This window comes from Muscardinus avellanarius, assembly GCF_963383645.1.
Source record: "Muscardinus avellanarius genome assembly, chromosome: 2".
NCBI lineage: Eukaryota > Metazoa > Chordata > Mammalia > Rodentia > Gliridae > Muscardinus > Muscardinus avellanarius.
The window spans coordinates 59,102,733-59,174,821 of NC_137787.1; the positions used below are offsets into that span (position 1 = coordinate 59,102,733).

Here is a 72,089-nt window from a genome sequence, read left to right on the forward strand (position 1 = left end):
CCTGTAATCCCAGTACTTGGGAGGCTAAGACAGGAGTACTGAAGGTTCATGGCCAGCCTCAGCAATTTAGCAAGGCCCTCCACAATTTAGTGAGATCTTATTTCAAAAGAAAAAAATTGAGCTGGGTGTGGCGGTACACACCTGTAGTCCTAGTACTTGGAAGGCTGAGACAGGAGGATCACAGGTTGGAGGACAGCCTCAGCAAGCAGTGAGACTCTCATCAACCTAGCGAGACTTAAAAAAAAAAAAAAAATGAAAACAGGGCTGGGGATGTAGCTCAGAGATAGAATGCCCCTGGTTCAATCTCCAGTACCACAATAAATAAGTAAACAAAAAAGACTGGAGGTGTCTCTCAGATCTAGAATGTCTCTGGGTTCAATACAAAAACAAACAAACAAACAAACAAACAAAAACTGATCCAGGGTGTGATGAGGTTACTTATTTTGTAGTAGCAAAGAGTATACATTATGGGAAAGACAACATCCTCATTCCCACGAAAGCCAATCTCTTCTGAGGGTGGAAGACAGTCTTAAATCTGAGGTACTGTCCCAGTAAGTGCTCCCAATGATGGTTAACAAAACCATCTAGGAGACACCCTGCCCCCATATTCAATATATGCTACTTTTGTTCTGTAATCTGGCTTCTAGTCTCTCTTAAGGGTTGCAGTCTGATTGTGGCTGGGGCCTGACTGGGTGGTCTGGAGATGGTTTCCTCATTCACATGGCTGGCGGCTGGATTCATACATTCACACTGCACTCAGTTTAGTCCTGTATAGCTTCCCTCTCCAACAAGGCAGTCAGAATTCTAATACAATGTCTGAATTCCTAATATATAACATTGAAAGCTATTAGGAAACCAGGCATGGTGGTGCACACCTATAATCCCAGTACTTGGGAAGCCGAGACAGGATGATTGTAGATTTGAAGCCAGCCTCAGCAACTTACTGAGGCTGTTAGTAACTTAGCAAGACTCTGTTTTCAAATAAAAAATAAAACAGAGTTGGGGATGTAGCTTAGAGGTAGAATACCCCTGGGTTCAATCCACAGCACAAGTGAAAAAAATACAAGAAGAAAGAATAAGAAAGCTATGAGTCCGTTTTGAGGCTTAGGCTGAGTCTCCACATACTGGTACATCTGTCTGGCCTCCTTCTGTAAGTTAAAGCAAATCTCAGGGTCAGCTTGATTCAGGGCGGGAGATAAATCTAAGTGTTGGGAGCAAGGCGTCACATTCTGACACATCTCAAGCATGTGTGGACAGCACAGGAGTGCTTTCACAGACAGCAAAGAGCTGTGTGTGGTGGCACATGCTTATAACTCCAGTACTTGGGAGGCGGAGATGGGAGGATCACAGGTTCAAAGATAGCCTCAGTAACCTAGTGAGACCCTGCTTTCATATAAAAAATAAAATTGGGCTGGAGCTGTAGCTTGGAGGTAGAACACCCCTGGGTTCAATCCCCAGTAATAAACACACAAAGCAAAGAATTCCAGCATCAGGGAAAAGGTACCAGGGCCAGTAGAATGTGTAGCCAATTGAGGAAAAATATAAAATAATAGGGCTGGGTTTGGGACTCAGTGGTAAAGAACTTGCCTAGCATGCTGAGGCCCTGGGTTGGATACAGTGTGGAGGGTGGAGGTAGGGGGCATAACTAAGAATAAACAGACTCTCATGGGCAACAGAAGAAAGTCAGCACTTTTTTTCCTGCTCCCCTGGCACTTCTCAACACCTAGTATCTGTGCCCTCCCTCCTAGCACAGCCCACAAGTTTAGTGGGCAAGTCAAAGGCCTGGGCTTTCACATGCAAACAACTGCATTTCAGTGTTTGCAAAGCTTGGGAACCTCCTTGGTATGGGTGGTCTGAGACTCAGGTTTCCTTTCCTGTGCAGAGCCACTCACACTGTTCAGTGCCAAACAGCTTTTTCTTGGTGTTTTTCTTTCTTTTTTTTTTTTTTTTAACATGTTCAGACTCTTATCATATTGCTCTCCTCCCTTTGAAAATATGTACTCTGCAGGTGCCTGAAATAATATACTCCCAGCAAATTGCAGTCTTGTAAAGGTAATGGTTATTTCATTCTGTCTAAACTCAATGGAAGTTTTGTTGCTTAACAAGGGAATGCCAAATACTTTATAAACGTCTTCAGGGCAGTGAACCTGTTCATATATGACTGGTATCTTCTGCTCCTGGGCTCATTGACTGACTGCCTTTTCAATTGTGGTACTTTTAATAAGTAACCTGAATTGTTAACAATATATTCTTGTCTCCTTCGAGGCAGAGTGCCATCTCTTTATTATGTCTCTGCATTTTTCGTGTTAAGTTCTTTACAAATAATTTTTTTCCAAACTTGCTTTCAGCCTGTGGATTTTTTTTGAGGGGGGGAAGTACTGAGGGTGGACGCCAGGGGCTTTTTACCTCCGGGCTACATTCCCAGACCTATTTTATATTTTATTTGGAAACAGGGTCTCACTAAGTTGCTGAGGCTGTGGCTTCGAACCTGTGGGATCCTCCTGTCTCAGCCTCCCAAGTGCTGGGATTACTTGCGCCGCCATGCCCGGCTAGCCTGTGGATAATTTTGCGGGTGTCTCACCCAACAGCTGAAAAGGTTTATGTTGAAGAAATTTGCTTCCATTATAAATAATTACTTTAGACTTCACTCATCTCAAGAAACATCGGAACAGGTAAATTTACACGTAAATCCTGGGAGTGTCAAATTATGCCACTAAGAGAAAACGAGTGCTTGGCTGGTTTTGGGGGCGTTGTTGTACTACAGTCAGTTTTAATCCTCCCCACCCCCCACCCCAGCAGGTTTTTGGGTGAAATAGTAAAACCTCTGCAGGTACTATCTGCTTCAACTGGTTTTGAATAATTCCAAGAAGCTAGAAACTGCAAGCTAAGTTTGTTAAAGAGTTAGACTGTTAATGCATGAGGGGAAAAAACAAAACAGCAAACAAACCCTGAACCGAAATCATTTATCTATCCTCTTTAAAAACTTCTATGCGCGATGGCACACTCTCATAATGCCAGTACTTGAAAGGCTGAGACGGGAAGATCGCAGGGTTAAGGCCAGCAACTTAGCGAAACCCTGTCTTAAAACCACCACCGCAACAAAACAAAATAAAACGGGAGTATAACTCGGAAATAAAATGCCCCGCCGGGTTCAATCCCCAATACCACAAACGCCAAAAACCAAATCAACAAAAAGCTTGTAAGAGTTCACAGTATTCCTGTTTTCAACAACTCTTAAGTTTCCTGTGAGCAACGATTCATTTTTAATGTTCTAAATATAAAGTTTAAGATGTAATCACTTGTTGTAAAGCAACGAGAAGGAAAGATCAGAATCATTCATTTTACAACTATTATTGACCATTCTTCGATCTCTCCCCCTTGGGCACTTGTTTTTACAAAACGGGCCCACACTTTGCACAAAGCAAGCGGTAACTAGGTCTTTTCCGGCATCGGAGCGCCGGGAAGCCGGCCCGGGCGGAGCGCGGCCCGTCGTGCGGGCTCCGGGCGCGGGGACGCGCGGGCGCCCGTCGGGGCGGCGCGGAGATACGGCGGGCCAGGTCTCGCGGCCCCGGCGGCCCCGGGTGTTTGCTCCAACTGTTTAAACTGTGTCAGGGCGCGGGAGCCCGGCGACCTTCCGCAAGCACCTCTCCACCCAGGGCGGGAGCGCAGCCCGCGGCCGGGGCGGCGGGGCGCGGGGCGGGGCGCGGGGCGGGGCCGGCCGCCCTCGGGGGCGGGGCTCGCGCTCGGGACGGGGAGCCGGGACCGCCGCCGCCGCGCCGCCGGGACGGGCCCGCCGTCGGGGAGCGCCGCGCCGCGCACGGTCCCGCCCGGTCCCGCTCAGCCCCGCTCGGCTCAGGATGATGGACCTGGAGCTGCCGCCGCCCGGACTGCCGTCCCAGCAGGTAGTGTCCGGCGGGCGGGCGGGCGGGCGGGGCGCCGGCGGGGTCGGGGGTGCCCGCGCCGCCCGGCCTCGACCCCGAGCGGGGGCGCCGGGAGGGCTGACGCCGGCTGCCGGGCGGCGCGGCCCTTCCTGCGGCTGCGGCGCCTGGACTCGGAGCCGGCAAGAATGTGCCTCGTCACGGGGCCGCTCTCGGGGGAGCTGGGGCGCCTCCCGGCCACCCAGCCCGGGACCCCGCGGGGGCGCGCGGCGGCGCCAGCCCGGGCCGGCCGTCCGGGGCCTGCGCGCGCCCGCCCGCCTCGACGTGCGCCGGGGCCGCGTCCCAGCCCGCGCCCGCCCCGCGCGCCGCGGCGGGAGCCGGAGCCGGAGCCCGAGCCCGAGCCCGCGGCCGCCCCGGGCCGGGCCGCGCGGGGACGGCCGGGCTCTCGCTCGCGGCCCAGCGGCCGGTGGCCGTCGCGGCAGCCCGCAGTGGGCCCTTCCCGCTCCCTAGCGTGCGAGCCGCCGGCCCCGGACCGGCCGAGCGGCGAGGGTTGCGCAATTGTTACTTTCCCCAGGGCGGCTTTTGTCTTTGGAGTTAGCGTTTTTAGAATTACATTTCCAAAATGTGTAAGGCAAGGTACTCACTTCTGCGCTGTCAAGGGTAAGAGTTGCGAGTGTAGATTAGAATTCCTGTTGCTTTTAGACTCTTACCAATTATTAGTCACTTTTTTTTTTTTTGCTTTCAGCTATTATTTCTCTCTTGGATTCTTTATTATGTTTTTCCTTTTTTGTTGGAGAATTTGTTTCTCAATTCCTTATCGTGTGTCTTCTCCTTTGGAAGGACAGTATGGGGCACTTTGCATCTCCTTTCACTTTGCTAATGTTTTGTAAGTTGTTATGAAAGTGAAAAGACGTCTACTCACTTTGTAGGAACTTTTAAAAGAGTCGTTTGTTGTTGTTGTTGTTGTTTGCTGTATTGGGAATAGAACCCAGAGGCATTCTACTTCCTAGCTACACCCCCAGCCCTATTTTTTATTCTTTATTTTGAAACAGGGTCTCACTGAGTTGCAGAGGACCTCACTAAGTAGCTGAGGCTGTCCTCGAATCTGTGATCCTCCTGTCTCCGCCTCTCAAATGCTGGAATTACAACTGTGCGCCACCACGCCCGGCTTTAAAGGAGTGGATATTTTATTTTTTTATGTAATTGAGTTTTTAGGGGAAAATATTCTGGAAAATGTGTAATTTGATAGGACGATAAATATGTTTTTATTTTTTTTGGTAATGGGAATTAAACCCAAGGACATTCTACCTCTAAGCTACACCCCTAGTCCTTTTAATTTTGAAATGGTCTTAGTGAGTTGTTGAGACTAGCCTTGAACCAGCTGGTTGTTCTATCTCAACTACTGAGCCTCTCAAATACTGGTATAGGCAATGTAAAGTTTTCAGTTACTGATGTAGCAATTGTACCTTTTTAAAAATTTTTGGTGGTACTGGGGGTGGAACTCATGGGCTTTCTACCTCCGGGCTATACTCCCAGACCTGTTTTATATTTTATTAGGAAACAGGGTCTCACTAAGTTGTTGAGAGCCTCACTAAGTAGCTGAGGCTGGCTTCGAACCTGTGCGATCCTCCTGTCTCAGCTTCCCAAAGCAGGGGGGTTATAAGCGTGCACCATCACGCCTGGGCTCTTTTTTTCCTTTTAAAGTTGTCTTGGACTTTTCTCCAGAAATGATGTCAGTTATACTCTCCTGGTTCTCATTAGTATGAAGAAGTAAATTTTACCTTCCAATTTTCTGCTCTTCATTGTAATACTTCATTGTAATACTTGTTTAACCAAAGGATATATGATGCAAATGAATCTTGTTTTTTAACTTTTACTTTTTTTTTGTACTTTGTAGCATAGCATTACATATCAAAATATGTAAAATATATGTACTTTACAGTTATATTTGACTTAAATTACCAATTTTCAACTTTGGTGATTAGACATCAACCTGTGTATTTGAAAATTATGAAAAATTAACTTTATGTATAACTGTAGTCCAGAAAGGCTTTTTTTGGGGGGGGTACTGGGGATTGAACCTAGAGGGATTCTATCTCTCTGAGCTATACTCCCAGCCCTATTTTATTTTTTATTTTGAAACTAAGTCTTGCTAAATTGCTGAGGCTGCCCTTGAACCTATGATCCTCCTGACTCTGCCTCCAACATACTGTAATTAAAGCATTCACTATTCCTGTTCAGAAAGATTTGAAGAGTAAAAGATTGGAACTAAAGTCCAGAGAAACTCCAAGTATAAAGTGGCACTAGAATATAGGTTTTTTACTCTGTACAGAGGATGTGTTCATAAACAGAACAGTAAGAAGAGCCTATGATTCTGTTTGTCTCTAGGTAGAAAGAACCATCTATTACTTTTCAAGAATATCCTGGAGATAAAGTACTTTTGTAGATGAGGGATGAAGTTGATCTTGGGCTGGACCAAAATCTAACACAAAGAAAAATAGGACAAGCCTCTCTTCTGAATGAATATGAAGCAAAGAACTACTGACTTTTTAGATATGTGGAAAGTCTCTTGGGACATTGTGGAAGCAGCATGTTGGAGACCAATCTCTCTGCATTAAAAATAACGAGTCATTTTGAAGTCTCTCTCACTAACTTGGGTTCTTAAAAACAATGCTGGGAAACCACCAACAACTAAAACCCTTGTCTGTCTTTAGGATTACCAGAAGAATTGAAAGTCAAATACATATTTTTTTCTTAATATTTATTTTTATTTAGGATGAAACTTGGATTAACTTTTCAGTATGCAGGAAAAGTTTGACACTAAGACAATAACAGATAAAGTTTTGGACATTTCTTGGCCTTGCAGGCAATATAAGAAATGTCTCACATATATAAGTGTACAGTGAACCCAAGGGAAATACTATGATCTCTGGTTTCCAGGTTAGGGAAGATGCTCAGAGAGAGGCCTCTTAAGATGACCCGCATAGTGAGTGGCCCAGGTAGGATTCGAATTGAAACGGGTGTCTCGTCTTACGGGCTTCTTGTCCAGTGGATTTTGACAAATGAAGTCCAAGGACTAGTGAAGGGTATAGAAATATGAGAATTTAAGTCAGGGAAAGATAGACGCTGAAAGCAAGCTGGGCATGGTGGTGCACGCTTGTAATCCCAGCGCTTTGGAGGCTGAAACAGCAGAATAGTATGTTCAGAGCCAGCCTCGGCAACATAGCGAGACTCTCCGAAACTTAGTGAGACACTCTTTCCAAATAAAAAATTGGGCTGGGGGCATGGCTTGGAGGTAGAATGCCTCTAGGTTCAATCCCCAGTATAAATAAATAAATAAATAAATAGGAAAAAAAAAAAAAACACAAAAGCAGCTTCCTCCCTGACAAGAGGGAGGGGGTGCTGGAAAGAGAATAAACTCCCAAAACTCTTGGGAGGTGGGCTTTTAAATCTTACTGAGGCTCCCTATCTGCTCTTTTATGATTGGTCAAAATTGGGTTTTGGGGAACCAGTGTGTTTTGCAGAGTTTTAGTCCTTAATTTGAATTGTTCCTTGTGGGCTGGTGGGCCCACCTGTCTCACTTCACAAGGGGCCATGCAGAGAGATGGCCTTTTTTAATCCCTCCTGTCCCCAGGTCCTCAGCCCTGCCTCAAAGCCTAGGTAATCAGACTCTGGGGCCTCAGAGTCACCACTTTCAAATTGAACCAAGGCTAGCTGATCTTCAAGGAGGCCAAAAAAGCTCACTCTTTAATAAGTGAATAGACTAAGAAAAACTAGAAGATGGAGAGGCAGGAATAAAAGATTAGTATCTGCACCTTTTCCACTTAACAAAGCTCTTTACTAACCCTGTGAGAGAGGTGGGTCTTGATTGTGGTGAAAGTGAGGATAAGCCGTCAATGGTATTGTCCCTGTGTTCCTTTCTAGGAAGACAGAGGCCTAGGTGGGTTTCATTTGGAGAGGCAGGACTGTTTCTTAGTATAGTAAGTATAGTTTGTTTTATTTATGTATTTATTTATTTACTTACTGTGGTACAAGGATTGAGCTCAGGGGCATTCTATCTACAAGCTTTGCCCCCAGCCCTATTTTTTATTATTTATTTATTTATTTTTCGTGGTACTGGGGTTCCTGGAAGCCCTTCTACCTCTGGGCTACACTCCCAGACCTATTTTATATTTATTTTTTATTTGGAAACAGGGTCTCTTAAGCTAGCGAGATCTCCTATCTCCGCCTCCCAAGTGCGGGGATTACAAGTGTGCGCCACCACGGCCAGCTTTTTATTTTTTATTTTAAAACAGTGTCTCACTAAGTTGCAGAAGACTTCACTAAGTAGTGCAGGCTGTCCATGAACCTGTGATCCTCTTGTCTTAGCCTACCAGTCACTGGGATTACTAGTGTGTGGCATCACACCCAGCTAATAATAGTTGTAAAAAGTGGGATTTTCGCAGTTTGAGATTCAGTCTTACAGTGACTGTTTCTCTTCCCCCTTAGTTAAATCCCTTAGCTCCTGGAGTCCTTGCCTTTAACTGGTTAGTTGGTGCATTCCTGTTCTATCTGGTCTTTTTATTTTGAAGTGGTCATCAGTAGTAAGTTGGTAGAAAGGATGTGGTGAGTAACAGGGTTAAAGCAAATTGAAGGAAAGTGGGTAGAATGGGGGGATTTGAGTTGAAAGCAGCCAGCACAAACCTGCTGGCTCAAATGATACACTAATCCCCAGTTTTGGCACTTCTGAATTGAAGCAAACAGAAGGGCTCAAGTCTACCCAGCTGAAGTTTACTTGGAGCTTTGAGAATAGTACATTTCAAAATTAAATACTTTATTTCTTAATTCCTATTATTAAACAAATTGTTTTTGGAATTATGGCCTGATTTGTCTGAATTAAGCGTGCTGCAGAACTTTTAGGATCCAATGGATGATGGATTTGTCCAAAAATTGATATGGGTAAGTCCTCAAGGTATTTAAATACTGGGCTCCACAACCTAAAAGTTGACTGAAATCTCTTTGATACTCGGATACAAGAGGCAAATTTACTAGAGGTAGTAATTAACCTATGGGTTGTAAGCTGTAGAAGAGAGTTTATATTTTGGGAGTTAAATGTCATTGCCACTTGCTTTTAAGTAAATGCTAACAAACATTAAAAGGACTTTAAGGAGCTTATGCCTGTAATTCCAGTATTTGGGAGGCTGAGATGGGAGGAAGCCAGTCTCAGCAATTTAGTGAGGCTATCAGAAACCTAGAGAGACCCTGTTTCCAAATAAGGAATAAAACCAGTCTAGGGGTATAATTTAAAGGTAGACTGTACCAGCACTGCGAAATATATACATACATACATACATACATACATACATACGTACGTACATACATACATGGGATAGGGCTGTAACTCAGAATGCCCTTGTGTTCAGTCTCTAGTACCACAAAAAAGGTATGTGGGGGGTATGGGCTTTAAGGTATAGGCTGAGACATTTTCAGTTAATGATGTTATCTGAAAATAAAAGCAAAAATATATTCAAGTGTATCACATTCCCAAACAGAAATGAACACTGTTAAATAAAATACTGCTCTGTTTAAAATTGGACTTTTCTATGTGTTAACACCTGACATAATAAATACCTTTTAACTTTTTGTATTAAAAATCTTAAGAACTTTGAGGGTGAGAAGCACTTTTAATCATTTTTACTGCATTTGTACTATAATACCCATGTGTAGCAAAGCCTCATATTTGAAAGCTTTTTTGTAGTCTGACATGGTGGCACATGCTTGTTATCCCAATACTTGGAGGCTGGGCCAGGAGGAGGTTTCAGGCCAACCTCAGCAATTTAGCCAGGTTTTCAGCAACTTAGTGAGACCCTGTTTCAAAAGAAAGAAAAAAATAGGGCTGAGAGTCTTAGCTCAGAGGTAGAACGTCCTTGGGTTTAATCCCCAGTAACCTCCCCACCAAAAAAAGTACTTTGCATGTGTTAGCATGTAGGTTATTTGGCTCAGACTGTGATAGCAGTGAAGACCAAACTAGAATGTAAGTAGGATTTGGAGTACCAAGTCCCTCTTTAAAATGCCCTGTAGATAGGTGACTGGAGCATTGTGACAGTTCATCAACAGACTCATTCCGAGAAATTTGCTAAAAACTCCTTGGCAGTGCTGAGCAGGCATTCCTTTTTCATGAACTTGGAGATTGAGACTTCAGGGCCTGTAGTATCAACCAGGCACTTGCAAGTTCTGTCTTCTGTTGCTTCTTCAAATGGGAAACCATGATTGGGTAGGAAAAGAAAAACATCAGAGCGCTAGGGGTGTAGCTTGAAGGTAGAATGCCCCTTGGCTCAGTACACACACACACACACACACACACACACACACACACACACTCACTCGCGCGAGCGCGCATCCCATATGTATTCCATATTCAATCACATTTCTGCAGGTAGCCAGGTGTGGTGGCACATGCTTGTACTCCCAGTACTTGGGAGGCTGAGACAGGAGGCTTGCAGGTTTGAAGCCAGCCTCAGCTACTTAGTGAGGCCCTCCACAACTTAGCGAGACCTTCTTTCAAAATAAAAAATAAAAATAGGACTGGGGTTTTAGCTAGGGGTGTAGAATGCCCCTGGGTTCAATCTCCAGTACTGGGGGGGGGAAAAATTAAAGAATTTTTGCGGGTAGGCTTGAGCATTGCTGTGTTTTAAAGGTTCCCACAGGACTTCAAGGTACAGTCTCCTTTGAGAGCCAGCCTGATAGGGGGCCTAGCTCAGGGCTTGGTACCCATTAAAAGTATCTATGTAGGAACTTAGCCTGAGTTAAACCATAAAAAGGAAATATTTTTCTAGTTGATCACTGACCTTCACAGCTTTAAGGTTAACACTTAAATCGTGGACTTGTGTTTCAAATTGCCTGGTGAATGTTTGAAATGCAGTAAATATAACTCGAGCTCTTTAAATCCCTTGTGAAGATTTGGGTGATAGCCTTGTTATCAAAAGGCTTTCCCCAAGTGGGTCAGTATAATTTTTCCATGTTTTTCAGGAATGTGACCTATGGCTAACCTGCAGTCTAGATTATTTGGGGATAGCATATAGAAAAGCAGTAGGGAAGGAATGCTCAGAAGCTGGGATGGGTTTTGGAGCCTGAGGGCCAGGACAGAACACCATCTTAGCCTAGGAGGCTCTGCATTCCTGGGCTTGTTATCTTCCTCCATTATAAACTGAACTTCTGAATTCTATGGCAACATTTACCAACTCCATTTTGGGTTCTGTGTCTGCTTGGTAAAGTTCAGTTTAATATCCTAACCTAGTGACTACCACTTGTTCTTCCCTGAATGGTTTTCTGGCTTACATATTTGGAACTGTGGGCTAACTTCCAAATTGTCTGCTGTGTGTGTGTGTGTGTGTGTGTGTGTGTGTGTGTGTGTGTGTGTGTACATACAGTACAGCAGTTCTACTTGAGAGACTTGGGTTCGCATAGGACCTTTTAAAGCTTGCCTTAACCAGTGCCCCAACACACCCTTTTTTAGGGTTGCTAGGCAGAGCGTGAGAACCCAACTCTAGTCTCATCATCCACCCTTGGTGGGGTGTGTATAGTCCTCTCAGGAGGCTTCATGCATTTTAAAATTCCTAGTTGGCAGTAGTTTTGAACTTTTTTTTTTTTTTTTTTTGGTGGTACTGGGGGGTTCCTGGAAGCCCTTCTACCTCCGGGCTACACTCCCAGACCTATTTTTACATTTTTTTATTTGGAAACAGGGTCTCCTAAGCCAGTGCGCGCGGCTGGCTTTGAACCTGCGCGATCCTCCTGTCTCTGCCTCCCAAACGCGGGGATTACAAGCGTGCGCCACCACGCCCGGCCTGAACTTTTTTTTAATATGCCCCTGATGCTTTAAGATTTTAAAACTTTTTTTTTTTTTTTTTTTTTTTTTGCGGTACCAGGGATGGAACCCAGGGGGCATTGTACCTTCCAAGCTACACCCCCAGTCTCTACATCCCAAATGCTGGGATTACAAGTGTGCACCACCACTCCCGGCTAAAAACTTATTTGTTCTTGTGGCTCTTGTGCCAAATGATATATGTAATATATTTACAGGACCTCAGAATGGAAGTATTTCAGTTAAAATTTATGTTATATGAAAAAGTGCATACTTGCATTTTCTTGAATCATTTCACTCAACAAAGGGGCCCATACCTTTCTTAACAGGAGTGTTAGAGCTATCTAGGGTGGTTAGAACTTTCAGTGTCCGAGTCAGAGAAATGACCTTAACATGGGGTCTGTACTGTAAATATAGGTGGCTGGCCTCCTCATAGAGGTATATGGAATTTTCCTTTATTTCAGACCCCACAGTCCTTTTTCTCCTCTGCTTCACAAAATTATAATGTTGCACATGGCTGCAGAACCCATCCTATTGGCAGCATTAGGCATTAGAGGGGGAAATGAGGAAATTACTTTGTTGCCTCTCAAAACAGGCATGAGGATAATGCATGATGGAGTTATACTGCTGCTTCTGGTTCTTGAAGGCTGAAAACGACCTGGACTCTTTGTTGGTCTGTTTTGCAATACTGAAGTCAGAGAACCTCGCTGCTGCGTCTAGAGGTTGTTGAAAAACTATGAATTTTTAACCTAACCAAAAGAAAAAAATTTTAAACCATTAAAATCCTGTTAATGGCTGAGTGTGGTGGCGCACGCTTGTGATCCCCACGCTTGGGAGGTGGAGACAGAAGGATCGTGCAGGTTGGAAGTCAGCCGCACTGGCTTAAGAGACCCTGTTTCCAAATTAAAAAAAAAAAAGTATAAAAATAGGTCTGGGAGTGTAGCCCGGAGGTAAAAGGGGTTCCAGGAACCCCAGTACCACAAAAAAAAATTTTTTTTCCTGGTAATGAAAACTACCAAAAATAAAAACCATCAATTTTTTACTTGGGCTAGAAGCAACTGCCAGTTTCTGAAGAAGTTGTTCTTGGTAATTCTCAATGAAACGTAACAAAATACACTTTGGAAAGCAAGTTTCAAATAATTGGAACAGAGGTGGGTTACTTTGTGCTGCCGTTTAGGGTTGTGCCAAAACCTGTATGTTTTCTCGCTGGGTCTCAGACTGAGAACAGACTTGTAGTCCAGGTTCATTCTTCTTGAGAGATAGCTTCACGCTCCCTAGAAACTTCTTTATCAGGCCCCATGTTTGGGGGACCCTTGAGATAATAGCTTCCAAACTGTGATCCAGGAGCCTATCCTGTGTAGGGCATGGGGAGAGGTGTAAGGAGAACTAGACAGTCTCATGTCTCTTCTCGTTGACCCTGACAGTGAAGTCTGTCCTCCCCAGAGAGGTGTGGGTAGAGGTGCCTCTACTGGCTCAGCATATCAGCTCCTGCAGGACTCTGGTCTTCTGATGCCTGTGGCACTTGTGTGCTTCAGGTTGCCAAAGTCCACTTGATAACAGTACAGCTGTGCCATAAAGCTTCGGTGATCTTGTGTGCTGCCATCATAATGCAAGACTGAGGAAACAATTGCTCTTTTATTTTAGTTCATGTTACCGACTCACTTCCTGTGTTGTAAAGAGACCTGCTGAAGGTATTAGTACTACCCAGTGTAGTGGTCACATTGGTTTCACCAAAGTCCATGGTGTTCAAGTATCTTCAATAAATTAGTTTAGTATTTGCACAAAACCTATGCACTTTTTTTTTTTTTTTTGGTGGTACTGGGGGTGGAACCCAGAGGCTTTCTACCTCCGGTCTATACTCCCAGACGTGTGTGTGTGTGTGTGTGTGTGTGTGTGTGTGTGTGTGTGTGGTGGTACTGGGGCTGGAACCCAGGGGCTTTCTACCTCTGGGCTATACTCCCAGACCTATTTTATATTTTATTTGGAAACGCTCTCAGTAAGTTGCTGAGAGCCTCACTAAGTAGCTGAGGCTGGCTTTGAACCTTTGCTATTCTCCTGTCTCAGCCTCCCAAGCACGGGGATTACGAGCATACGCCACCACTCCCAGCTTTCAGTACAACATTTAAAAAATATTTTCCAGCTTGAGTTCTATATCTGAAGATGTGGACCCTGTGAATATGGAGGGTTGACTATACAGCAGGATTGGCAATTTCATGGGAAAGGGAAGAGAAACTTAACATTTACTGATAACCTGTTAGTACTGTACTAGGCCCTTAGACACGTTCTTCCCACTTCTGTGGATGATAAAACTACTTAAAGAATTGAGTCACTTGTCCAGGGGCCAGCGCTTAAAGTGGCAGAACAAGGATTTCAAATTCCATCATCCCTACTCCGCCTTGCCTGTTTCACTCTTCCCCTCCTTCTTCAGTTCCCTCCAGTTGCTGAGGCTGGCCGTGAATTTGTGATCCTTCTGTTTCAGCCTCCTGAGTACTGGAATTTTAAGCATGCTACCATGCCTGGCTAACATAACTATTTTAGTACTCAAGGAGATGAAATTAAAAATCATGTCACTTTTCACTGGACACATTTTTAAGAAGTCTAAATACAGAGGTAAGAGGAAGGGAAATCTATTTAACAGTGGAATAGATGGGGATAACATACTTTTGAAAAAAGTTTACAGCCAGGCATGGTGGTGCAGGCCTATAATCCCAGTTCTTGGGAGGCTGAGACAGAAGGATCACAGGTTCATGACTAGTCTGAGCAATTTAGCAAGGCCCTCTGCAACTTAGTGAGACCCTGTTAACAAATAAATAAAGTAGGGCTGGGGGTGTAGCTTGAAGGTAGAATGCTCCTGAATTCAATCTCCAGTACCACAGAAAGGAAAAAGAAAAGAAAAAGAAAAAAAATTAGAATATGGGGGCAAAGTTAAGTTTGTTCACTTGTCCTTTTTCTGACCACCAGCCTGAAGGAAATAAATAGTATCTTATAAGCAATTATGTTGATTTATTAATCATTATATTATCCAGATTGCAAAATTCTTTGGTGAACATAGCTAGATACTGTCACATTTGTTCTCTCAAAACATCAATTTTATTGAAAGGGGTGGGAGGAATGGTTATATGTTAATAGTTCTTAAGATATAATACTTTATTTCTAGTAGAATAGTTCTTATGATATAATGTTTTATTTCTAGTAGAATACCCCCAAAATAATTTTGAAGCACTGTTACTGAAAATGAGGTTAAATACTTTTCCTGTGATTAATAGTTGGGCCATAAATGCTTTAAAACATACTTTTGTTCTGTAAGTTAATTTGAATTGTTTAGCCTCAGACACCTTAGGGATACATGAAAATATTGGCTTCTAAGCCTTAAGTAATGTATGCTTATTCATTCAACAAATATTTATTAGGTGTCTAAACAGCCTAGAGAACTTTCAGGGCAGGAAGTTGTTTTTATTTTCCAAGATAATGAAACAAAGGTTCTTAAGGACATTAGTTTTTCAAATTGCCCCTCCTAGTTAATCTATCCCTTTGGCCTTTTGTATATCTGAATTATAAGGTGTGTTTTATATTTTACTTTGTATAATAAAGTATGAGTTCCTTAGAGTAAGGAACTGTATTTTACTAGGACTTTTTGATGACTCTGATGCCTAGCGCCATGCATGGTGTGTACTTGATAGTTACTCAAAAAAGGTGAAAGTGAGTACTGAGCTGTCTTCTAGGAGCTTGGCACTCAGTACAAGCTAGTGTGTGATATGACAGGGGCACATGAGAAAATGTACCTTCCACCTGAGGTGGCCTCAGAGGATATCCTAGAGGAGATTGTGTTTTCATTAGCCTTTTTTTTTTTGTGGTACTGGGGTTTCTGGAAGCCTTCCTACTGCCGGGCTATACTCCCAGACCTATTTTATATTATTTTTATTTGGAAACAGGGTCTCTTAAGCCAGCGAGGCTAGCTTCCAACCTGCGTGACCCTCCTGTCTCCACCTCCCAAGCACGGGGATTACAAGCGTGTGCCACCACGCCCGGCTTCATTAGCCTTTTCTTAGCCAGATCACTTCATTTGGGTCAGGCTTAGAGACCTAACGGAAGCCCAGGAGCAGGGCAGGCGCGAGCCAGACAATGGCAGTATTTTGGCCTTAGGGCTGAAAAGGTTAACCTGAGGGTACCTGTGGAGGGTCTTCAGTGCCCCTGTGCAGTGTTTCATATTTATGCAAGGCATCTCAAACATGGGAGGTTTTGGAATAGACAGGCCACCTGAGCTGGATATGGGGAATAAGATGTGCAAGTTGGAGTCAGGGAACTGGTGAGGGGCTCCTGCTGATCTATAGGTGTGAGCATTGTTAGCTGTCTCAGATAATTAAACTGCACCTTTGCTAGCCATTTAAAAATGGCTTTTAAAGGAGGGGAGTGGATTTTCTCCTTTAGGTGCCCCCATGAAATCACTTGTGCTCAACTTTGCACGCTCCACCCTTCCTGTGTTTAGCAGAAACTCATCCACCAGCGTTTTCACTCCATGAGTGGAAGGAGAGGAAAAGCCATCCAGGTGTTGCCATGTTGCTTTCAGACTAGATCCTCCTCTTCCCCAAGGTGGCATGTAGGTACTGTCTCTCTTCTCTTAGGTCCATTTATTGTCTTCAGTCAGCTGTTAACAGTTTTTTCCTTGACTTCCAGTCACAGTGATTTTCACTATTCACTCAAGGAAAGAAAAAAACAGAGACAGTGCCTTCTCTGTGGGCTTTCCTGCAAGCCCCAAGCAAATAGATGTGGGCGGCTGCTGGATCGTGGCAGCGCCATCTCCTGGGCTTTCCCCAGTGCTGGGCATGAGGCTACGTGCTCTCACTTACTGGGCTTGTCCTGTGCAGTCCCATTACACCATGAGGTGTAAGGACCATTCTCCCCGTTTTCTAGGTGAAGAAGTGAGGCCTACAGAGATAATGCAGAGTTCCCTGTGGGATATACATTGTTTTCATCATTTTTCATTTGTGGATCCTATCTGTGCCCCAGTACCCTTGAATTCAGTAAGATAAAGAACTGGGCATAGGATCTAGAACATATCACACCTTTAATAAATGGAGACTGCAAGCCGGGCATGGTGGTGCACGCTTGTAATCCCCGCGCTTGGGAGGCTGAGACAGGAGGATCAGGTGGGTTTGAAGCCAGCCTCAGCTACTTAGTGAGGCTCTTAGCAACTTAGCGAGGCCCTGTTTCCAAATAAAATATAAAATAGGTCTGAGAGTATAGCCTGGAGGTAGGAAGCCTCTAGGTTCCACCCCAGTACCACCAAAATAATAATAATAATAAATAAGCTGGGCGTGGTGGTGCAGGATTGTAATCCCCGCGCTTGGGAAGAGGAGACAGGAGGATCATGCAGGTTCAAAGCCAGCCACTGGCTTAAGAAACCCTGTTTCCAAATTAAAAAAAAAAAAAGTATAAAAAATTAGGTCTGGGAGTGTAGCCTGGAAGTAGAAGGGCTTCCAGGAACCCCAGTACCACCAAAATTAATAATAATAATAATAATAATAATAATAATAAATAATTAAATAAATAAATGGAGACTGCAGATATTCTCATCATTATAATCCTTTGTCAGAGATGTTTGAAATGTGTGGGGATCTGAGCTTTCTATGGAAAAAAAAGATCCCTCTTTGAATTATAACTGCCTAATGCCATAAACTCATTGCCTGCTTTCCTCTCTGCCACTCTTCCCACTCTCCTGTGGTCTTCCCTACACACATCCTGGCCTGATGTCAGGGCCTTGCTGTTCCTGAGACTGGGCCTCCTGAGACAGAAGACCAGCTCCTGGCCAGACTTTGCAATTGCCCCAGCCCAGCAGAGGCCCATGCACTGCCCAGATTCCTGGGGTTGATTCCATCCTGTCCACTAGATTCCCTGCCCTTATGAGGCTCGTTAAACTCTTTCATACACTCCTTCCAGAGCCTACTCCTTATTTGTGGCAGAATTTCTTCCTCTGGATTTCCGGGTCTTGAAACCCAGTGTCCACAGGCACAGAAGGGAGTGTGGGGAGCAGCAGTATACTCGTGGAATCCAAACCCAGCTGAGCCAGCCCTGTCTCCTTGTCCTCTTCCACCCCACCCTATCTTTAAAGGCTTTAAAATATTCTGTAGCCAGGTGTGGTTGCTCATGCTTAAAATCCCAGTACTTGGGATGCTGAGACAGGAGGAGCACAGGTTTGAGGATGACCTCAACAAGTAGTGAGACTCTCAACAACCTAGGAGACCCTTCCAAAATAAAAATAAAATAGGGCTAGGGGTGTAGCTGAGAGGTAGAATGTCCCCGGGTTCAGTCTCCAATATCCCCCCAAAATATTCTTTTGTAATAAATACACTGAAATAACTTTGGTCTTAAAAATGGTAGAGCAGTGAAAGGAAAGAAAACTTTCTGAGACTCTAGCAGGAAATGACACAGCTAGAAAGTTTTTACATTTACAAGCCTTTGTTGTCATGCAGATGACAGACAAGTTATATATAGCCTCACCTTCTACTTTTTACATAGAGGCTAGACCCAGATGTCTAAAGTGTAGATTCTTCTCATGGTCATTTGGCATTTGTAGTAGGAGCTGAGCTTATTAATAGCATGACCACCTTGCCTGTTGTTCTTTATATTTTTAAAGGACATTCACATACCTTTTTTCATATGAAAAAATCACTCCGCAAGGACTGGTCGTTACAGGATGGCACAGAGTGAGGTTAGGTGGTGCGGACAGTCACCTGGGACAGCTGGCTAGCAGCAGAGGCCCCAAGCAGCACTCGTTCATCTTCCTGAGCTGCTGCCCCATGTGGCTCCCTAAGGGGCCTAGGTACTTCTGTGGGAAGAGTCTGTGTCAAGTGGGTTGAACTCTGGTTCTGTATGGTAAATGTGCCTGCATTTGCCTCTCACTGTCACCATTTATTAGATGGATGTCTTCAGGCAAAAGTATTAAAGCTCTCTGCCTCCATTTCTTTACTCTGGAATGGCCATGATGAAAATACTGTGTGCCTGGATGGCTTGGTGTGCATAGAGGTGACACGGGGGGCACAAGCTTTTGGTACAGTGTTGAACACACAGGAAATGCATGCTAAATGTGGGCATTCTTGTTATGTAGACTATGCTGTACATATCTTTATATGGAATTTGAATCTCCATGTTATGATCTTTCATTCTCAAATCTCAATATGAAGGGTTACTCAGTGTCTACTGTCCTTTTATAATTTTTTAGTGAGGTAATTGAAAAGATTTGCATTTAAGAAAAAAATCCTAGCCAGGCGTGGTGGTGCACGCTTATAATCCCAGTACTTTGGAGGCTGAATCGGGGGATTGCAGGTTTGCCTCAGCTACTTAGTGAGGCTCTCAGCAATTTAGTGAGACCCTGTTTACAAATAAAATATAAAATAGGTCTGGGAGTATAGCCTGGAGGTAGAAAGCATCTGGGTTCCACCCCCAGTACCACCCCAAAAAAAAAAAAAAAGGTGGGGGGGCTGGGGATGTAGCTTGGAGGTGGTAGAATACCCTGGGTTCCATTCCCCCTGCGTTCCATTCCCACACTGCAAAAAAAAAAAAAAAAATCCTGCATATATGTCCATATATGTGTGTGTGTGTGTGTGTATGTGTGTGTATTTCATTCTCTTAAAAATATATATGTACACACATATACATATATACATTCATGATCATTTCCCCCTCCCCCCTTTTTTTTTTTTTTTGGTGTACTGGGGTTCCTGGAAGCCCTTCTACCTCTGGGCTACACTCCCAGCCCTCTTTTTACATTTTATATTTGGAAACAGGGTCTCCTAAGCCAGCGCACGCGGCTGGCTTCGAACCTACGCGATCCTCCTGTCTCTACCTCCCAAGCGCGGGGATTACAAGCGTGTGCCACCACGCCCGGCCACCCCTCCCCTTTTATTTAATTTTTATTTTGGTACTGGGGATTGAACCCAGAGGCATTCTATTTCTGAGATATACCCCTAGCCCTATTTTTTACTCTATATTTTGAGACAGGGTCTCACTGAGTTGCAAAGGGCCTCATTAAGTAGCTGAGGATGTCTGCAAACCCAGATTCTCCTGTCTCAGCCTCCCAAATGCTGAGATTACAAGCGTGTGCCACCGTGCCCGGCTTATTTTTTATTTTGAAACAGGGTCTCACTAGGTTGTTAAGAGTCTTGCTGAGTTGCTGAGGCTGGTTCTGAAACTGCAGCCCTCCTGTCTCAGCTTCCCAAGTACTGGAATTACAGGTGTGTGTGCCGTTGCTCCCAGCTCCAAATATATAGATCTTAAAGCAGTTGAAATATATAACTCAGGGTTAATTTTTATACTTAGGTGGAAAAAAATAATAAGTAACTAAGGCCCTATTTTTATGACCTTTGTCGTAATCTTTTTACTTACTTTTTTTTTTTTTTTTTTTTTGCAGTGATGGGGATCAAAGCCAGGGCCCTATCATGCTAGGCAAGTGCTTTACCACTGAACTACATCCCTGGCCCTGACCTTTACAATAATTGTGGTAATTATATGGCACTTGGATCAAAACACTGCTGAATAGTATAAAAACAGTCTATTTAGTCATTATGAGCCCTCTTAGTAATTCAGACACACACCATCTCTTTCAGGTTATTGAAATAACTTTAAAAAAATAATTGCTAATAGTGTAAAAAATACCTAATACAGTTTGGAAGGCTAATGTTCCCAGTGTGTTCAGTTGTCCTCAGGAGACAATTGTCCAGGCAGAAGAGTTAGCGCATAGAATCCAGTGGAGGAGTGTGGAGGGCTCACCCTCTAGGCTCTTGCAGAGCTGGACTGTCCAGCGATGTAATCACACTTGTCACTTTGAAGTGCTTGAAATGTGGTTAGTGCAACTGAGGAACTGATTGTTAATTTTAATCAATTTTGATTAAAATGTAAGTTTCTGAGGTGTGTGTGTGTGTGTAACCTAGGGGCACTCTACCACTGAGCTTCATCCCCAGCCAGCTCTTTTGTGTGTGTGTGTGTGTGGTACTGGGAGTAGAACCCAGGGGCTTTCTACTAGGGGCTACTAGTATACAGGCTATACTCCCAGACCTATTTTAAATTTTATTTGGAAACAGGGTCTCACTAAGTTGCTGAGAGCCTCACTAAGTAGCTGAGACTGGCTTCGAACCTGTAAGATCATCCTATCTCAGCCTCCCAAGAGCTGGGATTATACCAGCCAGCCTGTTTTAAATTTTATTTTGAGACAGCATTTCACAAAGTTGCCAGGCTGGCTTGAACTTGCAGTCTTCCTCCTACCTCAGCCTTTGGAGTAGCTAGGATTATAGGTATGTGCCACCACACTTGACTTGTATTTCTTTTCTTTTTCTTTCTTTCTTTTTTTTTTTGGGGGGGGAGTCTGGGGATGGAACCCAGGGGCATTCGACCTCCAAGCTATACCCCCTGCTCTATTTTTTATTTATTTTGAAAAAGGGTCTCACTAAGTTGCAGAGGGCCTCACTAAATAGCTGAGGTTGTCTGTGAACCGCGATCCTCTAGTCTTAGCCTCCCAAATGCTGGGATTATAAACGTGTGCCACCACGCCCGGCTCTGACTTGTATTTCTGTTTTTAATAAGATAGTAATAAAATAAAATAAAAACAGTAATGGCATAATTTTATTTTTCTGTTAACAACTCTTCCATTGTTTCATATGACTTGACTATGTTTCAAGTTATATTGAGTAAGGGTTATTGTAGTGCTAGGTTTTAACCCATGACCTTGGGCATGCTAGACAAGTGCTCTACCTTAGCCTTTGTAAGGTAAGAATTTACATTCTAGCCTTTGTTCTAGAGGAGAAAGGCTAAAGTTTTGACCACATATGTTTATTATTTACAGTTGTCTGAGCTCATTTAAAAGTTCAGGCCATTTATTTTGTTTGTTTTTTGTTTTGTTTTTCATGGTACTGGGGATTGAACCCATGGGCATTCTACTTCTCAGCTAAACTCTCAGCCCCTTTTTATTTTTTATTTGGAAATAGGATGTCACTAAGTTGCTGAGAGCCTCATTTAGTTGCTGAGGTTGGCTTCAAACATGTGATCCTACTGTCTCAGCCTCCCAAGTACTGGGATTACAGATATGTTTCATTTCCACATCCAGTTCCAGCCTGTTTATATGATATTATTTGCAAAACTGATTTAAAGGAAGAGGTCATCCATAACTATCATGAGCAAACCTTAGAGCAAACTGGAGTTCTATTTTTTGAGGCATTGGGAGGAAAGGGCTCAGCTTTAGGATTTACCAAACATTAGAATGATTTATCTGGGTATGTTCCTCAGATTTGGAGGGGGCCTGCTTCTGCTGCCAATGCAACTGCTGAGCTGTGCAACCGTTAACACTTAACTGCCCTTATCAACACAGAGTAGTGTGAAAATTAAGTGATTTAATAAACAAGCCAAAGTGTTTTGTAAATTTAAAGCACTATAGAAAATGGGCTGTCTTTCTTGATTTACTTAATTCTTTTTTTTTTTTTTTGCGGTACTGGGGTGGAACCCAGGGCCATTCTACCTCTGAGCTACACCCCCAGCCCTAAAATTTTATTCTTTATTTTTGAAACAGGGTCTCACTGAGTTGCAAGGGGCCTCACAAAGTAGTGGAGGAGGTCCATGAACCACGATCTTCCAGTCTCTGTCTCCCAAATGCTGGGATTACAAGCGTGTACCACCATGCCCGGCTGATTATAATTCTTGATTTACTTTTTTATTTTAACCAACTATTGCTCGATTTGCCCTAGGGGAACCTTTGGATGATTCAGGTTGGAGTCTGCATGAAGAGGATACATGGCAGTATTTAGGGATCACAGGGGTCCATACATTTTGAGCCATCGTTGAGCCACCATTGCTCTTGGTTGGGTAAACCTGGAGGCTAGGCATGAAGATAATTTGCCTGCAGGGCCTAGAACTGCTGAGAGCCTTTTACTCCTGTTGTATTAAGCAAGGCCATGGTCTTTTTGTTTATGGTACTGGGGATTGAACCTGGGGCATTCTACCTCTGAGCTACACCCCCAGCCCTTTTAATTTTTTTTTTTTTTAACAGTGGCTCACTACGTTGCTAAGGGTCTTGCTGAGTTGCTGAGGCTGGCCTCCCATTACAGGTGTATACCATTGCACCTGGCTGCAAAGTCATACATAGTCTAGGGGAAGAAAAGTCTTATATGGAATAGGCCAGACATTAGACACTGGGTGGTTTTTTTTAAACAGAGTTTCACAGGCCATTAATTTGGCCTCAAGGTCAAATTCCATACAAGTTTTGTAAAGTTTTTTTTAATAATTAATGCATTAATAATTAATGCATTATAGTAGTATAGTTTTTTAAATAATTAATGCATTATAGTAGTATAAGTTGTCATAGAAGTCTACTTTGAAGTTTAGTTGGCATTAAGGTTAGATGAATGCTTCTGTGATCTGCTCAGTGAAATGAGATCTACAGCCAGCTGCCCATGTAGCATCTTTATAAAACTGGATTGTGGTCTCCCAAGTCATGGTTACCTCTTTTTATAGTCAGTTATGTGTTCTAAATGTAATTTAATGGTTGGTAGACACCTGTTCTGGAGAGACACACCCTTAGAAAGAATGTCTTTTCCTGGTTTGTAAAGAGCTGGTAAATGGGTCAGCCTTGCCGGACTTGCTTTTTTTTTTTTTTTTTTTTCTTTTTTTTTTTAATTAATCTGTGGGAAAGGCCAAGGTTGGGACTTTGTTTGTGCTACTTGAGTGTGTGGACTGTTGAGACTTGGGCCCCACCTTTCTTATCTGTGTGCACTCAGGCCTCTGTTCTTTGCTCTTACAAATGTACCACCAGCTAGATGGAAGGCCAAGGTTAGCTGGCTGAAATATGGCTGGGGATAGCCTGGTGGTGAGGTGGTATTTGCTGGCTGACATTTCTGGAGGGGAAGTTTATTCTCATCTTTGGCTGCAAGTTTAAAAGCTACTGGGAGGGGCCCAGTTTTGAAATTATTATGAAGTTAAAGGAAACCTTGTACAAATAGTTAATCTGTGTGTGTGTGTGTGTGTGTGTGTGTGTGTGGCACTGGGGATTGAACCCAGGAATATTCTTCCTCTGAGCTCCCCCTCCAGCCCTAATTTTTTACTTGGAAACAAGGGCTTGCTAAGTTGTTATGGGCCTAAGTTACTAAGGCTGGTCTCAAACCTGTGAGCCTCCTGTCTGCTTCCCAAGTATTGAGATTACAGGTGTGCACCACCATGCCCAGCAGTTAATAAATTTTTGTTGTTGTTTAGTTTGCTTTTTGGTGGTTGTTTTTATTTTTTGATGCTGGGGATTGAAACCAGGGCTTTTTGCAGGCTAAGCACATGCTCTTCTGCTGAGCTGCACCTTAGACCGTATTTAGTGGGTGTTATGTGCCAATATGATGCAAGATATAAAGGGCATGTGAGTTGGGAAAGGTGGGGAAGTGAGTACTCCGCACATTACTGGTGGAAGAAATTAAGGGTGCAGCCTTTGTGTAGGACTGTTTGAATTTTTCTATCCTAATAAAAAATACATATATCCTTTTTTTTTTTTTTTTTTGCGGGTCTGGGGATGGAACCCAGGGGCATTCAACCTCTGAGCCACACCTCCTGCCCTATTTTTTATTCTTTATTTTGAAACAGGGTTTCACTAAGAGGGCCACACTAAGTAGCTGAGGCTGCAAACCACGATCCTCTGGTCTCAGCCTCCCGAATGCTGGGATTACAAGCATCTGCCATCACGCCCGGCTCTGCATATATTCTTGGATGCAGCCGTATCACTTGTATTTATTCCACAGATATCTACACACATGAATCTGTTTATGTATAAGTATATCCATCATGGCATTATTCATAACAAGAAAAGATTAGGAGCCAGGCATGGTGGCATATGCCTATAGTCCTAGCTACTGGGGAGGCCAAGGCAGGAAGATTGGAGGATTGCAAGTTCAAGGCCATTTTAGGCAATTTAGTGAGATGCTCTCTCAAAATTCAAACAAAAAGTGGTAGTGTAGCTTAGTGTTAGAACACCCTGGGCTCAGTTGCTAAGTTGCTGAGGCTAGCCTCAGTAACAAAAAATTGAATTGGGGGACTGATTAACTATCATGTTTTTGTCATACATTTGTATAATCAAATGCTGGTCAATCATTAAAAATAGTAGGACAACTCTGTGCCTCAAGGTAGAACCATCTCTGAAATATATGAAATAAGTGTGGAACCCTGTGATCATATGCTGTTTTTATATGTCTGTGTAGGCATTTTTTCTTAAAAAAAAAAAAAAACTCAAAACATTAATATCCATGATTACCTTGGAACAAAGGTAACTTGGAGATAACTCTTGCTTTTTTTTCTTTTTGATTGTACCAGGGATTGAACCCAAGGCCATTCTACTTCTGAGCTATGCCTCCATACATTCATTTATTCATTTTTATTCTGGGGATTCTACCTTCAATCTATACCCCAAGCCCTTTTTTTTTTTTTTTTTTCATTTTGGAAACAGGGTCTTCCTAGCTTGCTAAAAGCCTCACTACATTTGCTGAGGCCGTCCTCGAACTGCAATCCTCCTGTTTCAGCCTCTCAAGTACTGGGATTACAAGTGTGTGTGCCACCAAGCCTGGTTGTTCTTTTTTTTTTTTTTTTTTTTTTTGAAACAAGGTCTCAATAAATTGCTAAGGGCCTTGCCAAGTTGCAGAGGCTGGCTTTGAACCTGAGATCCTCCTGTTTCAGCCTCCCAAGTAGTGGGATTATAGGCATACACCACCACATCTGGTTTACTTTTGCAGTTTTTAAATTTTATACCATATACATGTAATTTATTAGAAGAATATTGTCATGTGCCATAAAGGAACTTCACAGCCCAGCCCAAAAATTACAAGGAAACTTGTGATACTGACACTGTAGGAAGATCTGCCTTAGTGGTGAACTTTCCTTGTGCAGGTAAATTGGTTGGATCTGCCTGTAAGTCTCCTGGATGGAATAGGCCCCACACTCCAAAGAATAGACGTCTACATTTTAGTTTCCTGCCTGGGGAAGGAGGAGTTAAAGAGCTAATATAGTTGCCAGACCTTGACCTGCTGGGCTGTGAATGCCAAGGACCCTGAGTTTGTGGATAGAGCGTCCCAGGCTGGGAATCAGAAATTCATGGTTGGAGTTCTGGCTCTGCTGCTTGCCAGACATATGGTTTGCGGCAGGTAGCTCCATCCCCAAAGTCTCAGTGAAGATTACAATACCTGGACTTCCTCATGCTAATGCTCCTATAAACCATGAAGTAAATTTAAAAAGAGAAGTGGAACAAAGGCTTACCTTCCTCTGACAAGTATTTGGTGAGAGTTGTAAGATTAGACAATGGGGAGGGGGTAGTTTCAGAACTCTTTGACCTCTGACTTTGCACAAGTTATTTCACCCTCCAAACCTGTTTACCTGTTTGTAAAATGAGAGGGGCTGGCAGGGTGATCCTGTGGTCTCTTCCCATGGAAAGCATTCCGTGACTGTGTGGTATAAACAGTAATTCCCTTGCCGGCTGAGATGAGTCATGCTAACCAAAAAGTCCAAGTGCAAGAAGGAAGTCTCTGTGTATGAGAATTTGAGATGGGGGAAAGGGGGTGAGTCAGAATGTTGCCACCACCAAGAAGGGAGCCGGCCAGGAACATGAAAAGAGTGGAGATGCAGTTATTTCTCTGTGTTCCTGATAAATCTGTAACCTCCTTTCCTTTCAAATGCTCACGTGGGCCAACCTTGGGATGTTGACTCTTGTTTGTAGGCAGGATGTTCCTGTGGATGTAACTGGTGTACTTGATGGCAGGTGCCGCTGCTGTGAGGTCATTCTGTGCAGTTTTAGTGGCGCCTCCTCTGCTGCCTGCTCTTCTTCATGCTTCAGAGACTGCCTTTTACTTACCTTTGTACCCCAGGCTCCTGGCATAGCTCCTGGCACCCTCAAGGTGGCCTGTATGAGATGGGTAGATAGATTCCTGATCCACCTAGGGGCACATGTGCACTGACCTTGTTGACTTTGATAACCACCGTATAACTACTACCATTCTGGCAAAGTAAATTTTAGCCATTAGTAGCTTATTATTTCAAGAAATATTTTATACTCAGAACATTTATACTAACCCAGGCATGGTGGTGCACATTTGTAATCCCAGCATTTGGGAGGCTGAGACAGGAGGATCGCAGTTTGTGGACAGGCTCAGCTACTTAGTGAGGTCCTTTGCAACTCAGTGAGACCCTATTTCAAAATAAAGAATTTAAAAAAAAAAGGGATGGGGTGTAGCTCGGAGGTAGAATGCCCATAGGTTCCATCCCCAGTACTGCCCCCCCCAAAAAAAAACTACGCTTAAAAAAAATTATGGTATCATGCCAGGCGTGGTGGCGCACACTTGTAATCCCCGCACTTGGGAGGCAGAGACAGGAGGATCGCGCAGGTTCGAAGCCAGCTGTGCTGGCTTAAGAGACCCTGTTTCCAAAAATAAAAAATAGGTCTGGGAGTGTGGCCCAGAGGTAGAAGGGCTTCCAGGAACCCCAGTACCACAAAAATAAATAAATAAATAAATAAATAAATAAATAAATAAATATGCTATCTGCAGTTAAAAATGAAAAGCTGTATTAGTATACTAATGCTATATTAGTATACAATATATGTCATATAAATGTAAGCATCTAAAATTCATCATCACTACCCATGTTTTTACTACTGCCACATCACACATGGCCTCTGACAGCATTCAGTACTCACCGCCCCCAAGCCTGGCTGACTGTTCTGCTTATTATTTTTGACTAATTGTAAATAGTTATATCTGAAAAGGGTGAACCCTAAAGTTTAAGCTAATTAATTCATTTTTATAAGTGTAAAGCCCCCAAAGAGTCATTTGGGGAATTTAGAAATGGTGTAAGATTCTGTAAAGAGCCCCTGCAGTTTGGGTCTTCTCTCCTAGGGACAGCTCTGGAGAAGGGGGGTGGGCAGCAAGGCTGCTTGACTTGAAGGTGGGTACTTGAGCTCCCTAGTTAGTCCATGCCCTGTTCATTTCCAGGTAGGTTAGTTGAAGTAGGTGAGAGAAAGGTCCAGAGTTCTTGAAGGTTCTGTTGGTAATTGGTGTGTGCATGTGTGTATATGTATTTTCCTATAGGATCACTCTAACAGTAGTGAAGACCCACTCATGAAGGTGAGAAGTGCCTTTCCTGTGGAACACAGCATCCAGAACTGAATACATAACATGGCTTATTCAAAATTAGGAAGAGATAAGAAAACCATATCCTAAAGAGGTTGCTTGTCAAATCAAGCTGTTCTCTTGGCAAAGAAGTGACAACCTTTGCTTAACCCCTAGGAAACCTAGCAGCAGTATCCTGTTCCAATACAAACAACCAAAATATAATTCTGTTGGGACCCAGGTGTGAAATTTCTCACAGAAAAGTCAGAGCCATGCAGATTTTATAGCAGGTGGGATCACCTACTGTTTTGGAAATTGTCTTTTCTGATATCCTTTTGACCAACTACATCTGTGCTTCTTGAGAAGATCACTTTTCACTTTTGCCTTATCTTTGCATCATACTTTGCAGTTTGTAGACAAGCATAAGGGGTGAGAGTTCCAGTAAGCCTGCTGGGTCATATTTCTCAGACTGAGTCACTGCGGAGAAACTTGTTTGTGAACAGGAAGCAGCCTATGAAAATGTACTTAGTAACTTGCCAGACTATTAGTGACCCGGACCACTTCCTAGTTGAAAGACACAGAGCAGAAGGGTGGTGGATGGTTCCTCTACCCAGGAAATATGGTACATTGGTGATCTTGGCTCTTAACTTGATGAATAATTCATTTCTTGGTGTGTATTTGGGGATTTTTATACAATTACAAAAATTTCTAGTTGTTGAAGATTGAAGAAAGTTAAACCTTAGTAAGATTTCTCTAGCAGGAAAATTTGTGTTTGTGGTAACTGTTAATAACTACTAAGAATCTGCTGATAACAGCTGCCGCTGGTTGCCTTAGACCAGTTAGTGGGTTTTTTTTTTTTCTTCAGTACTGGGGATGGAACCCAGAAATTCTACCTCAGAGCTACACCCCCAGCCCTTTTTAAAATTCTTTATTTTGATACAGGGTCTCACTGAGTTGCAAAGGGCCTAAGTAGCTGAGGCTGTCCATGAACAGTGACTCTCCTGTTTCAGTCTCTCGAATACTGAGATTACAACAAGCGTGTGCCACCATGTCTGGCTGACCAGTTAGTTTTTAATGATGCTCTAGTTACATAGATATAAACCTAGCAACATTCATACTTGGCATAAATGACTGACTATAAGGCCCCTTTTGTCTCCAAAATTCTTTATTCTCTATTTCTAATCATTCTGTATTTATAAGAACCTACTTCACAGTTATTGTTGCAGTACAATTAACAGTTAGCAAATCAGTCCAGTAAAACCAAAAGTTCTTAAATGTGGAAACTAAAGTATAATCTGTTCTCATTGAGAAAGTCAGTATCTTGTAATGCAATGCAGGACAAGCCATAGAGAAGTAAAAAGGTAGATAAATATTTATGAAAATATAAAATCTTAAAATCTTGGGTGTCATATTGCTTTATTTAGTAAATATTATGATGTAGAAGCTTATAAATCAAGTGTTTTTTTTTTTGTACTGGGGATTGAACACTGGGGCTTTTTACCTCTGAGCTACACCTCCAGCCCTACTCTATTTTTATAATTTTGAAACAGGGTCTTGCTAGGTTTATGAGAGCTTTACTACTTGCTGAGGCTGTCCTCAAACCTGTGATCCTCCTGTCTCAACCTCAAGTACTGGAATTACAAGGTGTGCCACCATGCTCTCTATAGCTCTTAATTTGGTTTATGTTCATCTAGATGGTAAAATGTGACTCAGGTTCTCTCTCATTTTGAGGCCTTAGGTGAATAGTATAATCACCTAGGCATAATATAAAGACTGTGCTTTTCCCTGGTGGGGGGTGGGGGGTGGGAAAATGAAACCTGTGAAGAAAAAAAATAATCAGGTTTAATTTAGACTCTAAATCTTTGGGGAATCAGGAGTGGTGACATATATGTGTAATCCTAGTACTTGGGAGGCTGAAACAGGACAAGGCCAGCCTCAGCAATTTAGTGAGACCCTGTTTCAAAATAAAAAGGTCTGGGAATGTAGTTCAGAGGTGGAATGTCCTTGGGTTCAACCCCTGGTTCCCCCAACCCCTGCACTCCCCTTCCAAATCTCAGGGGAATAAATTAAAAATAAGATTATTTTCTTAATGGAAGTGCATGATTTTAAGAAAGATTAGCTGAAAATGCTGCCTTAACCCTTAGACTATAAAGTTGGAAGTAGGGATCAGTTTTCATTGTCTGTTTACTAAGTAACATGTACACTTTATTTACAGTTTACTAGTGAAATTCATTTTTAGAAAGAAACCCCTTTTATAAGGGGGTCCAGAAGTGTACATTTCGTTTGTACATGTGTAAAACATCTATTCCAAAGTCTCAGTTTAATGACTACTTTTAATTGAAGATTGGGGGGGGGTCATGCTATCTTTGCTTTATCTTGTCTGATATTTTGGATCTTCTAAGCATGATAGATGCTTTGTTCAAAGTACTAAAATTGGTTTGCAGAAAACATTTAGTATGGAATCTGTGTTTGAAGCTTTCCTTTGTTTATCTTAGTACAAAGATATTTGTCTTAAAGTGGGATGAGTTTAATTGTCCAACTTCAGATCTCCCGTAAAACCTGTGACAGATTACCCAGATGGCAAATGGTGATTTATACATTAAATGAATATTTCCATTAGGCCAGATGGTGATTTAACATGAATTGTTTAACATTTGTGTTTCTCATTAAATTGTCTTGTATAAGCCAAGCTTACAACATAATTTGGAGCACAATCAGAATTGCTAAAGGATTATCACAAAAATTCAGACAGTTAAGTGGCAAACAGTATTTGCTCCACATGCCACATGAAGGCTCAAGGCTAGTGCTGGGGTGCTCTTGGGAGCTTTTACCAGTTTTAAGGAATACCTGTTGGAATGATGTACCAACCTTCCCTTGCTCTCCTCTTCCTCCCCAAACTCTGCTTATGGAACACTGCACTGTGGCTTTCCCCCGCTGGAGACTTGTAGGGGTCAGACAGTTGTATTCTTCAAAGCCTTGGATTTCTGTTCAGAGGAGCATTTTTAGTTCTTCCTAAGGCACTTCCCTTCCTTGAGATTTGGTGTCATGTTTTTGTTTGTTATGGGCTTTGCCCAGGACTATTATTTCCTCTTAAATGATGTGCAAGCTTTGCAGAGATGAGTCCTTTGTGGAGTAAAGTCATGCGCCAGTCACAAGGCTCCTTACGGGAAATGTCCGCTGCCTGTTTGCTCAGCATGGAACCTGGCACTGAGCATATGGGGGCCTCCCCAGTAGCATCTTGAGTTACCTACGTCTGCAGTTCTTTTTCAAAGTAAAGCTTTATGTTACATGTAATATCAAATATCTGCAGGCATTTTCTTTCTTTTTCTTAAAATTCTTTATTGTCCTGCAGGCATTGTCCTTCTGAAACCTGTGTGAAACTCTGAGTAAGATTATGATATATATGTTTTGTGTTTGTGTGTGGTACTGGGGATGGAACCCAGGAGTATTCTACCTCCGAGCTACACCCCCAGTCCTACTTTTTAGTCTTTATATTTTTTTTTAAACAAGGTCTCACTGAGTTGCGAAGGCCCTCACTAAGTACCTAAAGTTGTCCATGAACTGTGATTCTCTAGTCTCCGCCTCCCAAATGTTGGGATTACAAGTGTGCACCACCACGCCCAGCCCAAGAGTATGCTATATAAAAACCATGATGAAAAACCCACTAATTCCTGCATTCTAAATATGATTAGAATGTGGGTTTTTTTTGTTGTTGTTGGTTTTGTTTTTTGGTGGTACTGGGGTTCCTGGAAGCCCTTCTACCTCCAGGCTACACTCCCAGACCTATTTTTTATACTTTTAAAATTTGGAAACAGGGTCTCTTAAGCCAGCACAGCTGGCTTTGAACCTGCGAGATCCTCCTGTCTCTGCCTCCCAAGCATGGGGTTTACAAGCGTGCGCCACTACGCCCAGCTGATCAGAATGTTTTTCTAGGAATCCAAAGTACTTGCTTAAAATTCAGCTTTTTCACTGGGTGTGGCATGCTTGTAATCCCAGCATTTAGGAGGCTAAGACAGGAGGATCACGGTTCACAAACAGCCTCAGCTACTTAGTGAAGCCCTTTGCAACTGAGATCTGTTTTCAAAATAAAGAATAAAAAATAGGGCTAGAAAATCCTTAGGTAGAATATCCTTAGGTTCCATTCCAGTACTGAGGGTGGGGGGAATCAGGTTTTGTGTGTGTGTGTGTGTGTGTGTGTGGTACTGGGGATGGAACCCTTCTACCTCTGGGCTACACTCCCAGACCTAGTTTATATTTTTATTTGGAAACAAGGTCTCTTAAACCAGTGAGGCTAGCTTCGAACCTGCGCGATCCTCCTGTCTCGGGGGGATTACAAGCATGTGCAACTATGCCGGGGTGGGGGGGGCAGTTTTTTCTTTAAAGCCATTTTTTAGAAACCTTGTAGCATAAATACAAACTTAAAAAATACAGAGTAAAATCTCCCAGAGCACTTTGAAACATATGTGGGTGCCAATATCACACTGAGTACACTGGGCATGCCTGTAACCCCAGTACTTGGGAGGCTAAGACAGGATTGTAGGTCCAAAGCCATCCTTAGCAACTTAGCAAGGCTTTTACCAATTTAGTGAGACCAAATAAATAAACCAGGTGTGTGATGGCACATACTTGTAATCCCAGCATTCAGGAGGCTGAGACAGGAGGATCACGGTTCAAGGACAGCCTCAGCTACTTAGGCCCTTTGCAACTCAGTAAGACCCTATTTCAAATTAAAGAATAAAAAATAGGGCTGGGAGTATAGCTTGGAGGTAGAATGCCCCTGGTTCCATCCCCACAATAAAAAAATAAAATAGAGCTAGGGGTGAAGCTCAGAAGTTTAGAATGCCTCTGGGTTCCACCCCTAACACACACACACACACACACACACACACACACACACACACACACAACAATTAAATGCTCACAACAATTAAATGTCACTTGAAACACCTTTTGGTAGCCTTTCTGGTGGACATGGAAAGCTTGGGCTGCGGGAGCTGTTCAGTCTTCCAAGTCCAGCATTGTTTTGGATCAGGTATAGAGAAACAGAATGCTCTAGAACTAATCCAAATGATGTTTTGTTTTTCCTGTTTGTTGAGGAATCTATCAAGGTGCCCTTTTCTGATCATGTTAGGGGAAATTAAACAAAACCATCCTGAATTGGTTTGGTTGTGAAAGGTAGTCATAGTAGCAATTGAGTGCCAACTGAATGAGTGTGTGTGTACAGAATATTTTGTGGAAAACTATATGTGAATTAATATACACAGGGGTTGCTACCTCCCTCAACACCAGGTCCACCAACAGTTGCAACAAAACCACCACCATCATTCACCAAAATTAAATCGTATTTGGATATTAAGGTGCTTTATTCTTTCCTTAATTTAATATAGCACTTGTCTAGTCGTCCCATTTCAGATCTGTGCTGAGGAAAAATTAAGCAGCTTCATTGTTCTGAAATGCTATCCACAATTTGAGGAAACTTCCAATTTTTTCATTCTGTCTAGATAAGTCCCAGTGGTATTTTAGGCTACTACTAATTAGATATACAACTTAATTATCTAGAGTTTGGTCTCACCTTCAGCAGGCAATGCAGCCCATCGCTGACAACATTTGTGTATTGTACATTTGTGGAGAGATCTCTCTCATATCTTTTGATCCTTCAACATCTGTAGGCTTCGAGAAGACAGACTAATACTAAACATATAGCTAAAACTTACCTCTGAAGCCCTCAGATATTAAGGAAATAGTCAACTCTTGGAGTGATTGCTACTGAGAATTTTGGAGTACATTTCTTTAGAGATTCTCTTCCAATTCATAAGAGCCAGGTTCTAGGGGAGTACTTCCAACAAAGATTGTTCTAATTCTTATACAGAAAAGTTACAATAGGATACTGGGTTTTTGTTTTTTGTTTTTTGGGTTTTTTTTTGAGGTACTGGAGATGGAACCCAGGGGCATTCTACCTCAGAGCTACACCCCTACCCCTATTTTTTGTTCTTTATTCTGAAACAGGGTCTCACTGAATTGCAAAGGGTCTCTTAGCTGAGGCTGACCTCGAACCGTGATCCTCCTGTCTCAGCCTCCCAAATGCTGGGATTACAAGCATGTGCCACCATGCCCAGCTCGTGATACTGTTTTTTATCCTGGGATTTCTTGTTGTCTTGGGGGTTGACAGGCACGTGTCAAAATGGTCCCCCAGTGCAGGGCCAAGTATTTGAATTTTTTTTTAAACTGGTCCTTGAATATCAGTTCTTGAAAGATGTAGGAACAAGTACTGCCTATTTTATAGAGAGAAGCTAGAGTTAAGATTGCATAATCATGCCAGGCATAGTGGCGCACACCTGTAATGAGAGGTTGAGACAGGAGGATTTCATGTTCGCAGTCAGCCTCAGCAATTTAGTGAGGCCCTGTTCTGTGATCTGTCTAGAGTCACCGAGAAATGACCCCAGCCTAGTCAGAATTCTTTTTTTGTGTGGTGCTAGGGATTTAACCTGGGGGCATTTTACCTCTGAGCTACACCCCAGCCCTATTTTTATTTTTATTTGAAACAGAGTCTCACTAAGTTGATAAGTCTCACTGCTTACTGAGGCTGTCCTTAAACTTGTGATCCTCTTGTCTCAGCTTCCCAAATATAGGGATTATAGGCATGTGTCACCATACCCAGCCTAATCAGAATTTTAAAGTAGGGTTTTCTATACCTTTGGGCCTTTCTCCCTCTCATATGGCCATTGGGTTAAACATGTCCATTAAACTGGAACCAAATAATTTTAGAACACAAATTATTCTCATACTTATTGTAGTGGGGGAAGCCCCTGAGAACATAGCCACACATGACTTCATGAGTGTTGTGTATTTGATAGTTTTTGCTCTTATCTGAGAAAATGATCCAGATGACACGGGCCTAAACTGGCTTTTGTTAAAGTGGCTGCTTCACACCATAAATGTGTCAAGGCAAAGTGTATATACTATGGTGAATTTTTTTGTGTGTATGTGATGCTCTGGATTGAACTCAGGGGCATTCTACCTCTGAGCCTACACCCCCATCCCTATTTTATCTTTTTTATTTTGAATCAGGGTGTCACTAAGTTGCTGAGAGCCTCATTAAATTGCTAAGGCTGGCCAAAAACCTTTGATCCTCCTGTCTAAACCTCCCAAGTACTGGGATTACAAGCATGTGTCACCATGCTTGGCTCTATACAATAGATTTTATATATTGTCCAGTTTAGGAATTGCTGGCTCATGATTAGATTTTATGTTTATAGTGTAGGCTACTGGTTATAAAAGCATGAACCCTTGAGTGAGGCTGTGTGGGTAGGTATCCCTGTTCAGCCACTTTCTAGTAGTATCTACTCTGTCTAAATTCCAATATTCTGATTTGTAAAGCAAGGGTATGTTTTATTTTGTTTTTCTTTTTTCATGGTACTGGGGATGCAACCCAGGGGCCTTCTACTTCCAGGCTGCACCTCCAGTCCAATTTGGTAATTTTCTGGAAATAGTCTTACTAAGTTTCTGAGAGCCTCGCTAAGTTGCTGAGGCTGATGGGGAACTTGTGTTCTTCCTGTTTGTTTCCCAACAAAACAAAGCAGGATCACAGACATGTGTCACTACACTTTACTTCCCACATCTTAAAATTTTAGTAGCCCCAATCTTCTTTCTAGATTAGCATTTTGTTTAATTTTTTTTTTAAGTTTTAGGGGCAAGGAATGTAGCTCATTGGTAGACATGTGCAAGGCTCTGGATTCACTGCCTAGCATCACATACATACACACAGAAAGCATTTATGATTTCTCAGAAAGGAACCTGATGGGCACTCACTGCCCCCCCCCCCCCGCTTTGTAGGCAACAGGCAATGCTTTATCACCTTTTTCGTGTCTCAGGAACTAAAGCTCAAGTCAAAAGGAAATTATTTAATAGGTGAGCCTCTTAAATAACAAGAGAAGCAGGAAATGATGAGAAAATAATACGGTATAGGAAATACCAAAAGAATGGTGGTAATTTACAGCTTTTAGATCGACAATATAACTTAAGGATTTCTGTATAAACTGAATATCTATCTGCCTTCCAAGTTTTTCAAATCCCATTTCTCATAATAAGCCAGTGGTTTGGAGCTTGCTCCAATTTCTTTACTCTATTAAAAAAAAAAAAGCCAGGCGTTGTGGCGCACACTTGTAATCCCCGCGCTTGGGAGGCGGAGACAGGAGGATTGCACAGGTTCGAAGCCAGCCGTACGCTGGCTTAGGAGACCCCGTTTCCAAAATGAAAATGTAAAAATAGGTCTGGGAGTGTAGCCCCGAGGTAGAAGGGCTTCCAGGAACCCCAGTACACACACAAAAAAAGTTGGGTTTGTTTTAATTCAGATATTAATAACTTTTATTAATACATTTATAACTTTGCCCTTTAGTGATCTCTATTATTACCCTATCATAAATGATCCACACTGTCATTAGAAGGAGTATGTTGTTTGTTTTCAGTGAATAGACTCATTGAGATTAACTAGAACATTGGGTCTTGTGTTCCTGTTCAGATTTCGTTTGTAAGCTTCCCTCCATTAACAATGGCATACTGTGAATTAAACTCTGTGGACCATCTTAACCACAATTTCTCCTTCCTCTTCTGTTTTAAACATAGGACATGGATTTGATTGATATCCTTTGGAGGCAAGATATAGATCTCGGGGTAAGTCGAGAAGTATTTGACTTTAGTCAGCGACAGAAGGAGTATGAATTGGAAAAACAGAAAAAACTCGAAAAGGAAAGACAAGAACAACTCCAAAAGGAGCAGGAGAAGGCCTTTTTTGCTCAGTTACAACTAGATGAAGAGACAGGTGAATTCCTCCCAATTCAGCCAGCCCAGCATATCCAATCAGAAACCAGTGGATCTGCCAACTACTCTCAGGTATGGAGCACTCAGTTCTTGGGAAACCATATGGCAGGGCCTGTGTTTTGAAATATTGACCAAGGAATTTAAATATCTGGATATATAAATATATGGATAAACATATGGATTATACAAGTATCTGGGAAAAAAATATATGGGGAAGCTCAGATTTAAACCCAGCTAGTCTGGTTTGAGTCTATGTATCATACTGGTTTCTGAAATAACTGAACTAACTAGATTATAAACATTTTGTGAATATGAATCTTAATGATGAAGCTATAGCTCAACAGCGAAACATTTAATTTTTCTTCCTTTGTCTTTCCCTTTTAATCCAGGCTGCCCACATTCCCAAAGCAGATGATTTGTACTTCGATGACTGTATGCAGCTTTTGGCAGAGACATTCCCATTCGTAGATGACAATGAGGTATAAAGCATATGGTTAACAGCAAAATTCCATAAATACATTGAACACAGCCTAGATAATCCTTAACTTAGTGAGACCCTGTTTCAAAATATGCCCCTGGGTTCCATCCCCAGACCCAACCCCCCAAAAAATTATTAAGGAAACCTAGTAGACTGGTATCTTTGAGATATTAAATAAAATGGCTCTTACACAATATAAAACCCTGAACCTTTGCTACTACATAGCCAGAAATATGAATCAGCATCATCATGGAAACAAATCATTTGTTACATATATCAAAAAACTTTTGTTGGTAAGAACAAACTGAGTAATAAACCAAGACTGGTTCAGTTAATTTTAGTAAGCCTACTGTGTTTAAGTACTGTGCTAGATATTATAGTTGCAAATTAAATCCTAAAGATTATTCTTATCTAAGCCAAGCATGGTTTTGCATGCTTGTAATCCCAGTACTTGGGAGGCTGTGACAGGAGGATTGCAGGTTCACAGCCAGCCTTAGCTACTTAGTGAGACCCTGTTTCAAAATAAACAATAAAAAATCAGGCTGGGGATGTAGCTCAGAGGCTGAATGCCCCTGGGTTTAGTCTCCAGTTCCACAAATACACATACACATAAAAGATTATTCTTACTCATTTTGAAGTTCACTTTTAAATACATGGTATAAAATAGAAGCAGTAAGTTGTAAATTTAGTTAGCTGAGTAGAAGGAAATGTTTCCTTATATAGAAATAGGGGTCATGAGTGGGCAGTAAGTAAAGAAATAGAGCTGCTGCTGATTCCACTTTAAAAGTGCTTATGAAGCCAGGCGTGGTGGCGCATGCTTGTAATCCCAGCATTTGAGAGGCTGAGACAGGAGGACCCAGGTTCTTGGCCAGCCTCAGCTATTACTTAGTGAGGCCCTTTGCAGCTCAGTGAGACCCTGTTTCAAATTAAAGAATAAAAAATAGGGCTGGGGCTGTAGCTTGGAGGTGGAATGTCCCTGGGTTCCATCCACAGTTCCACCAAAAAAAAAGGAAAAAGTGCTATGAGAGTGCCTTGGAGCTTACGCATCCAGAGTTAGTGGCCCTCATAAATAAATGCCTTGTCGATTTTAGGTTTCTTCAGCTACATTTCAGTCGCTTGTTCCTGATATTCCCAGCCACATCGAGAATCCAGTCTTTACTGCTTCTAATCAGGCTCAGTCACCTGAAACAACTCCTGAGGTAGCCATGGCCGGTTTAAGCAATGTGCAGCAAGACATGGAGCAAGTCTGGCAGGAGCTGTTTTCCATTCCAGAATTACAGGTAACTAAGAGCTAATGCAGTACTGAAGATGCTACTTTATACTCAGTGCCTCTAAATTAGTCATTCTGGTTATTATTTATATGCCCCCTACTTATAGGAAGGATTTGAGGGTGCTTTTAATCATGAAGAGTATGAGTAAGAGTGTGTTAGGCTCATTTAACATACACTTTTATTAATGAGCTAGATATTTGAAGATTGATCTATTCTAAACCTGAGGTCTGATCTAGGAACTCTGAAAATAATCTACACTTAGGTATACACATCTTTTGAAAATGGGAATTAATCTCTGAATTATAGAGTGCCTTGGAGAGAATAGGAGAAGGGAGAAATTTTTATCTAAATGTACTAATAGATATGGACAGTTCCCTATTAAAAATATTTAACCTTGCCAGGAGGTGATACCTGCCTATAATCTTCGTCATTCAGAAGGTTGATCATAAGTTGGGGACCAGCCTGGGCAATGGAGCAAGACCTTGTCTCAAAATGAAATTTTAAAAGGGTTTGGAATGGCCGGGCGTGGTGGCGCATGCTTTTAATCCCCACGCTTGGGAGGCTGAGATAGGAGGATTGTGCAGGTTCAAAGCCAGCCTCAGCTGGTTTAAGAGACCCTGTTTCCAAATAAAATATAAAAAAGGTCTGGGAGTGTAGCCCAGAGGTAGAAGGCCCATGTATTCCATCCCCAGTACCACCAAAAAAAAAAAAAAAAAAAAAAAAAAAAAAAGTTTGGAATGTAGCTCAGTGGCAGAGTGTTTATCTAGCATGCATAAGGCCTTGGGTTCAGTCCCCAGTACTAAAGTAAAAATAAAAAAATAATCTTTATTCACAAAGTATAACTTTTTCTCATGCAGTGTCTAAATATTGAAAATGACCTTGAGACTACCATCGTTTCAAACCCAGAAGCCAAAGTGACAGAAATTGACAACAATTATTTCTACTCATCGATTCCTTCACTGGAGAAGGAAGTAGGGAACTGCAGTCCACATTTTCTTAATGCTTTTGAGGATTCCTTCAGCAGCATCCTCTCTACAGAAGATCCCAACCAGTTGACAGTGAACTCAAATGCCACATTAAATACAGATTTTGGTGATGAGTTTTATTCTGCTTTCATAGCAGAACCCAGTGTCAGCAACAGCATGCCCTCCTCTGCTACAATAAGCCAGTCACTCTCTGAACTTCTATATGGGCCCATTGATGGTTGTGATCTCTCTCTCTGTAAAGCTTTTAACTTAAACCACCCTGAAAGCACAGCCGAGTTCAATGATTCTGACTCTGGCATTTCACTGAACACCAGTCCCAGTATGGCATCACCAGAGCACTCAGTGGCATCTTCCATCTATGGAGACCCTCCGCCTGGCTTGAGTGATTCTGAAATGGAAGAGCTAGATAGTGGCCCTGGCAGTGTCAAACAGCGTGGTCCTAAAACACAGCCAGTACATTCTCCTGGGGATACAGTACAGCCTCTGTCACCAGCTAAAGGGCCTAGTGCTCCTGTGCACGATGCTCAGTGTGAAAACACACCAAAGAAAGAACTGCCTGTAAGTCCTGGTCACCGAAAAACCCCATTCACAAAAGACAAACATTCAAGTCGTTTAGAGGCTCATCTCACTCGAGATGAGCTTAGGGCAAAAGCTCTCCATATTCCATTCCCTGTAGAAAAAATCATTAACCTCCCTGTTGACGACTTCAATGAAATGATGTCCAAGGAGCAATTCAATGAAGCTCAACTCGCATTAATTCGAGATATACGTAGGAGGGGTAAGAATAAAGTGGCAGCTCAAAACTGCAGAAAAAGAAAACTGGAAAATATAGTAGAACTGGAACAAGATTTAGGTCACTTAAAAGATGAAAAAGAAAAATTACTCAAAGAAAAAGGAGAAAATGATAAAAGTCTGCACCTACTGAAAAAACAGCTCAGCACCTTGTATCTTGAAGTCTTCAGCATGCTGCGGGATGAGGATGGAAAACCATATTCTCCTAGTGAATACTCCCTGCAGCAAACTAGAGATGGCAATGTATTCCTTGTTCCCAAAAGTAAGAAGCCAGATGTCAAGAAAAACTAGATTTGGGAGGATTTCACCTTTTACTGGGCTAGATTTTTTAAAAAAATCTGTTAATACTAAAAGCTCCTACTGTGATGTACAATGCAGAAATATACTTTATAAGTAATTCTATGCAAAATTATAGCCAAAACTAGTATAGAAAATAATATGAAACTTTAAAAGCATTAAAATATCAATATTGAATCAGTGGTTTCACTTTAATTTCTTAGGGCACAAGTTGGGTTAATTTCTGTGTAAATACTATAAAACTTATTTATACTGTTCTTATCCCATTTGTTATACTCATAGATTTATATGATGATATGACATCTGGCTAAAAAAGCAAATTGTTGCAAAACTAACCACTATATTCTTTTGTAATAAATACTTTATGAACAAACATACACCACATTTTTATATTAAATTGTTTAGCTCTGGCAAAAAAAAAAACAATTTAAAGAGCTGGTACTAATAAAGGATTATGACTTAAAATTTTTTCGTTTAATTGAGTTTATTCACAATAGTATGTTTCATAAGACAACCATCCACTTGATATATTGTGCATTTTCAGAATGGTTTTGAAAATTTAAAAATCACTTTATACAAAATATGTGGTATGTGGGTTATACAGAAAGTATATCAAGATACTTTCTTCAACAGCTAGTGTATTTCTTTGTGTGTGTGTGTGTGTATGGGTCTAAGGATGGAACTCAGAGGCATTCAACCTCCGAGCTACACTCCCTGCCCTATTTTTTATTCTATATTTTGAAACAGGGTCTCACTAAGTTGCGGAGGGCCTCACTAAATAGCTGAGGCTGTCTGGGAACCACGATCCTCCTGTCTCAGCCTCCCAAGTGCTGGGATTACAAGTGTGAGCCACCATGCCTGGCAATAGCAAGTATATTTCAACCAAGGAAAATGTTCACTGACATGAAAACATTTATTCATTAATTCGTGTGCCTACTATGCACTAGGCATTGTTTGAAGTACAAAGAACAAAATCAACAACCCTGTCCTTTTAAACAATGTTCTAGTGGGCATGGTGGCACACACTTGTAATCCCAGTAGTTTCTAAATAAAGAATAAAAAAAAAATAGTGCTGGGAGTGTAGCTCAGTGGTAGAATGCCCCTGGATTCAATCCCTGGTACCACAAAGAATAAAAAAGTAAAAAATAAAACATTCTAGTGAAACAAGTGTATTTTATGTTGGGGGTGGGGAGAACTGGTGTCAGGCATGGTGGCATGTGTACCTGTAATCAGCTATTTGGGAGACTGGTAAGATCACAAGCTCAAGGCCAGCCTGGGCATTTTAGCAAGACTTCAGTATTTATTTTTAATTATTCATTCATTTATTTATTTGCGGTACTGAGGTTGGAACCCAGCGGCATTCTACCTCTGAACTACACCCCAACCCTATTTTTATTCCTTATTTTCAAACGGTTTCACTGAGTTGCAAAGGGCTTAAGTAGCTGAGACTGTCCACAAACTGAGATCCTCTTGTCTCAGCCTCCCAAATCCTGGGATTATAAGCAATGTACCACCACACCCAGCTACTTCAGTCTTTTTTCAAAAGTCTGAGAAAATCAGTAAAAAACATTGCAACTTAAGATTACAGATAGGATATACTGAGGTCACTTTTGAAGGTGTGGGAGAGCAAGGAAAAGCCATTTGATAGCTAAGAGCATTGCACAAGGAACAAGGGAAGTCTAAAGGCCAAGGCCTGTGGGACAAAAAGACAGTGTGGCTGATGGTGGGGCAGGGCACGAAGCTTAGCAAGCCTTCAGGAGGACTTCACCCTAGTGAAGTGGGGTGCTGTTAGCCATGCTCAGCAGCACACCATCACACTAAACGGGTCCTCTAGATTTTAGGAGGTTAGAGGGCAAGTGTGGAGGTACAGAGACCAGTTGGGGAGGTTCATGCAGTATGACCCGGTCTAGGGCATAGCAGAAGGTACTGAATTCTGTATTTTGAAAGTAGAAATAGGACTAAGTGATAATAGAATTGAGTTGCCCAGGAATGGAGAAGACTAGAATAGAGGGAAGTGGGAAAATGGGCTCACATTTGGACATGCTGTGATATCTGCTGTTGTACAGTTTTTTCATCTATCTAAGCAACAGTAGTCATTTGTTTCATTTTGCCTTTGTTTGTTTGTTTGGGCCAGTACTAGGGATGGAACCCAGGGGCATTCGACCTCCGAGCTACACCCCCAGCCCTATTTTTTATTCTTTATTTTGAAACGCGGTCTCACACTGAGTTGCAAAGGGCCTCACTAAGTAGCTGAGGCTTTCCACAAACCCATATCCTCCTGTTTCAGCCTCCCAAATGCTGGGATTACAAGTGTGCACCACCTTGCCTGGCTTCAATTTGCCTTTTAAGAGCTGAAAAAATGGCCGGGTGTGGTGGTGCATGTTTAAAATCCCAGTGCTTGGGAGGCTGAGACAGGAGGATTGCATGGATTTGAAACCAGCCTCAGCTAATGAGGCTCTCAGCAATTTAGTGAGGCTCTCAGCAACTTAGTGAGGCTCTCAGCAACTTAGTGAGACCCTGTTTCCAAATATAAAATAGGTCTGGGAGTACAGCCCAGAGGTATCACCCCCAGGACCACACACACACACACACAGAGTTGCAAAATGGAACCTAGAGTGAGTGATGTTACATGCATGCAATCCCAGTACTTGGGAGACAGACAGGCGGATCACAAGTTCCTGACCAGCATTGGCTACTTGAGACTCAACAACCTAACCGGACTGTTAAGGAAAAAAAAAAAAAAAGTTGGGGGTTGTAGCACAAAGGTAGAAGCCTCTTGGGTTAGATTCCTAGTACCAAAAAAGGGGGAGGCAGGAAATGGAAACTCAAATTTTAAGTGTATGTTTAGAAAAGCACTAGATGAAGAGTCCTATTCAATCCATGATAAGTAATGGAGTATAGAAATCCACCAGCCACAGAATGGGGGGTTTGGAGTTACCACTGTCAGTTTAGAATAGCCACCAGCAACACAGTTTGAGGCTTGTTACCTCTGCAGAGGTAAGTTCTAGCTTGCTCTAAGCACACTAAATGATGGTGATTGGTTGATATTTAGCTTTGTATTAGGATACCTTTGGTTACAAGTGAAAAGAACTCAAACTAGCTCAACAGTTTGCCTTAGATGACTGGAAGGTTTAGGTTTGAAAATAACTAATGGATCTATATAAGGAATCTTAGGTTTTAAAATAATGGACCTATATAATGAATTTGGGATTCAAATGCAAAAAAGCTGCTATCCTGAATATTTGTTTTGTTGCCAGGGCATTTCCTCTGCTGGTGGTAGTAGTGATGACTGATGGATCCCTGGAGGATATCTGTACCTCAGACTAATCTTGGGTCTAATAATTGGAGGCAGAAGGTTGTGGCAAAAATCTTGGCAGCATTGCATCCAGAGTAACTGGAACTCACTGATACTAGAAGTAGAAAGAGTGCTACTGGGCCACACAGGAATAGATTTCTATTTATTTGAATAATTTTATTGTCTTCAAAATACTTTCAGCTCATTCTACAAAATAATTGACCATAGGAATCTCATGGCACCTAAAATTACTTAATACTAAACTGTAGACTTGATTTACTTTCAAATAGAACAAATCCTACCTTATCTGTGAGACTTGGTTTCAATTTTTCTTGATCTGCATTTGAAAGTTTAGATCTGGGTGTGGTGGTGCAAGTCTATAATTCCAGTACTTGAGAGGCTGACACAGGAGGATTACAGGTTCTAGAACAACCTCAGCAACATAGCAAGACTCGGCAACCTAGAAAGACTATTTAAAAAAGTAAAAAGGGCTGGGAGTGTAAGTACAAATCCCCTGGGTGCAATCCCTAGTACTGTGTATTGGGGGAGGTGGCATTAGCTTTTAGCTGTGTGGTGGCACATGTCTATAGTCCCAGTACTTGGGAGGCTTTGAGAAAGGGTCAGACTTGAGGCCACCCTTAGCTGAGACCATCAGCAAGAAAAGGGGTGGGAGTTTGGGGATCTTCAAGGTAGAATATTCTGGCTTCAATTCCCAGAACACCCCTCAATTAGCTTTTTTCTAGTATTGTTCGTTTTTTTTTTTTTTTTTTTTAGGTCTGGGGATGGAACCCCAGGGGCATTTGACCTCCAAGCTACACCCCTTGCCCTATTTTTTATTCTTTATTTTGAAGCGGTCAAAATTATGGAGTGCCTCACCCAGTCACTGAAGCTGTCTGAACTGTGATCCTCCCACTTCAGACTCTCCAATACTGGGATTACAAGCGTGCACCACCACGCCTGGCTGACTCGCCAATTTTTAACCCATAATTTGAACTGCTAAAATGTGTATTTTTGCCAGGCATAGTGGTACACACCTGTAATGGTGGTGTACTACTACTTGGGAGGCTGAAACAGGATTGCAGGTTCAAAGCTAGCCATAGCAATTTAGTAAGGCTCTCAGCTACTTGGCAAGACCATTTATAAATAAAATATAAAACTAGGCTGGGCATGGTGGCTTGCTTGTTAATCCCAGCATTTGGGAGACAGACTGGAGAAGCACAGTTCTCCGACAGCCTCAGCTACTTAGACTCTTTGCAACTGAGACCCTGTTTCAAAATAAAAACTAGGGACCGGGTGTAGCTCAGAGGTAGAATCCCCAGTATGCATAACCTTTTAACCAGGGGTGTTGGCACACTATTTGGGAGGCTGAGACAGTAAAACCATAAATTCAAAGCCAGTCTCAGCAATTTAGCTAGGCCCTCAGCAACCTAGTAAGACAGTTTCAAAAACAAGAAAACTGGGCTGGGGTTGTAGGTCAAAGGTAAAATGCCTCTGAGTTCAATTCCCAATATCCATGATGCTGTATATACAAATACCTTTTTGCTGTGATTTCTCATACAGACTTTTGTTGGGAACCCGTTCCAATACAACTTCTATACCCATGGTCCTGTGATTAGGTCTTAGAATGCACAATATTTTCTGAAGACACATTGTTCCCAGTTGATGTGATTTAGAGAATTGGGGACAATTTTAATGACTGATAAACTCATTCACTTAAATTTCAGGCATGCTTTAGGTCTTAGGAGGGAGGGGTTCTGGGTTTAAACCCACAAGCAGAGTACTTCAAACATACCTCATTCTTGCTAAAGCTGGCCTCAAATTTGTAAAAACCACAACAGTATTCAGTGCTTATGACTTTTTATTAGTTTAAATCAGTACTAATCAGATTACTGTTGAAGTCTTATTAGACTACTAGACCTCAACACATTACCAAATCACAAAATTAGTACCTTCTATTTTCAATGTAATGTTTAAATAGTCATATATAAAAAATTAACATTTAGGGGGTTTGTTTTTAGCATCAAACTGTCAAGAGTGGAGCACAAAAATAAAAAGGAAACCCTTAACGTTATCAATCTCACAAAACTACTTTTGATTAGACAATCTTGAAAAGCCTTACATTCTTCAGTACCTATTGAGGGCACAAAAGACAGCTGAGATTAACTCTAAACATAAAATCATTAGATCTGGATGTAAATCTACACATTTCTGGTGACAAATTGTTTTAAAAGGCTAAAATTACATGTCCTACCACCTCTATAGTCAGCTAACATTTGACAAAATTCTTTATCCCGATACATGCCTTTTAAGCCAGGCATGGTGGTGCACATTTGTAATCCCCATGCTTGGGAGGCGGAGACAGGAGGATCGCACGTGTTCGAAGCCAGCCTAGCGACTTAGTGAGGCTTTCAGCAACTTAGTAAGACCCTGTTTCCAAATAAAATACAAAAAAAAAAAAAAAAAGGTCTGGGAGTATAGCCCGGTGGTAGAAAGCCTCTGGGTCCTACCCCCAGTACCACCAAAAACAAAACAATACATGCCCTTTAACCATTTAAATATAATGGCTATATAGATTAACTTGACAATTTCCTACCTCTTCAAGATACTGTATGGCACATTAGGAATGGAACCCAGGGGTATTCTACATAAGTTACCCCCATGGTCCTGTTTTATCTTGAAATAGGCTCTAGTTAAGTTGCTGTCCTCAAACCTGTGGTACTTTCATCCTCCCAAGTACTGGGATTATAAACCTGCACCACACCCAGCTTTTAAAACATAACTTGATACACAAGTGCTACTTTAGAAGCATGGGATAATTTTTAATTCCTAGCTAGCTTTCAGAACTGCTGTACAAACCAAATATGAACATGTAGTTTGATGCACCCTTGCCAGTTAACACTGGTATTAAGGTCTTTAAAATGCAGGCTTCACTCCCTCCAAATCCTGGTATTAATATTCATCAAAATTAAATCACAGTATTGTTTAACAGGATCCCATTTTTACAAATGAAAACACCAAATTTTTAAGAAAATAGCTGATGAGTGCATGAAAGATCATTTCCTAGATTTTTAGTTTATAAGAAATTTTCACTTTAATATACAATGATTTGGAATAAAGTACACTCTTGCCCTGGATTTACTTCAGGAATCAAATGTCAGACCAGAATTATAAAGCACACAATACCTCAAGTACTTAACCACATAGAATAAAACCAGTCTAAATACCAGCAAAATAAGTTACAATTCTTAGAGATAAGAACCACCACCTGGCTCCAATTTACAAAGTATTTCACTTAGATATATTGAGAAAATACTAGTATCTGTTAAGTTAAAAACATACTTGTATAACTTAAAAAATCATAAACTCTTAAAAACCCTACCCCACAAAAATCACGCCAGACACAGCTTTTATATCCTTTTTACTTTTACTTGGGTTAAATGGCAGCAATGTAGTTTAATTTCATGCAGTTTCTATTCCCAGTTCACTCTCACCATATTCGACCAATTCACTGCTTTTCTCGTTAGAAAACCGTTCTGACACTTCCAATATCTGGAAATCAACCCCCTTGCCCAAGGTGTTTTATTTTCCATAATTCATTTGCCTAATTTACCCCCTCTTCAGAAACCCTAAGTAAATTGATCCTTCACATCACCCAAGTACCTTAAGTATTCCTCAAGACTCAATTTGTCCTAAAACAGCAAGTATGAAGTAGCAATAAATCTTTAACCACTCTTTACACCTATTTTCTATTCAACAGAACCCCCCAAAAATCTATGTATAGGTTCATTCCCATTTACTGTTATTACTAAAATTGTAACATTAACCTACAGCATGTCACAAGAACACTGTGAAGTGATAAAACAGCACACACATTTCTAAAAATATTTTAATGAAAAATTTCTTTCTGTAAACATTTCATTTTGCTACAAACGGTTCATTACAGACCACCTCTGAAGTCTTGAAAATCAGAAAACATTGAAGCTTTCAAACTGTAAATTAGATAAGCTGATTCTTACATTACCCCTGCACATTAGCATGCTTATTCACTACTTTTTGACATTACTGAACTCCCAAGAGATACATACTGTGCTGTCACTAGAATTACTTCTAATTGTGACTTATCCTAGAACTTTTAAAACCAAGTTTTATTTGTTCAGTCCCCTAACAAATGGACTTTTAACCAAAAATATTCTCGAGTGTAAACTTAAGCTTTTCTTTTAGAAGTTTAACATTGGAAGCAGTATCCTACATGTTTAACAAAAACAAAGTCTAAGTAAGTTTGCCTCGACCATATCCCCACCTTCAAAACTCCATTTGTCTAGTGATGCTGATTTAAGTGAACACAGGGAGGCAGGGGATAGCTCCTGGTAGAGCACTTGTACAATATGCAGGATCAACACCCTGGGTTCCATCCCCAGTACTGACCCCAAAAGAAAACATGGTTATTTTTCCAGAAATGACAATTGAGCAGTTTTTAAGAAATCATTTTATTTTATAAATGAAATGGACTGGAAATAACAATGCCTTTAAAACAGTGTCCTGTCTTATGAAATTTGCTTCACTAAAAACCACTCTGAATAAATTTTACCATCAAAGAGCTGTTACCTTATTTAGTACTCAATTCTATATGTAGAAAAAAAATTCAATCCTGATTTAGAGCTAACCTTTTTCCAGAATATAAACTCTATAGCAAACTGACTCCTATTCATGTAGGAAAGTGACTGGCCTACAACTTAGAAACTAGTGGTTTGAGTTTCTTCCCCTGAAGGTATTACTAAAAAGTGAATTAAACCTCAACAAGCCCTTTGGGGCAGCAAAGTAGCCCTTATGAAAACTGATCTGAATAGTAACCAAATAATTATTCTTTGGGAAAAGATGTCTTTATAAAGAAGCATTAATTTGATTAGGAACCTGCCACTTCTGGCTAAAAGATTAACCAAAATTTACTCTATTGGTCCAAGTAATTCCCTGAATTTAAATACAAGAGAACTTATGAGGCCACTTGAAGATTTTATGTATCACCTGGTAATTGTGGAAATTCACTTGAAGGTCTTTTTCCTACTATGAGGCCTGGCAGAGTAATATATATTACTAGTCATACTACACAAAAGTTAGTCATTCTCTCCCTCACCCAAAACCTGACTCTACCCTAAAGATACTAATAGTGATTTGTACACATGAAGGTTAGGAGCCACACCTGTATAAAGAGGAACATTCATAGCCACTGTAGGAGAATTTTTAAAACTGCCTAACATTTAAAACATATTGAATGTAGTGCCAAGATAAATTTTAAGCTTAAGAATTTTGCCGATGTACCTACTAAACAGGGAGTGGGGTGAAGTTTTAAAATATGTAATATAGATTTGTAGGGAAATAAACAGTGTCAAGTTTTACTGTGAGCTACAAATCTTACCCAGCCAGAAACCTTCGTATTTAAGATGGTAGGAAAGACATTCCTCATTTAGGCAAGCAGGGTTCTCATTCAACCTGCAAATCAAAAAGATTACTCTTACCTTGCTTTACAAAAAATTACTGTTTAATTAGTGAAAAAATTCAAATGCAAGCCTTACCTAATGCTTATTGCCCTTCCTTGCAGGTCTAAATGCTAGACCTAGTGACTGTGGCAACTATATCTCATTGATGTTCCAAAAAGGCGAAGAGCTCCTTCCTGCTACTTTCTTCGATATTTCAGTTGTAATAGGCAGATTTAACTAGCTTTTGGAAAGTTGCTCACTATCATCATAGTATCTTATGCCTTCACTTCTCAGTAGTTGAAGCTCTTGCTGCTGCCTTGTCATTCTTTATTTATGCTGACTTGTCCATACTCAAAAGGCTGCTGAAGTCCTGTCTTAGTGAGTTTTCTTTGATCCACACTGTGCTCAAAAAGCACATCTTAGGTCCTTTAAAGCTGGTTAAATCGCTCTCCTCATGGCTTACTTTTCCACACTGTTCACAAAAGCTAAGCTAATACAACTTATAAACAGGTCACATACAGATTTCACCTGCTTATAGGTTGCAAACATTGACTTACTGAAAATGTTTCACTATTAAACTAGTTCCAGAACATAGAAAGTTGGTTAACAATACAATTAACCTCGTATGTCATTTAAAGGATACTGTCAAGGTTGTGTCAAACAATTTTACAAACATAAAACAGGAAATGTAAATCTCCCCCATTCCTTCAACCTTTATTAAATGTGAATAAAAAAAAAACTTGAGACAATTTAGCTCAATTTTAATAAAATGTTTCCCAAGCATTATTTTGACCAGGTACCCAAGGTTTAAGTTATGAACATTGACAGTGTCCATTTATATATCCACACTTGAAGTTATGAAGGACTTAACCATTTTCTATTATGAGCCTATTTTCTACACTGCTTATTCACATATGCCCATTAACAAATGGAATGTTGTCTGTTACATTTATTGATTTGTGTTTTCTGGAAAACTGCATTATCTGTGAAGACCAATTTCCATGCTGGCATTGCATGCATTCATATATTAATAATGCACAGAGGCACAGAATTAGAGCAACAAGAGAGCATATTCAAACACTAGCACGCCCCATTCCCCTTTTTATTGCTTATTTTGCTTAGTACTTTTAAAAACCAAATAAAAATCTTGAATTCAACGTTCAACTGCCAAAGAAAGAACAACAGCAGGGCACAAACTTAGGGCTCCAGTGAAATTGTAAGCACTAGCTGGCGCAACACAGTAGACATTGGTTTTTAATATATATATATATATGACCTTGTTATCTAAAACTTCTCAACCAGGGTCTTCCAAACAAATTGATAACTCACACCAACATGATTTAGGTTGAAATATAAACAAGGAATACCAGTGTGTTCTTTGGGAATTTAAGTAGGAACTCAAGACTACCCAAATTTAAATTCAGGTCTCTGGGAAGTGAGAAGCTGGTACTAAGCACCTGTGCTACATTTCTGCTGCATTAAATTGTTCTGGACAATTATACCTAACCTATATTTAATTTAGTGTCATTCAGCAAAATGTATAGGGTAAAAACAATAAAGTATGCCAGCCAGTTAAAGGTTTAATAACACGTGACTTATTCTCTTGCTATAAAAGCTTGTAATGTGGGAGAAAAAAAAAATTAAACCAAAGAAGGTCAGGATTTATGGGTCTCATGTGCTTTGGAAAAAACAAACCAGGTACCAACTAATTTGCTCTGCTGTAGCAGGCTTAGTGGTCCTGTACCTTGAAAAGAATTATTTTTAAGGTGGCAAAGGAGAAAACATCCACTACCTTTTCCAGAATTTAATAGTGGGCTGTAGACATTTTTTTAACAACCAAAAACTATGGCAGCAGTTTTAATGTGACCAGGGTAAATGTAGAATGAAGACTCAGCAAATCTAACGCACTAAAATCATGATTACATTTTGAAAGAAAATGCACAAAAACCAAATAGGAATTTTGAGATGTTTCATTTGAAGATAATCTTAGTGCTATTAAATCCACATATATGCTAATTTAAATACCCAATCCTATTTATCTAAAACACACATTTCAAACATACAAATATCTATTCTCTCCACAAGTCAGTGCCCATTCATATCATGGTTTGGAAATGGGGAGAATAGATTCCCCTTAAATTGCAAGTCAGTAGGTGTTTCTTTACAGTTAACTTTAGCAAAATTCATACAAAATAGTAATTAACAATGATCTTTACTTGTTAACTTACAAGGAAACACCTTCAAAACTGCATTTTGTTAAAGTTTCTGTACTAAAATGTAGAAAAACTGAACTACACAAATATTGAAAAGTTAAAAATTCCTTAATTTTTTATTCCTGGTACCACTACCACAATTTACAGGGCAATATACCTGATGTAATGAAAAGAAAAAGAAAAAGACAAAGCTACAACAGATAAAAGACCTCAGGAATGTACATCTAATTGACACTACATTGCATTAATCAATAGCTGCACTTTTTGCAAACTGTGGCTATGACAGTCCTGAACAAGAAGGGTTTCCTGTTTAAGCTGCAGTAACTTTTCTGACTATGGATCATCGTTCCTTCTGTGGCAGATTTTTACAGTTCCTCTAATGCATTTGGGACGACTGTCTCAAAGTAACCTGCAGCTTTCCTGACAACTCCTCGCTCTCTCTCCTGCTAAGAACTGTAGCCTGTTGAATAATACAGGATAAAAAAATTATTACACTCAGTGAACATATCCACATATTCTTTATCATCACGAAAAAAATTTAAAGATACCTACCCTTTTCTGCTGTTTTTAAAACCTTCTGCTACCATATCCACTTCCACCACCAGATCCATAACCACCTAAAAATATACATAAGAATTTTCAAACATTTATAAAATTAAAAAAAAGGTCTGAAATTTTTTGATTAAAAAATTATTTACCACCATAGGGACTGCCAGAGCTTCTTCCACCAAAACTGCCCCCCTTCATGGGTCCATAATTTGATTGCTGTTGTCCACTGTAATTTCCAAAATCATTATAGTTCCCACCACCACCATAGTTACCTGAAATCACAAAAATTTTGTGGTTACAGATACAAGAATTATTCTACTTATATCTCTTAAAACCTAACCATAGGCTATTTGTGTCAATATGGTCCAACAAAATAGCAAAGTTCTGCACTGACATGGAATGACTTGAACTTAGTCTGCAATGCACTTATGACATATTAAGATCTGAAATAGTATTTTTAGCCTGGACCCCAGATGGTATCCCATCCATTTCAAGAAATCTGATTATTCAATTTACAAATCCCACTTGCCCAGTTAAAAAAATGTCTAATAAGAAAAATCTGGCAATAAATTACTGAATTTTAAAATGTAAAATAACATATAAGATACTGGTAAAATGTCCATCTTACTACACACAAAAAAGGAATTGAGTATACTTTGCCAACTTACTAAACCACCAGCAAAGTTAAGAAAACTATTACAACAAGAAATTTTATCAAATGGCTTCATCACTTTTCAATCATCTACATAAAACTATCAACAGTGAATAACATGTAAATAAAACAAGCTTACCACCACCAAAATTTCCTCCTTCATTGTAACCATCATATCCTCCTCCACCACCACCATATCCACCACCCTGGTTTCCATATCCTGGTCCACCGCCACCATAGCCTCCTCGACTACTATAACCAGGACCACCACCATAGTTGCCACCTAGAAAGAGAAGACCACACAAAAACATCACAATCACATAGGATTAAGATACTAAATTCTGGCATTACATTGAAGCTACTGGCAAGTATGCCAAAGAATTTTAACATTCTAAAACTTGGTATACACTTGTGTAATCCTAGTACTTGGGAGGCTGAGACAGAAAGATAACAAGTTGGAGCACAAGCTCAAGCAAAGCAGTAAGATTCTCACTGACCTAGCCAGACCCTGTTTCAAAATAAAGTAGGGCTTGGGTTATAGCTAGGAGGGAAATATCCCTGGGATCAAACCCCAGTAACACCTCTCCACAAAGGCTAGATAGTACTAGCGGTAAAAATCAAGGCTAGTAAATATGAATGCTTAATTATTTCTTCAAACTGAAAGCAAAATTCATTGTTTTTATTTTTTAAAGTTTCATTAAAAAGCCTCAGGCTTAGAACAAGTCTAGTTCAACTGTAATTAGAATCCTTAATCTTCAATCTTCAAGGGAAAATTTATTCTTCTATAGTATATTAGAAATATACTTTCGCCATCAAGCCACTCAAGTCATTACTAAAGTTGCAAACTTTAAAATTTTCTCTTTTTTGGGGGGGAGGGGTACTGAGGTTCCTGGAAGCCCTACCTCCGGGCTACACTCCCAGACCTATTTTTACATTTTTATTTGGGAACAGGGTCTCCTAAGGCAGCGTGCACAGCTGGCTTCGAAGCTGCATGATCCGCCTGTCTCTGCCTCCCAAGCACGGGGATTACAAGCATGCACCACCACGCACGGGGCAAAGTTTAATTTTCATTAAGGGTAGAAACAAAGTCAAAATATCAAACAGCAAGCTGGGTGTGGTGATGCACACCTGTAATCTGTATTTGGGAGGCAGAGACAAGAGGATCACAGGTCCAGTGAGACTTTCTCAGCAATCTAATGAGACCTCATTTCCAAATAAATAAAAAGTGGGCTATAGCTCAAAGGCAGAATGCCTCTAAGGCTCAATCCCAGTACCATAAAAAAAAAAAAACCAAACAGCAATTAAAAAATAACTTACCATCACCTCCAAATCCATTATATCCACCATCGCCTCCTCCATAACTACCTCTGCTGCCACCACCTCCACCACCATAGCCTCCTGAGGAAATATAAGATATGAATTTAAATTATATATTCAATTCACCCCTAAATTTTAGGTACACATATACTTTAATAAACACATCATACCTCTTCCACCAAAGTTTCCACCACGGCCAAAATTACCTCCACCACCTCCAAAGTTTCCTCCACGACCCATAAAGTTTCCAGATCCACCTCCACGACCTTCAACACAGGCAAGGAAGTAATTTTTAGTACCTTTACGACACGTTATATCCATGTACACATGTACAATGTACATATGATCCTGCTCACCTCTTTGTGATCCAGCAGACTGCATCTCTTGTTTAGAAAGGGCCTTTTTCACTTCACAATTATGCCCATTAATAGTGTGGTATTTCTGAACTAATTTTTTAAATCAAATAAAAAAGAGTTATTTTATGTTGGAGAAAACATGATCAATATCCAATCGTCATGAAACTCATTAAAACACGGTTAAAATGTTAAGTTGACTGAGTGGGTGGGGATGAGTGAATATTCTTGGGATATAAACACTCCTTGATCCACATGCTGGCTATACATGTGTAGACACCTTATAAAAACTGAACCATATACTTCACAAGCTCACAAACCATTTAAAAACTTAGTTCAAAATAGAGAAACCATTTGCCTCACCCAAGTTCTAACAGTTACTTACCAACAATTTTATCAACTGTATCATGATCATCAAAAGTTACAAATGCAAATCCTCTCTTTTTCCCACTCTGCCTGTCTTCCATAACTTCTATGGTCTCAATTTTGCCATACTTTTCGAAGTAGTCTCTCAAATTATATTCTTCTGTATCTTCTTTAATACCACCAACAAAAATTTTCTTCACTGTTAGATGGGCACCAGGCTTCACTGAATCCTATAAAATGAAATAATACGCTGAGTCAAAAACACCAAACATTTGCAACTTTCTATATTAGACAACATAATATTATTAAAATACCTCTCTAGAAACAGCTCTCTTTGGTTCCACTACACGCCCATCAACCTTGTGTGGTCGTGCACACATTGCCGCATCCACCTCTTCAACACAAGAGTAAGTCACAAAACCAAAACCCCTTGAACGTTTTGTTTGGGGGTCTCTCATTACCTACAAATAAAAATATAAAGCGTTGAAACATTTCTTCTGCAGGCCCTCTACTTTTCCCCAAGCCTTTTTATTCACGTAGTGGCTTACCACACAATCTGTGAGGGTGCCCCATTTCTCAAAATGTTCTCTTAAACTATCATCTGTAGTTTCAAAGCTCAGACCACCAATAAACAGCTTCCTCAACTGCTCTGGTTCCTTTGGATCATGGCCCTGAAGGAAGGGGGAAAATCAATGCATTTTACTATTTCTTGCAGTAGATGAATTTCTAAGAGGACAAGTCTTTAATCTACAAATAATAAAAACATCAAATACCTGTAACATTCACATTTTGTCCAGTTAAAATCTGACTAAAACAGTGCCAAGGAAACCAGCCTTTCAAATGCTAACACCACTTCAACAAACTGAAATCTGAGAGAACTCCAGAATCAAAAATCCCATGATTAAAAACATGCCAATAAAAAAATGCTACCAGAAGTATATGAGAACAGATTTAGTGAGAAGTCAGTAGGAGCTATTCCACTCACATATTTCAGGTATTCAGTCTACACTCCATGGAATATTTAATTTGAAGCCACACTGCACATAAAAACCACATGATAGACTTCAGAAGTTGTGAATGGCAAATTTAGAGAAATACCCCAGTTTCAAGCCAATCAATTTTAAATAGGCACCCCCCACCCAAATCTACCGCATAGCTCCTCTGAAACCAATACGCTAAATAGTGCAAAACCTATGCGCACTTGTATCATGCAGTTGAGGGACTTCAAATATGACATTTTATTTTATTTTTGGTGGTACTGGGGTGGAACCCAGAGGCTTCCAACCTGCAGGCTACACTCCCACACCTATTTTATTATTTGTAAACAGGACCTCACTAAGTTGCTGAGAGCCTCACCAAGTAGCTGAGGCTGGCTTTGAACCTGTGTGATCCTCCTGTCTCAGCCTCCCAAGCGTGGGGATTACAAGTGTGTGCCACCACGCCCGGCTTATGACATATTTTTAAAGTCAAAATGTCACACTGGCCTTTCATTAGGCAAAAATGGGCCAAAAGACAGAAGTTGTTTGTGTGTGGCACTGGGAACTGAACCCAGGGGCATTCTACCTCCAACTACTTCTCCACCCCTATTTTCATACTTATTTATTGCAGAACTGAGGGTGGAACCCAGGTGCATTCTCCCTCTGAACTATACTCCCAGCCCTATTTTTTTTTTAATTCTTTTTATCTTGTAACAGGGTTCTCACTGAGTTGCAAAGGGCCTCACTAAGCAGCTGAGGCTGTCGGTAAATCATAGTTCTCCTGTCTCGGCTTCCCAAATGATTGGTTCACAAGCATTTGCGCCCCACACTAGGCTCCCTTATTTTTGTTTTGAAAGAGTATCTTGCCAGGTTTATGAGAGGCTATTTGCTAATGATATCTTCCAACCTACAATCCTATCTCAGCCTCCCAAGCACTGAGATTACAAGTGTGTAACACCACACCTGGCCTTTTAAAAATTAAGATACAGCCTGAAGTTGTTTTGTGTTTTAAAACCTTCTTAGCCCAGCTGGCGGCACATATAATCGCAGCATTTGGAAGACAGGAGGACCACAGTTCAGGGACAGCTTCAGCTTCTTAGTGAGGCCCTTTGCAAATCAGTGAGACCCTGTTTCAAAATAAAAAAAATAAGGCTGAGAGTGTGGCTCAGAGGTAAAATGCCCCTGGGTTCAATCCCCAGTACCACAAAACAAAAACATAACACTTTTTAGCCAGGCCTTGAGCACATCTGTAAACCCAATATTTGGGAAGCTGAGACAGAAGCCAGGTTCTAGGCCAGACTCAGCAATTTAGGACTCCTTATAAAAAAAAAAAAAAAAAAAAAAAACGGCTTACATGTAGCTTGGGAGCAAAATGCCCTCCCAGTACAAAAAAAAAAAAAAAATCCACAGACGGTGGCACACTCCTGTAATCCCAATATACTTGGGAGGCAGAAACTTAGACCCCGTTTCAAAATTAAAAAATTATAAGGCTGGGGATGTAGTTCAGAGGTAGAATGCCCCTACGTTCAATCCCTAGTAACACACGCTAAAACTTTTTAATAAATTATATGAACTGCCATTCAATACATGCATTAAGATTAAGTGCTCACGTTTACATTCTAATGTCTTCTACAAGTAGAAATGTTAAGGCATTAATGTGAAGAGATTGTCACATGCTAAGAAAAAAAAGTTAAATGATTAACAGCCTAAAACCACTAGGCTTAATTCTGTCGCCCCCCCCCCATCTTGGATAAATGTAAAATCCTCACATAAATATTTCAACTGTGCTTACGGTCCTCTAAAGCAAACATTCAGAAAACTACAAGAACCTATCCAAACAGAAAAGCAGATTTTACAGATGTTCTTAGAACTCAAGCCTAATGGACCCACATGGTAATTTCAATAGTATTTAAAGTGACAAGATGAGCAAATTAGTATTTAAGGCAGCAATTTAAAAAAATATTTTCAATTTGGTGCTGCCAACAGGCCAGCGAATTCGCGTCGCCGAGGAGGGCACGTAAAGGCCTAGAAAGGCGCAGGCCGCCGGGAAGCGCAGCGCCCGCGCCTCGGGCCGCCTCCTGCCTGCTCCTCCAATCCGGCGCGCTCCTTCCCGGCGGCGGCGGCCATTGCGGGCCAATGCGCCATTTCGTAACGCGGCCGCGGATCAATGTCAATGTGGCCGCCGCCCGCCAGCTCGCTCGCCCGGATGTGCCCGCCCGTCCCTCCCCTCCCCCACCGCCTCCTCCCAACCGCTCCCGCGGAGGCCCGCCATGCCGCCCTCGGCCCCGACTCGAGGCCGCGCAGCCGGCGGGCGCCCGCTCCCCGAAGGCCCCGGCCGGCCGCGCCTCCGAAGGCCGCCAGGGCGGACGACGGGAGAGCGAGGCGGGCGAGGGCCCCGGGCGGCCTCCGCGGCCTGCTCCCCTCCCCCGCCGCCCGTCCCCACGCAGGGCGCGGGACCGCCAACCCGACCCACCCGGCCTCCCCGCTCCCATCGAGCCAGGCCCCCCACGCCGGCCACTGCCCATCAACCCCCCGCTCTCCCCCTAATACCTCCTCCCCCCGGCGGCGGCGGCGACGGCCGGAGTCGGGCTGGGGGCGACCGGGCGGCGGTTTTACCTCCATTTTGAGACCGGACTCGCCTCTTCCAACTCGAGTTCAATATGGGACCGAGAGGAAGAGGCGGGGCCAGTCGTCACGTGACGCGCTTTCCGCGCGCCGCCGTCCCCGTGGGGGGAAGGGCGGCCCGGGGGAGGGGCGGGGCCAACAGGAGTGAAGGGGAAATCGGAGGAGCGGATTGGAGGGCGGCAGGCGGAGGGCGGAGACTGGGACGGCCGCGGGAGCGCGCGCGCCCGGGCGCCTCCCAACGCAGCGCCGCCCTCGCCGCTGTTCGCGCCGGGCGACTGCCGGTACGTCAGCTTGGGCTCGGCCAATAGCGAGCGCCCACGTCGGGAGAACGCCTCGTGACCGCGGGTCCCGGGAGAGAAAGGCCTTTCCCTTTCTTCTCGCGCCGCCCCCCCCCCCCCAACCACGCCGGCCTCTTAGTCTCCATTTCCGAAATCTTTCCACTGTTGTGCCTGAAATAAGACCAGTTTTCCCTGTCTTGAAATTTAAGGTTCCAAGCAAGCCTCCTCGGCCCCTCAGATCACCTCTCCCGCTTCCAGGAGCCCGGAGCTATGTGTGACCCGCGACGCCCACCCGAGCGGGCGACTCCCCGAGGCCCTGAGCGCGGGAACGGGCCCGGGACAGGCCCCATTGCGCGCGACTTCCTGACGTTTTATCCCTTACGACCTGAGTCAGGACTGGTGGAGGTCAGTTCGTCGGGCATTCACTGATCAAGCCAGGGCTGTTTTCTAATGTTTTTCCAGTTTATCCAGGAAAGAGTTGAAGCATGTTTCAGGAAGTGGAATTTAGGGAATTGATGGATTTAGAATTTCTAAGAAGAAACAGTCGTTAGGCCTCTATTTGCGAGTAATTTTTACCTGTCACCTATTTCCAGTTCTGTTGTGTAATATAATGAACGTGATGGATTATAGAGTTAGAAAACTAGAGATAGAATTCTTTCTGCCCAAACCTTAGTGAGTTTTAGTTTAGTGAGTAAATACTGATAGGATTACGTGATTCCCAACACCCATGACATCCATAAATTAATAATTTGTGGAAACATTTAAATAAAGTTACTGCTGAAAAATGACCACCATCGACAAGCCTCCCTTCCCTGCTAAAATACAAGGGATGCCATCTATTTTAATTTAGCAATCCACAAGACCAATTCCTTTACAATTGGTATGGCCCATCCTGTAAAAATTGAAAGTCTAATCTGTTATATTTTGTCTTGCTTGAAAAGAAAGTTTGTATTAAGTGGGGAGTGGTCAGTTTGGAGTTTGGGGAAAGGGGAGTGAAAAGGGTAAGAATTTGTTGATGTTTAGCATTACTAGAGAACAATCTTTATATTTGAGAAACATGAACAAAGAGTACTCTGTTGTAGGACAGAAAGCACTCATCTGGCCTTAATGTAACTTGGATGAAGCAACCTTCCAAATAACCTCCTATTACTCTGATTCTGTTATCACAAGCAAACTTGCTTATGTATTTTGCTTATGAAGTACTTCAGATAACCACCAAAAAACTTGAGACACTGGAAAAATTTATGCCTTGGTATCTGGTTAATACAAGATTTTTGCCAGTCTCATTACTATGAAATAGTCCTGATATCCTGATCTATTCTAGGTACTTAGAAAATCATAGCATTAAAGACCATAGGAAAGTGGTATTTACATGGAGCTACCCTATGAAATGTTTTAAGGGTGATAGAGATGAGTGTTTTCTAACCAAGTTATTTATTTCTCTCTCTCTCTCTCTCTCTCTTTTTTTTTTTTTTTTTTTTGCAGTACTAGGTATTAAACTCAGGGGCATTCTACCTCTGAGCTACATCCCCAACCCCTTTTTTATTCTTTACTTTTGAAATAGAGTCTCACAAAGTTGCAGAGAGCCTCTCTAAGTATCTGAGGTTGACTGTATATTTCTGTTTTTTGATGTGTGTGTGTGTGGGGGGGGTACTGGGGATGTGACCCAGGGGCATTCTCTCCGAGCTATACCTCCAGCCCTATTTTTTATCCTTTATTTTGAAATATGGTCTCACTGAATTACAAATGGCCTCACTAAGTAGCTGAGGCTGGCTGTGAACCGCAATCCTCCTGTCTAAGCCTCCTGAATGCTAAGATTTCAAGCATGCACCACCATGCCTGGCTTTACTAATTCTTTTTTTTGTGTGTGTGGGTTTTTTTTGGTGGTACTGGTGTTCCGGGAAACCCTTCTACTTCCGGGCTACACTCCCAGACCTATTTTTTTATATTTTTATTTGGAAACAGGGTCTCTTAAGCCAACGCGGCTGGCTTCGAACCTGCCTCCTGTCTACGCCTCCCAAGCATGGGGATTACAAGCGTGCACCACCACGCCCGGCTAATAATTTTTTTTTTTTCTTTTGGCACTAGAGATGGGATCCAGAGGCATTCTGCCTCTAAGCTACACTCCCAGCCTCATTTATTTGGAAACAGAGTCTCACTAGGTTGCTGAGAGAGCCTTGCTAAGTTGCCAAGGCTGGCTTTGAACCTGCGATCCTCCTGTCTCAGCCTCCCAAGTACTAAGATCACAAGCATGTGCCACCACACCCAGCTAATCAATTTATTTCTAGTCAATAACTTTTGTTAGGCTTGCTTTTTATTCTTTGAGTTGTATTATGTTTTTATGTTAATTTGTAAAAGTTGGTAGGACAAGATACTAAGTCCTTTCATCAGGGACTATTGTATGTTAGTCCATTTTTCAGGTCTTTTTGTCATTCAATAAATGTGGATTTCTCCATAATTGTTGTTCTTTCTCATTGTATGTTGTTTTCAAACACTAGTTATTTTCTTTTAAGTTATCCTATAGCTCTAGTTCTTTTTTTTTTTTTTTTTTGCCAAATTTGGGGATGGAACCCAGGGGCATTCTACCTCCGAGTTATAACGCCAACCTTATTTTTTATTTTAAAACAGAGTCTCACCAAGTTGCTAAGAGCCTCACTAAGTAGCTGAAGCTGGTCACAGACCTCCAATCCTCCTGTCTCAGCCTCCCAAGCTGTGGCACCAGGCCGGGCTCTTGCCTCAGTTTGTTTTGTTTTGTTTTGTTTTGTTTTGTTTGCGGTACAAACCCAAAGGGATTGTACTTCTGAGCTACAGCCCCAGCCCTATTTTTTTAGTCTTTTTATTTTTGAAATGGGGTCTCACTGAGTTGTGAAGGGTCTAGCTAAGTTGCTGAGGCTGTCCACGAACTGCGATTTTCCGCTCTCCACCTCCCAAATGCTGGGATTACAAGCGTGTGCCACTACCACAGGCCTCTTGCCCCAGTTCTTGATTTTATAGAACACAGATGTGAACCTTGGCTGCTGTCTAACCTTTTAGCCGTGTGTGTATGTGTGTGTGTGTGTGTGTGTGTGTGTGTGTGTGTGTGTGTAGTACTGACTGAATACTAGGAATAGAATCCAGGAACATTCTATCCCTGGTTGCATCCTCAGCCCTATTCTTTTTATTTTGAAACAAAATCTCACTACGTTGCAAAGGGCTTCATTAAGTTGCTGAGATTGTCCAAGTCTATCTCAGCCTCCCAAGTGCTGGGATGCCCTGTCCTTGAAATGAGAATATGAGAGCAGGGAACAAGAGTTCTAGGATGGAATAGGTGGCAAACAAATGTTGTAATTGTGTCAGGGCCTCTCAACTGCTTTCATACTATAACATACAGAAAATTATCATTTTTGTACAGCACATTAGGGTAAATTAGATTTGTAGCTATCTGAATAACGATTCATTTTAAAAACTTATAACATTTTCTTTAAAGTATATAATTTTGATAAAAGATGAAGTACAAAGTATTAGGGAAGATATTAAACATTAAATTTGCATAAAACTTTCAAATAAAAGATTTCATGTTTTTAATGATCGATTTGAACTTGTTCCTGAGAATTTATGTTGATATTAGATTTTATGGTTGAAATGACTTTATGCAGTTTTTGATCCAGACTTTTTAATGATAAACTTCTCATTCTGAATAGTCATTATCATTGAGGGACTCTGATCACATAAGTAGGTGATAAAATATTTAAAACCATTTTATACAACCATTCAAAATTTACAATTATAATTATATTTAAAGAACCTAACAACTCTTCCTTTTCCTCTATTGACAAATGTAATTTCATATGATGATGTAAATGGATTTCAAACCCAGAGTATATTTTTATATTAGGATTTCTACACTGGCTAGGTGTGGTGGTACATGAGACCACCATGTGGTTCGAGGACAGCCTCAGCTACTTAGTGGGGTCCTTTGCAACTCAGTGAGACCCTGTTTCAAAATAAAGAATAAAAAAATAGGGCTGAAGGTGTAGTTTGGAGATGAAATGCCCCAGGCACCACCCCCAGTGCCGCAAAAACAAAAAAAAAAAAAAAAAAAAAAAAAAAGGAAGAAAGAAAAAAGAAAGGGTACTGGTTGCAAAAGGATAGAAACAGCCATTATAATATTAAGAAAAATATTAAAATCATTGCTAGAGCTGAGTTGACCAGAAATTCCACTCTGCTTAGGCTCCTCTCTTACTCACTGACAGACTACCCTGCCAGGCTGGGTGTTGGGCACCTAAATTACAAACTTATGTGTGGGTCTGAGTCTCTGGTCTATGATAGGCAATGAAGTGTTTTGCATGTAATTGTCCACATGGCAGACGTTGACCACAAACAAGTGGAACTGCAAGTGCTGGTTATTGGCTACAGTGCTTGCTACTTGCTTGGCGCACACCTGGGATAGCCCTGGGAAGCCCTAAATAGGGGTGTTCTTAACCAGGGGTACTGTTTAAGGGGCTCTGGCTACCTTGGATCTCTCCTAATTTTCCCATCACAGGAAAGATCAATTTCTTGTGTGTGTGTGTGTGTGTGTGTGTGTGTGTGTGTGTGTGTATGTTACTAGGGATGGAATCCAGCGGCATTCTACCTCTTAGTTACACCCCCAGTCCTATTTTTTATTCTTTTTTTTTTTTTTTGGTGGTACTGGGGTTCCTGGAAGCCCTTCTACCTCCGGGCTACACTCCCAGACCTATTTTTTACATTTTTATTTGGAAACAGGGTCTCCTAAGCCAGCGCGCGTGGCTGGTTTTGAACCTGCGTGATCCTCCTGTCTCCGCCTCCCAAGCATGGGGATTACAAGCGTGGACCACCACGCCTGGCTTTTTCTTTATTTTGTAACAGGGTCTTACTGAGTTGTGGGGGCCTTACTAAGTAGCTGAAGATGGCCCCAAACAGTGATTCCTCCTGTCTCAGCCTACCAATTGCTGGAATTACACGCATGTATCACCAAGCCTGGCTAGAAGTTTCAATTTCTTTCTGCCATTCATGACATAAATATGCCAAGGTGTGTCAGTGGGGAAGCACTATCTGGGCTATGTGCCTCATCTTATGAATGATAAAGCTGTTATGTGGATTAAGAAAGGAGTTTATTTTTCCAAGATAAATAGCAAATTATGGCAGAGTCAAAAACTAAAAGAAAGGAGCCTGGTATGGTGGCACATGTCTGTAATCCCAGTACTTGGGTTCAATCTTCAGTAATGCAAACAAACAAAAAACACTGAAAGAAGGGTAACTGAATTCTCTTTAGAAGGGGAGAATTGTAATATCGGCCACTAGATTCAGAATATGCCAATAGCTTTATTTTCAAGAATTTTGGTTTTTGTGGGTTTTTTTTTTTTCTGGTTTGGAGATGGAACCCAGGGGTATTTGACCTCTGAGCTACAACCCCTGCCCTATGTTATTTATTTTGAAACCAGGTCTCACTGAGTTGCAAAGGGCCTCACTAAGTAGCTGAGGCTGTCCGCAAACCGCCATCCTCTGGTCTCAGCCTCCCAAATGCTGGGATTACAAGCGTGCACCACTACACCTGGCTAAGAATTTTGGTTCTTGAAAAGGACTATGTCAAGTAAAACACAAAATCCAGGTATGGTGATACATGCCTCTAATCCCATTACCTCAGAGGCTGAGATAAGAATCACAGGTTCGTGGCCAGCCTCAGAACTTAGTAAGGCCCTCCACAATTTAGTGAGATCCTGTTTCTAAATAAAAATAAAATAGGGCTGAGGGTGTAACTCAGAGGTAATATGCCCCTGGGTTCCATCCTCAGTACCAAAATAAGGATTTCTCGCCCCCAAAATCCTATTACATAGATTTGACCATTATCAACCATACAATGTATATCATTTTATATTTTCTTGGCTTCATCAATACTTTACATTTATATGAAACAAATTTGTTTGATTTTTACAAAAGTAAAACTTCAAGTCTAGCCGGGCATGGTGGCTCCCAGCATTTGGGAGGCTGAGACAGGAGGATTGTGGTTCAAGGACAGCTTCAGCTACTTAGGTTCTTTGCAACTCAGTGAGACCCTATTTCAAAATAAAGAATAAAAAATAGGGCTGGGGGTGTAGCTTGGAGGTAGGATTCCCCTGGGTTCCATCCCCAAAACAAACAAACAAAAAATCCAGGTCTAAAATTTCTTTTCTCCCCCCACTTTATCAAAGTTGTGTGTATCAAGCTCTTATATGCCAGGTGATGCTAGGTGTATCATAGTCACTTTATTGAATACTTAACCATGTACCATGTATTGTGCTAACCACCTTATGGTCCTGATCTCATTTAATTCTCCTGGAGACCTCCCCTGCCCCCCAGTGCTAGAGATAGAGTCCAGGGCCTTGGACATGCTAGTTAAGTACTCTACCACTGAACTGTAGCCTCCTCCTCTTTTTTTTTTTGTTTTTCTTTTTTGGTGCAGTACTAGGGATTGAACCCAGTACCTTGTGAATGCTAGGCAAGCTGTCTGTTACTGAGCTACATCCCCAGCCCTTTCTAACTTTCTTTAGGTCATGTTTAGGTTTAAATTAATGCTAAGGGAAGTTGAGTGAATTGATCAAGGTGATACAGGCCCTATGACCAAAGTGCTGAAGTAGAATGCTATATCATTTCAATACTCCTGAGGGTTACAACTTCCCCTTAAAAGACTTTCTATCATGCTTCTGTCTCTCACTACCTTTTAAATCATGTCTCCAGAGACTACTGCATTTATTTATTTATTCAATTAATTTTTTTGAAGATTTAAAGAAGTTTATTAAAGAGATAGAAATACAGAAGATAGTTACAGCCTCATGTTACCCAGAGGTAACATGAGGGGGTGCTTTAAACGAAATCACTGAAATACAAAGCATGGAACAGACTTTTGGTGGTACTTGGGTTCCTGGAAGCCCTTCTAACCTCCGGGCTACACTCCCAGACCAATTTTTTTTTAATATATTTTTATTTGGAAACAGGGTCTCTTAAGCCAGCACAGCTGGCTTCGAACCTGCGTGATCCTCCTGTCTCCACCTCCCAAGCACTAGGATTACAAGCGTGCGCCACCACTCCCAGCATAGAACAGACCTTTTATACACAATACCTCCATCTTGTTCACATAATTCTGAGTAGTAAAGTTCCTGTAAGGTTCCTCCCCTGCCAAGGTGTCTCCTTTCACGAAGGTCGAAGGTCGACCCCCTCCTCTCATCCTAGCTAGATTATCCAATTATGTAAACCTGTCTTTAGAATGAGGATGTCCTAGTTCCCCTCTCCTATAGACTTACTAATTACCTTTAGCTAGGTTAATTTACATTGGAATAGTTGCATGCTTGTTTTTGGCAGAAACTAAGTCCTTTCACCAATTTTTGAAATATATTAATAATTAGAGCTTTCTCAAATCTTCCTAGGTCATTCCCAATACTGGTAAATTTCCCCCTCTGTCTAGTAACTTCCTGACACCTATCAGGCCAAAGGTAAATACAGAAAATACATTTTGACTTTTACAATTCTTATTAACAGTTAACATGAGCTCAATTTCCATGACTTTCTTCTCCCTATTTTTAACCACATGAATGTACCCCTTAGCAAAGGAATAAGGACACCGAGTCGGTCATAAACTGCTTCTAGCTGAACAGGGATGAAGGTGGGGGCCCCAGCTTTAGGGTAACATTCATGCAGGTGGTGGTGAGGGAGTCAGATGGGTGAGTATGTCTCTATGGCTGTCCAAAGGGCTTTGATAGATGTTCCTCTTGAGTGCTCATACCACCATCTGACGTCTGCAAGCGTCAAGCCTATGAGACGACACTCACAATACAGGTTAACCATGAAAACCTGATGAGTACCAGGTCACCTGGACAAAACAAAATTTTTGCTTTTCCTCTGGCACTATTTGGAGTTTACTTAACTTGCTGTTATGTTGACAATAGGGTAACATTGTCATCTAGGACTATGTCCCAGTCAGAAACGACCTACAAGTTTCCCCTGGCATATGAGTGAAACCAAGCTGCCAGTCTTCACCTGGACATGTGCCTCTAGATTGCTTGCCTGGTGGATTTAACAAGCTATTTTTGGAATTAATTTCTAAGGCAAATTTCAAATCCCTGTATGATACCACTCAGTCTCCTGTAACTTTTCTCCGGTAAACAGCCTTGAAGCCAGTTTTAAAGAATTATTATAGACTTTGGGGTCTCCCAATTTCATTGTCAGAAGTAATCCTTTAGCCTATTCTATCCGTAGTACACCCCTGCTGCTGAACTCTAGCACTTTCCTCTTGGGAATATAGAAGAGGTAGGCTTATTAGAAACCTACTTCCTTTTAATAACCCATCTTTGTCACATATGCAAACAAACATTTCACAAACCCTTTACACTTGCTTTAACCCTCTGATTTTTTTTTTTTTTAAATCCTGGTCCTTTCTTTCCCATTTGGGACAATCTCAGGATAAACCTTACAAACAAACAAACATTCCACAAATGCTTTATAACTTGCTTTAACCCTCTGATTTTTCTATCCTGGGCCTTTCTTTCCCATTTGGGATGATCTTAGGATAAACCTTACAATATGCTTTCTTAATCTCTCAAAATTTCCTTTTGTTACAAAAAAAAACTTTATACTGGCATACTCTTTATATCTATTGTTGTTACATACAAGCTAAACCAAAAAAAAAAAAAAAAAAACCATTTTATAATGTTGCTCATATACCAGCAATTTAAAAACCCATTTAAAAGACTTAAGTCTTATTTTAAACCTTATGAAGTTAAGAGCATTCTAAGACATTGCATTTTGCATTTCCCCAACTTAATAATTGAATTATAAGACATTAGGTAAATACCACTAGCACCTTAAAACCTTAATTTTGTTAGATTACCACAGAAATCCATGACATAAAATAAACTTCACTAGTGTCTTCAAACATTAATTTTGTCAAAGAGAAAGTGACTTAATTTAATCACTTCTCACAGGTCTAATTGGACAGCTTTTCTGAAGTTACCATTTTAACTAAGACTGGTTGAAATAAAATAAAAAAACTTTGAGCAGTAACTTTAGTGCAGCCAGCAAAAGGAAAAAACACTTTTGGTTTCCTGACATTATATCTCTTTATTAGCAGAGGAGCTGAAATCTGGTATGGCTAAAAATGAGAGAATGGAAGGTCATCCTGGACACAGCAGGCTGAATCTTGAGTAAAGAGATGGTTTAGGGCTAGCCTGATATGTCCCCCCACCCTAGCTAAGCTTTTGGACACCTTGGGCTGGGAAAGAAGGGCAATGCCTTAAATCTGGCCTCCTCCTGAGATCTCACTGTGATCGCCTAAGGCTCTTTAGTCTTAACTCAGGTGGTGGGAGTTGGAAGGAATCACTGGGAACCTAGGTCTGGGGACCCCAGTTCCCTCTGGAACTGGGGGCGCTTGGCCATTTAATGGTCCCCCTTTGCACCATGAGCCAGGCCTTGGAGGGCCTTTTTGGCCTCCTGGTTGAGGGCATTTACTCCAGAGATTCCCTTGCTTTCCACCCTTAAAACAGACTTGAGCCTAGGCTTCTGTGCTCAGCCAGAATTCTTTCATGGCTTTTGCCCGTCTATCTTTCCTTTTTCAAGACCCTATTAAACTGAGTTGGCAGCCTGCAGTAGTAGACTTTGTCTGAGGATGGCCTCCCCTTCTACTGAATAAAAAAATTTGACTAAGACTGCCAGCACCTATTGTTTGAGTTGGTGATATAGCTTTAAACTCAGCCCATAAAAACTGCTTATGGATAGATCTAACTTTAAACTCCCTTCTCCCCACTAGAGGCTAATCTGGGTGGTCTCAGAGGTTAAAGAACAGCTGAAGATAAGCTATTTTTATCCATCTTTTCTCCTTTTTACAAAATAGATCTAGCTGCCGAATAGTGTTATAATTTAAACCTCCCTGATGGGGCCACGTGTCTCTGTCACCCAGCGCATACTGTGGCCATACTTGGATGCAGGGAAAAAAATAAGAGCTTTCTTTAGCGTTTTGGGATCAAACTTTTCCTAGTTTTGGAGAACACATGTGAGTGGAGATCCGGCTTCCACTTTAGATTGCTGGGATCCCACTTGAGAGAGAAAGGGTGGGGTTTTAGTGGCCTGTCTGGGCAAGGTCACCCCCCCTTCCCAGAGCTTCCCAGTCTAAAACCAATTACCCTAGCATTTAGGATACTGCTGGAATCCCATCTATGACAGAGAGAGGTATCATGGCCTTTCTCTGTCCAGATGAGGTTCCCTGCATCCCCCAAAGTTAGTGGCACAGCCAGGGGTGTCCAGCTGGGATGCCTGTGTGCATGGAGCAGTGAGAGTGGCCTCACAGTCCACCACAAGGGCATTGCAGGCTTGAAGTTTAGCCACCCTCCCTTCTGCCCTGAATCTGACCCTTCTCCTGCCTGTCCTTTCTTTCTCTCACTGAGGTTTTCTAGCTGAAAATATTGCTGGTTTTTTTTTTTAATCTTATTAATTTGCTTCCCTGAAAATATTCTCCAATTTTGGTGTGTCTAAGGATCCTGAGCTGCCAGGAGGTCGGGCGTGGCTCCCTCTGGGAGCTTACTTCCCTGAGGACTTTCTTATGCAAATGAAGCTGAATCTGACTGCTGAATGCTGGACAATGCTTCCTGGGTACAGCCATTCATGGAGCAGGCATACCTGGCTGTTATCTGGCTGAAACTATTGACTAGGTTTTTTCTTGAGCTTTGTGAAAAGCTTACCCTTTTAGGCTTCTAATAGCTGCTGGGAGTTTGGGGCTGCTGAGGCCTGCAAACTGCCATAGTTCACAGACCTACAGGGTGCACAGGGCCTGGTTGCTAATGGCAATGCTTCCTAAACACTGTGCTAAAAGCAAGATAGCTTATCTCCCTAGAACCTGTTTCCAACTACCAAAAAGACCTTGCTACCATTTTAGAAATGGGTGCTGGCTGGCATCTCCTGTTTGGGGAGCTTTCTGAAGGTGGGCCATGGGCCTTTCCTTTTAGATTTAACTTTGTATAGGGCTTTTAAAAGAGTATCCCATCTCTGATGTGGCAGAATGGATGGGCACTCATTGGGCCTATCACGCCTACGCTATTTAATGGGGAATTTTCCCCTCCCCTGGAGATTCTGCCGTAGCTAGTTTATGGCAGGGGGGTCTCTACAGTTCCAGAGAGCCTGTTGGCACCAGCAATCCAGTCATCTGCCAGGATCTGGCCTCGTTTTGGGGAGGGTTACTAACCTTCAAGATGCAGTGGCTTTCGGGCCACCATCGAGATGCCCTGGAATTCACTTTCAGGATGCAGTGATGCAAAGGCTGCTCTATAGTTGTTTTAAAGCTCAACAGGTCTACTGCTAGAGTGAAAGCTGCTGCTGCCCACCAACCCACTGACCAAAAAGTCCCATGAAAATTACTGAGCCACGTGCCCCACTTTGCCCCAAAACATTGAGTGCCAAATATGTTATGGTTTGGGGGTGAGGGTTACCATCTGGGGGAACCGTCCCCAGTGATCTTTGTTAGACCCCTGGGAATAATTCCCCCAAAATACCACAAAAAGATAAAAAAAAAAACACGAGTTCTTGTCCTGAGCTAAGGATAGATATGCAATGGCCCAGACTCTTGCTGAAGATTTAAAGAAGTTTATTAAAAAGATAGAAATACAGAAGATAGTTATAGCCTCATGTTACCCAGGGGTAACATGAAGGGGTGCTTCCAATGAAATCACCCTCAATTAATTTATTGAATGAATGAAAAATTAAATATTTAAGATCCTCTTTAGATTCCTGGAAAACCTACTGCATAACTTAAGGGGCCTTGTGCAAAATGAAAATGCAGGACTCACTGCTCAAAAAATAAGAATTTCAAGACAGTGATATTAGAGCATTAAGCCAAGCCCAGGAACCTTCTGAGTGCAGAGCCCCATATGTCTGCAAAGGTCACACATCCATGAACCCAGCTGCAAAACCCAGTGTAGCACCTTGTCTAGAAAGGCTCTCGGTCTCATTTGAGTATTTATTTATTTATTTATTTTGGTGGTACTAGGGTTCCTGGAAGCCCTTCTACCTCCGGGCTATACTCCCAGACCTATTTTTACATTTTTATTTGGAAACAGGGTCTCCTAAGCTAGCACACGCAGCTGGCTTTGAACCTGCGCAATCCTCCTGTCTCTGCCTCCCAAGCATGGGGATTACAAGTGTGTGCCACCATGCCCGGCACATTTGAACATTTATTAATTTGCCATTTTTGGTGATTTATCTACAGTTTCTCACTAGCCACTAATTTCTTAAGTATTCATAATCATGTCTCTGCCTTGGGTTACAGAATTTCTTTCTCCAAGTCACAAATGATTATCTAACTGTCAAATAAGTTTTCATTTTGTCTAATCCTCCCTAACTCAGAGATTAGTATTATTGCCTGTCTCTCCTTTGTGATGTTTTCCTCCCTTGTCTTTATTAAGACAATGATTCTCCTCTTCAGTGCTGTTTCCTTCCGATTCCTTCCCTCTTTCATTTCTTCTCCCCTCTGTTTTCCTAAGGGATTGTAACACTGAGGTATGGAACCTCCTCAGGGACTTTATGAAATGCACCCATTGTCCTCTCAGGAGTGATTACTGTCGCTAGGAGAGAAGGTGTGTGGTGGTGTGCATGCTCGAGAACCCTCCTGGAACGAGTCTGTGCCTCCCAGAAGGCTGGAGTAGTGATCAGAACTCATTAGTGGGCTGAGCTGTGGGCTGAGATGATGAGATAGAGCACTCCCTTCCGCCAACACTTACACATGCCATGGGCAGGTGATTGAGATGGTGAGGAGGTAATTTTATACTAGAAGTATTGATTCACAATGATTGTGCTTTCTTCCAGACAGGTACAGGTCTCATCTTGGAAATCTGAAGAAGCCAAAATCTTTGTATTAGGTCTTTTACAAATCACTTCCCTGAATTTCCTTCGTCATACCTTCTAGGTAGATTTCTGCGATTTTTGTCTGCCTATACTAGTTCCTGTTTATCAGTTGCTTTCTGATTTCTTGTGGGGCAGGGGAATACCTCAGTATTAGAGTGCTTGCCTAGCATGCATAAGGCCATGGGTTTGGTCCCCAGCACTGCAAGAAAAAAAAATCCTTTAAAAATACCACATCAGATAGGTGTATTGGCACACATCTGTAATCCCAGTATTTGGGAGGCTGAGACAGGGGGAGCACAGGTTCAAGGACAACCACAGCAAGTAGGGAGACTCTCATCAAACTAGTGAGACCCTGTCTCCACATAACAAATAAAACCAGCTGGGTATAGCTCAAAGGTAGAATGCCTCTGGATTCAATCCTCAGTACAACAAAACAAAACAAACAAAACAAAAAAACTCATCATCACTAGGTTTGATTTTTCATGAAACTACCTACTTCTTATTCTCATGGTTCAAGTAGAGGTAGTCATCCTTAACAGCCAAGGTTTACCACAAGTACCAATATCACTCCCATCATCTTTACTTTGATTTGCTTTTTTAGCAGTGGTGATATCATGCAGCTTAGTGCACACACTGTATGAAAAAAATACACAGTGTAGGACAGAGA

At 41.6% G+C, this 72,089-nt stretch overlaps 2 protein-coding genes across 6 annotated transcripts; one reads left to right on the forward strand and one right to left on the reverse strand.

The window, feature by feature from the left end:
- Positions 1 to 3,857: 3,857 nt before the first annotated feature.
- NFE2L2 (NFE2 like bZIP transcription factor 2) lies at positions 3,858 to 40,459 on the forward strand (the record flags this gene model as incomplete). 5 transcript variants are annotated; one of them, XM_080689100.1, is made up of 5 exons in its annotated part: positions 3,858 to 3,902; positions 36,447 to 36,755; positions 37,031 to 37,120; positions 38,211 to 38,399; positions 39,248 to 40,459. In XM_080689100.1, 5 exons carry the CDS (start codon positions 3,858 to 3,860, stop codon positions 40,457 to 40,459), a joined length of 1,845 nt encoding a protein of 614 aa, XP_080545226.1. The 5 variants fall into 5 exon arrangements, with proteins under 5 accessions (XP_080545226.1, XP_080545227.1, XP_080545228.1 ...); XM_080689101.1 differs by having other exon boundaries at positions 36,447 to 36,713; XM_080689102.1 differs by having other exon boundaries at positions 36,447 to 36,713; positions 38,232 to 38,399.
- Positions 40,460 to 51,856: 11,397 nt separating this feature from the next.
- Positions 51,857 to 58,283, reverse strand: HNRNPA3 (heterogeneous nuclear ribonucleoprotein A3; the record flags this gene model as incomplete). The annotated part of the gene is made up of 11 exons (XM_080688766.1): positions 51,857 to 51,907; positions 52,000 to 52,064; positions 52,146 to 52,268; positions 52,788 to 52,931; positions 53,966 to 54,046; positions 54,136 to 54,231; positions 54,322 to 54,411; positions 54,704 to 54,914; positions 54,999 to 55,145; positions 55,233 to 55,355; positions 58,212 to 58,283. 10 exons carry the CDS (start codon positions 58,281 to 58,283, stop codon positions 52,015 to 52,017), a joined length of 1,137 nt encoding a protein of 378 aa, XP_080544892.1. The 3' UTR covers positions 51,857 to 51,907; positions 52,000 to 52,014.
- Positions 58,284 to 72,089: the final 13,806 nt, after the last annotated feature.